Source organism: Eschscholzia californica, unplaced genomic scaffold (assembly GCF_041429995.1).
Source record: "Eschscholzia californica isolate CP2 unplaced genomic scaffold, dmEscCali1.0.p SCAF_1, whole genome shotgun sequence".
NCBI lineage: Eukaryota > Viridiplantae > Streptophyta > Magnoliopsida > Ranunculales > Papaveraceae > Eschscholzia > Eschscholzia californica.
In genome coordinates this window covers 32277216-32349304 of record NW_028238198.1, presented here as the reverse complement: position 1 = coordinate 32349304, position 72089 = coordinate 32277216, and the positions used below count along the sequence as shown (strand labels likewise).

At 35.7% G+C, this 72089-nt stretch overlaps 2 protein-coding genes and 2 long non-coding RNA genes across 4 annotated transcripts; 2 read left to right on the top strand and 2 right to left on the bottom strand.

The window, feature by feature from the left end:
* The first annotated feature begins 16460 nt into the window (after positions 1-16460).
* On the top strand, positions 16461-17117 carry LOC147566141 (uncharacterized). The gene is made up of 2 exons (XR_015237394.1): positions 16461-16627; positions 16734-17117. It is a non-coding gene; the product is annotated as an uncharacterized LOC147566141 (long non-coding RNA).
* An 8656-nt stretch (positions 17118-25773) lies between these two features.
* Positions 25774-29179, top strand: LOC147566140 (uncharacterized). Its single transcript, XR_015230367.1, has 2 exons — positions 25774-26599; positions 27344-29179. It is a non-coding gene; the product is annotated as an uncharacterized LOC147566140 (long non-coding RNA).
* A 37675-nt stretch (positions 29180-66854) lies between these two features.
* Positions 66855-68409, bottom strand: LOC147566139 (peroxidase 73-like). Its single transcript, XM_086668178.1, has 4 exons — positions 68119-68409; positions 67799-67996; positions 67556-67721; positions 66855-67474 (listed from the first exon to the last, which is right to left on the bottom strand). Exons 1-4 carry the CDS (start codon positions 68335-68337, stop codon positions 67074-67076), a joined length of 984 nt encoding a protein of 327 aa, XP_086524304.1. The 5' UTR covers positions 68338-68409; the 3' UTR covers positions 66855-67073.
* Positions 68410-69819: 1410 nt separating this feature from the next.
* LOC147566138 (peroxidase 35-like) lies at positions 69820-71311 on the bottom strand. The gene is made up of 3 exons (XM_086652624.1): positions 71037-71311; positions 70564-70927; positions 69820-70482 (listed from the first exon to the last, which is right to left on the bottom strand). Exons 1-3 carry the CDS (start codon positions 71241-71243, stop codon positions 70079-70081), a joined length of 975 nt encoding a protein of 324 aa, XP_086508750.1. The 5' UTR covers positions 71244-71311; the 3' UTR covers positions 69820-70078.
* Positions 71312-72089: the final 778 nt, after the last annotated feature.

Below are 72089 nucleotides of genomic sequence, written 5' to 3'. Positions count from 1 at the left end.
TGTAGAAAGTAGTAAAATTTTGCACACTTTTCTCCATTTTTTTTTTCCTATGGAGAATAGATTTTCAAACAATTTCAGTTGAACCAAACGGTCGAAAATTATTTTTCATATAAAAATCTGTTTCTAATATGGTTTTTCCTATGTATCAAACAGATCCTTAAGGTGTTTGAAAACCATATTTTTCATTTGAGAGAATTATTTCTAAAAACCTCTAAAAATATTAGGTGTCACTTAGAGTTTTCAGATCTTGCATTCGAGATGGTGTTAGCTACGACTTGAGTTTTTCCATTTTTGGCATGTTATTAGTCTTCAACTCGACCAAAATAGCATTATTATTGGGGGATTGTAGAATTACTGAAGTTGTGCGAACAACTTTGAGCCTTGGCCGCCACTAGCACTAGGAACACATCTACCTTAACATATCGCCTCTAGGTGACGCACCGGAAAACTCAACAAACTTGAGATCTATACCTAAAACTTAGAACTCGAGAAGCTCACATAAACAAATACTATTTAATTTTAGAGTCCATGGGTATATAGACCAAAATCAATTTGATAATAGGTTTATAGACCACTCTTCTTAGATTATGGATTTTTGGTCCTTTTACAAGAAGGGCATAAAGTATGGATAATTTATTTGGTATTACCCAATGTATCCCAAATCAAAAAACCCCGGGATATTTGAATTTCCGAGGGTTTTAGGAAACTTTCCCAAAACCCGTGGGCGTGATTTGTGGAGAATCTATAGAAGCCGAAACAGAAAGTGGATGTCACACTTCATAAAGACACTTTCTCTCTCTAAACCTACTCGATTTGGGTTTTCAACCAAAATCGTCCGAAGATCTCGTTGAAAAACCCTAAAGAGATCGTCTAACCCAGAAAGTTTGCATCCTTTCATCTTCTCCATTCATCTTTTTCCATTGAAGAACCTGTTCAGGGCATAAATAACTCATACTTTATTGATAAATACCTTCCATGTCTCTCGTCTAAAAAATCCGGGGTTTTTAAATTTCGGAATGAATCCGGAAAATTTTCCAAACCAGGGGGCGTGATTTGGGGGAGATATTTAGGTTATAAACTGAAAAGATTTAATAGGAAGTAACGGATCAAGGATATTTTCCAAAACAGATTTTTCAAAACAGATTTGGAAAACGGATATGTTCCAAAATAGATTTTCTCTCTCGTCCTTTCCGATTTGGAAACCAAATCTATATATCACTTTCTCTCACTTAATTTTCAGATTTGGAATGAGTATATTTTCTGAGATCAATTAGCGTGATTTGGGGGTTAATATTCAAAACATATATATCAACTTTCTCTCACTTAACTTTCGTTTTTTACTCATACATAAACACACATCGAATACAAATTATGAAACAAGTTCGTAAATTATGTGTTATTTATGACGAGGAAACCATCATTTGTCATGTATACAACGTAATTTATCATATGTGTGTGTGTCATCCATTATGTACCATTGAATACTTAGATTATTTTCTGACATAAATTACTTGTTTTTTACGCGTACATGTCCATTATGTACCATAAATTATAGTAACTTGTTAGGAAATGTAAATCTGAAATCATGTTTTTTGTTATAAAGTATGTGATTTATCATAAATTATGTATACTGTATAGTAAATAACACAACCTTTGTACGACTGAAATGAAATTTTATTGAACAATAATCTGTGTTTTATTGTAAATGAAAAGAACATAGTAGTCTAGGTAACTTAAAAACAAACTCCGTCAGAATGTTGCCCGAGCTCTCGATCCTTACTGTCTTTGGTCTTCCAGGTTTACGGCGAATCAAACATGGTAGTGTTTTTTACTCTTCATTAAATGTACATGGTTGATCGAAGTTAGGGGCAAGGTTTATATGTTTCTTGTAAGTCTTCACGTAAGCCTCCGTTGTCCAAACAGGATCATAGAAACAATCTTCTTCATCGTAATTTAGACTTCTATAGTTTATGTGATGATTCTGTAAGAAATTCCATCAGTGCTGGTTTACTACAAGAAAAAAAACATATATATTAGTTAAAAAAATTTATAATCAAATTTACATACATTAATAATGAAACATTTAATAAAAAACAAATGAGATGGATCATAAATAACAGGTACAGATCAATAAGTTATGTATAATGTATGGAAAAGTACAATTGTTTATTAGGTTAAGAGAAGTTTTATATGCTTGTCATGACCACTGTTCTGGTAAAAAAAGGACGTGTAATGTTGGATAATTTTTCATACTTTACGCACCTTTGTTCATTAACACATCATCTTATGTGAAATGTATGCAAATTGTATCAGAAAGTTTGGTAATTTATCGTAAAGTAACTGTACTTTATATTCTGTTAAAGGAATAAGTGTGGATAATCACAAAGATCAAGAACTGTACGGACAGATGATTCTGATCTGCAAAAAAAAAATAAAAAAAAGAGGAATTAACGTAGATCTGAAGAAATATACAATGAACATTAGAAGGAGAAATAACATACTAACATTGAACACATCATTAAATAAGAAATAAACATCAAAGATCTTAAAGAGTTATGAAAGTTTTAGAGAGAGAAAATATAAATCTTCCATTCGAAGGTAGTTAAGATGGAAACAGATCTTATGTAGTTGGAACACAAATGTAATATGTTCAATAATAGAGCATCGTAATCTGATAATGGAAAAAAAGAATCATCATTAGATCTTAACAATGGTGTTAATACAAAACTGAAAATCTTAAACTTTATAAAAGATGAATGATTTTCGAGCAATCTAATGAAGATGAAAGAAAAGTTCTGAGATTAATGAAGGTTTAACAACTAGCTTCGAGTTTAAAAGAGAAGAAATAAAAACATTAAACAGAAAAGAAGAAACCAAAATCTTTAACATTACCTGAAAAGCAATATTAAATCTGATTTAATGGAGGTGTTTACAGCTGCTCTAATGAAGATGAAACAAGCTTTCTGAGTTTAATGGAGGTTTTGTTATGTGAATCGGATTTAGAGAGAGATAATAAAGAGGTTCGGTTACTAAAAATAATGAAGCTAACCTTACTTTGTTTAGAAACGTGATTGGAGAGAGAATGTGGGAGATAAAAATGGAAGAAGATATTTATGGATTTTGAAGATAAATCAGTTATAATATATGAGGAAGGTTAGATTAGGAATTATAATTTATTTGGTAATCTAGAGATTTGTGTTTTCTCTCTAGATGAGACCAAATGGACTAGATATCCATTTATATTATTATTTTGGTTTTAAAACCCTTTATAGGATTATAGAGGACTATATCTCCTATTAGGACCCGTTTTTTGGGTTATAAACTCAAAAATTATTAATTTTATTCGTAAAGTTGAATTAATTAAAAAACTATTGGATCTCTTTCATTGGTGAAATTCTAATTATATCTTTAAAAAAAGTAAAATACTAGAAATCTAAAACCTAAAAAGTTTCTTAATAATATAAAAAAGGATTTTTGAGTTTAAGGTCCAAAAATAGGGGGGGTAATTAGTCATATATCCACTCCTAAATCAATAAATAAAATAAAACCAAAATAAACCGAAAATGTAAAATAAGTCCAAAAATTCACTATTTGGTGGGCCCCATGCATCAATCCTTTGATTTTCTCTCAATTTTGCCCTTTCATAAATATTTTTTAACCATTGGTAAACCAAAGGTTTATAATGGTTGAGTTAATACAATTATTCTTTCCATAAATTTTATGCAAGAATATTTATGGTGGATATTTAATGTTAATCTTTATTTCCAAAACTTATATTTTTCTAAAGTAACCTACCAAATCAATGGATATTTACCTAAAACTAGTTTCTTTCTCCCAAACACGAGTTTCTCTTTATGTAACTATATGTTCTTTAAATTCAAGAAAATATATTAAGTCCAAAACTGATATTTGTCTAAATTAACCTACCAATTCAATGAATATTTACCTAAAACGAGATGCTCTCTCCCAAAAGCGATTTTCTCTCTCTGTAACTCTATGTTCTTTGAACTTCAAGAAAGTATGAATTTGTGATTTGTTTTTTATCTCTACCTCGATCCAATTAAACATCTGAAAATTCTTTTGTGAGGTTAAAAAGCAAACTATTTTGCTAGCATCTTACTGATTCTACTAGCATATTTTACATTCTACTAGCATCTGATGAATGAATTGGACAAAGTAGTTTAAAAAGCAAATACTATTTATCTAGCATCTTATTGATTTTAATAGCAATTTTTACATTCTATTAGCATCGGTTGAATAAATTTGAATACAGTAGTTTAAAAAGCAAGAATACTTTGCTAGCATCTTATGAATTTGTTACAATAGGTTAACAAATACTTTTTAGTAATTTTATGAAAGAATATTTATGGTGGATATTTAATGTTAATCTTTATTTCCAAAACTTATATTTTTCTAAAGTAACCTACTAAATCAATGGATATTTACCTAAAACTAGTTCTCTCTCTCTCCCAAACACGAGTTTCTCTTTCTGTAACTATATGTTCTTTGAATTCAAGAAAATATATTATTTCTAAAACTGATATTTGTCTAAATTAACCTACCAATTCAACTAATATTTACCTAAAACGAGATGCTCTCTCCCAAAAACGATTTTCTCTCTTTGTAACTCTATGTTCTTTGAACTTCAAGAAAGTATGAATTTGTGATTTGCTTTTTATCTCTACCTCGATCCAATTAAACATCTACAAATTCTTTTGTGAGGTTAAAAAGCAAACTATTTTGCTAGCATCTTACTGATTCTACTAGCATATTTTACATTCTACTAGCATCTGATGAATGAATTTGATAAAGTAGTTTAAAAAGCAAATACTATTTAGCTAGCATCTTATTGATTCTAATAGCAACTTTTACATTCTATTAGCATCGGTTAAATAAATTTGAATACAGTAGTTTAAAAAGCAAGAATATTTTGCTAGCATCTTATGAATTTGTTACAATAGGTTAACAAATACTTTTTAGTAATTAAAATATATTATGTGAAATTGTTTTTGTTACATTTTCAGTATTTTACTAGCATTTTCTTGATTCTGTTACCATTTGATATGAATTTGTTACAATAGGTTGATTCTAATAAAATTTTATGCTGGTAGAATCTTATCGAGTCTAACAACATTTTTAACATTTTATGTTAACATTTGTTTTTTCTTACTCTTCAATACTGTAGATGATGAATGAAACCATCAATCGATTCTCTCTCTCTCCCACTCGATGCTTTCACCTTTTTCACTCGGTTTAATTTGGGCGTCGATGATGAATGAAATCAAAACCTAGTTCATATATTAGAAAGTGACGATGCTCTCTGATGGGTCATGAAAATGTCCCATCTGAGTCGTTTAATTTAGTCGAGTTAGTTCGTTTCGAGTCTTTATTATAATAAAATAGTTGGTTTTCTTGATTAGGTGTCTTTTGGAGAGTTAGGTGTGAAAAACGGTTAAAAACGAGGAAAAGATGCATGAAGGATATTTTGGTCATTTGGAGTGAAGGAAATTCTGGTAATTTGGCCAAGGTCAGTGCGTGGTTCAAAAGTAGAGGTCGAGACGAGTCCATAGGAGAAAACGGAAGTCAGATCGGAGTCCGGACGAAGGAATAAACCAAGGTCAAAGTTGGGTCAAATGCTGTTGACTTGGTGGGGTACTTTCGGTAGAAATTCTGACACGCGGTACACAAAGGAACACGTGGCGCTCTCCGGAGGCCGGTTCATCTAATTCCCGTATTCTCGCTCAGCAACAAAACGAGACCTATGAGTATGATCCGCTGTAGCGCGTCGCGACTTCCTTCGGTAGCCCCCTTCTCATGTTTTAATCTGGACCGCAATCTTCCGTGTGTCCCAGATCGACGGTTGCTGAGCGTCACCTCTTTGTTGTAATCCCGTGTTACCCGTCGCAACTTAGCTCCCATGATCCCGAGCCCACGTTTTAATCTTGGTCGTCCGCTACCGCGTTTTCAAGATCCGACGGCTCCTGTGCATCCCGTGCTTTATTGCGTATTCCGTGTGAACCGAAGTTGCTTAGCTTAAGTAGTCTCGGACGCGTGTCACCTTAGCAGCCTCCAGATCCCGTGCTCCCTCCATCCGACGGCTGCTGAACCAAGCGCAAGATATTAAGTTATACCCGACCACACCCTAGCATCCGAAATCACAACCAAACCCTAGCCGCCGACCAGATTGTCCTTTAAACCCCCATTTTTCCAATTTTAACCCTTCCTTTTATTTTTTTTACCACTTTAACCCAACCAAAACCCTAACCCTATAAATAAATCCCTTTCTCCTCCATTAGAACTTAGACTTGCAAACCCTCTCAATATCTCTTCTTACCTATTTCTTTTTACCTATTTCTTCATACCTCTTCTTAGATATTCCTCTTCTCTACTCAACCTATACCTCTTCTTACCTATTTCTTTCTTTCTTCTCTACTATTAAATCCATCTTTTCCATTCTTCTTCTATCTTTCTCTACTACTACTTCTTCTCTACCACTATTCTTTCTTCCATTAATAGTCTTCTTCTTCTTCCTTCCATATTCTTCTATCATCTTTACCCTCCCCATCTCTTCTTTCCAACTTCTTTCTAGATCTAATTTCTTCCTTCTCTTTCTTTTTCTTATTTGGGTGGCAATAAAATAGCTATTACTCGGATTTCTTGGAGTAAAATTCTTGAGCATAAATGGAGCAAATCTTGGATAAAATGGAGATACATGGGGATATGGAATTGCACATTCTTGGTGATTTCTTTCCATTAATTTCTTAGTATTTTCATTTATTTTACAATGTCAATGAATGTTATTTCTAGATTCCATGTATAGTTAATTTAGCAATCTAAGGTTGTGAATGAAACTCATTTTGGATCTTTATAATACTTGTTCTTGATTAATTAAATCCCTTGATGTGCTTTAATGTCTATTGATTGTTTATCTATATGGATTGGATTTTCTTTCCATTACTCATGCCTCATAATTAGATATTTCATACATTCGTTAAGTTGTTAGATGGAGTATGCTTTTTAGATGATGAATAATAGTTAAGTGATCCGAATCTCTATAAGGAAGACAATTAGAATTAGTAATTATAAAATTGTTTTATCTAGAACATCATCCGGAATCCAAATAGTTCATTATATTGGATCCCGAGTAAATACAAAAGAGATTTAAGTAATTAAGTGCTTGTTTATAAAGTGAAATTATGCGGTGGATTGTATAACCTTAGATATCCTCTTACCTCTCACTTAGATAGTTTAGTTAGTTCTTTTTGTTTTCTTATTTCTTGCAAATCAAATCAAATTTATGAGTGGGGTGTGTGTGTGCGTTAGTCTAAGTTAGCTATTGACATTTTGATTATTGGGTTAAACCCGCATTCAATATCTAAAGTTACCTACCTATCTCTTGGGACGATACTCGATCTTATTTTCAATACTATAACTTGACCCCGTATACTTGCGGGAATAGACCTATTTTTAGGCCTATCACTCTCTCTATCTCTCTCTTCGATTTGCTTTTGCCCAATTCTAATTGAAATATAAAAGAAAGTATTCTGCTAAACGGTAAAGGCAACTATTTTTCTGGAAGGAAAGTTTGTTTTTAAGGAAATCATTTATGGTGTGTTTGGATGGCGGAATCATGAATCCGCGGATTCACGAGTCCTTGGGATTCATGATTCCACGGATTCATGAATCAAAGTAATATTTTTTGGCTTGTTTGGCAACTAAGAATCCTATGATTTATTATTGTTTGAGTATTTTTAAACGTCTTTAGAAAAAATATGATTTTTGAAAAAAATAATGATTTTGAAAAAAAATAATGATTTTGTAGAAGGATATATTTTTTTGTTGATTTTAAGTTTGAAATTTAGGTTCATTAATCCAAAATCCTAGCAAATCCTAGGGGGTAGGGTGGGATTTTGGTCCAATACAAATTTTAGAATTAGGAATCCTTAGGATTCAAGAGTCCTAGAATTCTTGGTAGCCAAACAGACCAAGGATTCATGATTCCTACCAAATTCCACTTTTGATAGAAATCCTACTTAGGAATCCTGCAACCAAACACACCATAAATGAATCTCTAAATATTATGGTATATATTATTTTAGGTTATTTTTTTTAACTTAGGATAGGTTAGGCAGTAAAAGAGAATGAGAGGATAGACATGTAATTTACTTTGAGTGGATTTATTTTCTATTTCAGATTATCTTTGGTCTCTAGACTCATTGATCATGCGATTTTGGACTTAAAACACATCCCCCTATAAAAAATTAAATATAGTAATTCTCTACTAACCCAAAATATTAAACTACCAAATTTTCTGGATTTTAAGAAATCTAAGATTTTCGAAATGTCTCTTGAAAAACTCTTTGCAGCAAAGTAAGCCGCTCAAACTACATCCTCTAATGTTGTTAAATTCTTTTATGTCATTGGTGAGACTCGAAGTTAGGACACCTCTTCCGCGGAGTGCAATTATTACCTACCAAGTTATGTTTACGAAAAGGGGGTCATCAGAAGAAGCGACCCCTATGCGATGCGTGGTACCGCTTCTTCCATGCTCTAATGTTGTACTAACTTTAACATCCGTTTTACTTCACTTACTAAAACGATATGTTCCGCGAACTTTAACATCTGGTTTTCATTTATAGCCTGAATCTAAAATGCCAGATACTCTCCATGCGAGTAGGTTAAAAAGACAGTAGCCTCGTGCATTGTTTTTTCTTTTAAGCTTTTTAAAGAGCGTATTAAAGTTTTCAGTCCGAATATTACATATATGAACTGAATCAATGAGAATATATTGTTATCACTTAAATTCTCATTTTAGTTTCCTACCTATTACATGCGTCACAAGTAGAAATTTGACATCCGTTGATATTTTATAGTGTCAAGTTAAGGTTTAGCCTTGGGACAAGCAAGAAGTTAAGGTTTAGCCGTGTCTTGCCTTGAGATCCCGACACCGCACCGCCTTCGAAAATCAGGATAACCCATTCAAGAAATAACAACCTAAGTGTCAAACAAAAAAAACTTACATTAAAAAATTCCAAGTATGTGAATGGACCTTCATAGCTTTTATAGTCCAACAAGTATTGGCTTCTCATAATTTTCAACTATTTGAAAATGATATCCTATTAGAAACGGTTTTTATGAAATTTTTCATTTTTTTCCAAGGGCAAATTCCATATCTAAAAAACAGATATATTATTCTCATCCCATGAAAAAGTGACAGCTGCAGAGTAAACCCCACAAAAACCCCAACTCAACCTCCAAAGCCACTTAAATAACAACCAAGCAACTCCATCCCTTTATGATATTCTACATGTTTGGGTCCCACTATCTAAAAGTAGACTGAAAAGCTCATATAACTTGATCCCAGCCACTATTTTATATTGAACTTTGCATCTAAAGGTTGAGACTTAAGAGTACATATCTATGTGCGCCCGGGCAACACAAAATCCAGTTTTAGTGGCTGCTATTTGCCTCTTGCCACGTGGCAGGTCAAGTGGAAATTTAAAAATGTTTTAAGAAAATTCAAATATTTTGAGTGATAAGTCTTATTCGAATGACACATAGGCCAGGGAGTCGGGCACCCACATTAAGATGATGTTTAATTAAGGGTGCTTCTAAAGGCACCGCGCCAAAAGACTGTTAGCATCCATCTCTATTAGCACCAGACCTAACTACTCGTTTCTTTGTTAGCACCGTCCAACTATGTAGGCACCGGTCAGAGTTAACACCAACCCCTCCGTCTTCAACTTCTTAGTCTTCTCTTGATAAGTGGTTGTAACCAGCCGCCGTGACTGATCTAAGGATGAGAAACCAATCTTTCTTTTGTTTCTGTAAAAATAGGAGAAAGAATAAATTAAGTATGATGATGAGTTAAATAATAATAACAGATTCTTAATAGTAATTCTTTTGTTTGAGTTATAATACGGATGGGTATTGAAAAGAGTTGAGCAATTCCTAAGGCAATAGAAGTAAGAAGATGAAACTAGGTTTTTAGTCCAAAAACCAATTAAAGAAGAAAACAAAAAGACGAAGAGAGAGAGATGGGAATACCTTATGATGGGTGATGTTGATGAGTAAACCAAGTTCCTTTGAGCTACTTACAAAACCCTAACCCTAACCCTAGCTAGCTCTTCTCATTGAGCAATTAATAGTATTTTTTTCTATTCATATATTTTGATGATTGTATGTTCTAAATTAACTATATGTATGTAATATTATGTAGGTTGGAGTTCCATGGAGAAGAAGTGTAATATTACCTATCTCTCTCTTGTTTTAGAAGAAGAAGATGGAAGAAACAAACATAGGTGAACGTCACCCACATTAAAAACCGGTGCTTATAGAAAATCCGGGTCAATAGCCATTGACCTGAGTCAATAAAATTTCCGGATGCTAACAGCATTTTGGCCCGGTGCTTTTAGAAGCACCCTTTAATTAATTGAGTGAATCGTTTGATACTTCATCCGGAAATAATTTGATTTAAATAATTTGATTTAGTATAGAAAATTATTACCCTAATTTTTCCTAGTACTTCATTCATCTATGATGGTTTCATGATTCCTGTGAAATGAAGATGATGTGTAAGAATATGAGCTAGGAAAGAACTGAAGGTTTGAGATGATTTTGAGATAAATAGAAAAAGTGAGTAATAAACACCCACAAAGTTGAAGATACAAGGAGATAGCCTTCAACCATGTTTGACCAACATGTTCAGATTAATTCTTGACTAAAATTCACATTGGTTTTAACAAGAAAGTGCATTCATTGTAAAACTCCCAAAGAAATAAAAATAGAAAATAGGCATATATGAAACTGTTAAGCCAAACTACGACTATTCAACAAAAAAGAAAGCCAAACTAGGACTTTTAAGTGTTGTTTGTTTTTTATGTTCAATTTAAAATATGAAATAAATAATGTGTAATTTCATGTGTTTAGTTTGAGTACTTTCCTGTGTTTACAACTCTAATAAATATTTCAAACTTTAAAAATAAGTTTATTTTCAAACCTAGAATTGTTTTACAAGTTAAGACTATGAAATTGGAATTAAAAAACTTGTTTCAATATCTTAAGTTAGTATCATGCAAAACAACTAGAATTACATAAACAACTATTTTTCGTTTAGATCTACAAAAAGAAAAACAAACGCCGCCTTACTAAAGGTTGCGGGGCTTGTGATGGGCAGTTTGGGGTGCCTATGGAACATCCTCAGACTCAGGCTTAGACAATCCCAATCCCCGTTGGATTAGACTTGGAATCCAGTTTAGAAGAAAGGGCACTCTATAGGCACCTTTTGAAGACACTAAATGGCTATGGACGCCTCACGAAAAAACTTCCTTATTGGATCTTTTCACATCTGCCCTGCCCTATCCTAAGAAAAAAGAAATTAACCTTTTTTCTATCTTTGTAAAAACTTCCTCTTCTCTCTCTAGAAAGTAACCGTTTTTTAGAGTAAAGCTTCCTATATTCTTCGCTTCTCCGGCGAAAGGGATTTCTTTCTTTTCTTGTTCTAATAAATACTTATTATCTTTGTTGGTCTTTCAGGGCCTGTTTTTGTTGATCTATAGGATCTTTTTTTGTTGTTTTCGCGTTTCTTCCGGTTCGAGTGTTTGGTCATGGAAAACTTTTTGAAACTTCTTTAATAACTCAAAACTCTTTTCATTTACAGAGGTGTGTTGATTCTCCCATATCCATATACATTTACAAAGGACGCATATATTCAATTCCTTGCAAATCTAGAAACCTCAGGAGAAGTGGATTTAGTCACATGTAATAGGGAGGATACAATCTTGGTCAAAAGATGTGAAGCAGACAAATCTACGATTGAACATGATTTTGATTCGGTATGGTCCTTTGTTCATGTTCAAACCCATCATTTTCAAACTCATCATGTTCAAACTCAAGCTTCTGGTTTCATGGAGGAAGAAGCTGGACTGACAATGGGAGAAGGATCCCGACCGACGGTCGATGGAAGTTTTCCGATCACTCATGTCCGTGGTGGAGAAACGGTTACAATCTTTGACCCACTCAAAGTTAGTTACTCAACCAAGGGAACCGTATTGTGGTAATGGGTCATGAACTCATGATAGTGGTGGAACCACTAAAGTCACATAGAAACTAAAATGTCTCCTCCATAGGTAGTGGGCATAGGGTTACTTCTTTGTGCTTTGTTCTTTCTTTTAACTTCTTATTGTAATCCATTTTGGCTTTACCTTATCAATGAAGTTATCAGATTCCAAAAAAAATAGAAAAAAGAAATTGAAAAAGAAAAGAGATAAGCAAAAACGAAAAAGAAAAAAGAACAAGAATTGAGGAATAGATCCCTAGATTTGTTCTTTCTTCTTCATTTCTTTTATGTCTCCTCTTGGTAGATTACCTTTAATCTAGCTTATGCTTAGAGGGTGTCCGATTTTTGCACTTACTAAGTAATTTTGATTTATTGAGTGTGGGCCGACAATTTTAAGTTGTTTGTTTTTCACTTATTAAGTGAAAATCACTTCTAGTAGTTTTTATTTAATTAGTAATATGTGGTCGATTTAACACCTTAAATCGAGTTTTATGATATATCAATAGCTTTGTGCAAGTTTCCTTCTTGTTTTCTGGTTCTAATAAGATCCCTTCCACCATGGATATGTTGTTGCACACTGTTTCTTCTTTCCAGAATTCTCAGTCGAACATCACTTGAACTGTACAGACAATCCTTCGCTAATCTAAGTTTACTCGATAGGAGAGAGATACTTGTCTTTCATGAATCTTCACTCTACACAGGTGTTCAATTTAAACTAAGGGTACGTTTGATTGGTGGAAAAATAGGGTTGAGAAAGTCGTTTTCGCGAGAAAGTCGATTTTTCAGTGTTTGATTGGGCCAAAAGTGTGAGAAATCGATTTCTTGTGGCAAAAAAAAGTAGGAAAAGAACTCTAAATATTTTATCACCAAAAATGTGGTAAAATCAAATTCCCACACACTGACTATGTCTTCATCTCGTTCTCTTTAGTCTCGATCTTTCCCGGCTCTCTCTTCCTCTCGTTCTCTCTATCTATAACTACCATTATTCCTTCAAATTTTTTTCTCTCAACTCAATCTCTAATCTCAGATCTCTCTCCCTCTATCTCAATATTTTGCAACTTGGATTAAGCTTTTTCTCGCTCTCTCTATCTTCCTCTCTCTCTCTCTGTCTTACTCTCTCAATTTCTCTGCATTGATTAATAAACTTCTATGACTGATCATCCTCTCATCGCCAATGTAAATATCAAATATATTTTCTTCAGCAATATCTAGAATTTTCATCATCATGAAATCCAGGTTAAGATTGCTTCCATGTATGAACCCTAATATGAAATTGCGAAAAATTGAAACCCTAATACGAAATTGGGAAAAAATTGAAACCCTAATTTAAAATTGGGAGAATCTCAAACCCTATGTGAAATTTACAGCAAAGATCATCAAAATTTGTAGAAAAGATCAGGTTAAGATTGCTTCCAGGTTAAGGCAGAAGATCAATAGATCATCACAAATTTTGAAGGGACCCCCAATAAACTGGTCAATAAAAGAAATGTCAACGATTTTTCAAAGGCACCCACTGTTTTCCTACAAGCTTATCAAACACTTTAAAACTTAATTCACATATGAAGATGTTGATTTTCTTTTTCATTAGAAAAGGTCGATTTTCTTTCTCATGAGTTGGCCATCCGCACAAGCCTTGTCTATAATTTTCAATATTTCTTCTTTGTCAGCCTTTTTGACATTGGAAAGACCATAAGCCCTAATGGTTGTTTTGGGAATGCATGGGGCTCCTTCCATTTGGGTTAGCACTTTTATTTTGGGCTCAGTTGTGATCTCACTTTTAACCAATCATGGATCTCTGTCTCACCTCTCACCCTCTTAAGTTTGTCTGCGTTATTTAAATGGTTTTGCCCAAGCTTTTTGGCTTGTGTTTTGTCAGCCACCCAAGTTATAAGATGTCTAATTACGATTTCTTTCGATTGTGGCGAGACATAATTTCTCTATCTAGAGAATTCTTGTGGGTACTCTCGAATCTTTGGATTCCGCTATTTAGAAATCATAAGACTTTCTTGAAGTTATCTATTTTTTTCAATATTTTCTACTAGTGTTATTTGGATAATTTTCAGGTTTTAAAGTGGTGATTTTGGTTGAGGTTGTTTCTTGGTGACTACTCACTAATAGACATGGATGTTTCTTTTGAGGGATCGTGGATACGATCGTAGGTTAGCTGGAAGGCTGCTAATTTTGAGAAGATTTATGTGACCACTTTAACTACAACTGTGAAAGTTACAATTTAGAGGATGTCCTAAAAGTTATACTTTCAATTTTCATGCTGATGTTATAACTTTGTTTATCATAATGTAAACTTTGATTTATAAATAATATTACATTTATAGTTTAAAAAAATCGGATTGGAATAAAAAACGGTGGGTGATTTGGGGAAATAAAAAAATACCCGGGTGCAAAGACTTTCCCAAAAATTGGTCAATTTTAGTTGACTCTACCACCATTTTGTAACCACTCCGACGTTGGTTGCCGGCAAACGACCATTGCCGTTAACCTTCAATACTTTTTTTTTTTTATAATCTTTCTTCTCCTCATTCCACCACCTTCAACCACCATCACTACCATTGTTTTTCTCTCTTCTTTTTTTTCTTCTCTTCCCTCTCTTCTTTTCTCTTTGTTTCTCTTCCCTACCTCTTTCTCTTCCCTAAGTTGAGTAGAGAGTAGGGGTGGGAATCGGGACGGGCAAACCGGACGCGGGCATAGCAAGAGTCGGGCGAGGCAGGTTTGGGCGACCTAAGTTGATGACCACTTAATTTTTTGGGCGAGTCGGGAGGGCAAAATCTCTTTCTTAGTCCGCCATTGCCCGCCCGTGCCCGTTTAATTGAGCAGCCACATCGGGCGGGATTAATTCGGGTAGCCCGATGCGCCCTAAAACAAAATAAAATTCATTGGTCTCAAATTAGAAGCCTTCGATGGAAAAGTCCAATTGTAGGAGTGAAACCAACCCAATGTTACAAGCCTATAACAAGTTGTTACGCTTTAATGAGATGGAAAGTGGTTGAAAGTATTTATAGGAGCTCATGCTTCTTTAATTCCTCACAAACTATAATGTGGGACAATATCGTTTCCTTATTGTATGAGATTTCGTTTTTTTTTGTTTAGTCCCACAACAAAGTTGGAGAGGGTTTTGAGTGCTGTATCTAAGCTTCCCATGAGTGTGTCCTTATTAGAACTGTTAAATCAGTATCGCGGGCTTTAAACGAGTTATAAACGGGTCGGCTTGGGCAGGTAACCTGCGCAAGGGTTTAATTCCCACCCCTAGTAGAGAGAGGAAAAGAGAGGGATGAGTAGAGAGAAGAAACATGATTAAAGGTTGTAGTTTTACTAGAAGAAGGAAAAAAATGCTTGTGGCCGGAGTTAGAGAGGTGGTGGCCGGAGTTAGCGTGTGGCCGGAGTTGGTAGTAAGAGATGAGGAAGAAGATGACTTGTTTCCCTTTAACATTTTGCACACTGAAAAATTCGTCAAAATTCACATCTTCCCTTTAAAATTTCTTATTCCGGATAATTTTCTTATTTCCCCAAATCACCCATCTAAAAAATAATGGGTCAACTCTACTTTTTACTCCATATTTTGACCAACTCACCGAAGTACCCTTCTTATGATGTCTATTCAACACGTTCTTGTTAGCACCTTATTTTTCCCAAATGAATTTTCATTCTTCAAATTACCCTTTTATTCTTACGTTTATTTTTTTCTTTTATCTCTTTTGTGTTAAACTTGTGATCATTTAAGTCAAAACTAATTGGTACCAAAGTTCTATGTGTACTATTTACACAGGCTATACATAGTATTTTCTTAAGTGAGTGGTTTCAACTCCAACCCCTATGTAGACCACCCACTGCTCATATTTGAGTTTATATGTTCTTGGGAAAGAATAATAGGACTTGGGATAAATATTGTTTTTTTTTTTGTTGAACAGATAAATATTGTTGTTGTTGTAAATATCCAGTTTTACGTTAGCCAAATATTAAAACAGACCTAGACTTAGGTATTTTAAACTCAAAAGTAAACGGGGACTTTTAAGTCTTTTTTAATAAGTAAACGGAGACTTCATACTTTTAAATCGTTGCAAATAGCATACATGCGTGAATGCATGTACAAAATTAATTTTCAATGTCACATACAAAATAAATAAATAACTCGAACTATTGGTTAAACAAGAATGCATCTCAACCGTCAAAATTGGTCTTCTCCATATCAATTTCGAATGGTTAGGCCTACACGTCAGGGTTATAATATATTATGAACATTTTATTTGGTCAAGATGGATTAGAACTTAAAATTTATTTTCCAAATTAAATTTCTATTGTATAAATGAAATAAAAATTACTAAAAGGTAGACAAGTTGTTCTTCTCACAAAAGTAATTAAATTATCATTAGTTCTCCAAAAAAAGATTAATGTGAATAGGGTATTGATTAACTTGTTATAAATAGGGAAAACTCAGAACTATCTTGTCACTCCTCACAAACCAAATTAGCATACTCAAAATCAGATTATGGCAAAACTAGGTGCATCCCCTTTTCTTGTAGGATTCATATCGGTTTTGATATTTCTCCACTTCGGGTAAGTAACATATATATATAAAAAGTATATATATATATATATATTTACTTCTGTTAATGGGTTAATTTTGTTCAAGTATTGGTTTTAACTTTGTTGATGTTAACAGAAATGTGAAGGGTATAACAGGGCCGTTAGACTGCTCCGGGCCCGTCAAATTTTCACTAATAAGCCCTTGCGATCGATGTGACGACATATGTGCTTCGGTAGCATATCTGGATATTGTTAGCAACTATTGCTTCCACGCTCCGTCTGGAGAAGAGGCTTGTGCTTGCTGCTAATTTATCAAAAATAAATGGATGATACTCGAGACTCTCCCCTCGCTAGCTGATTCCAAAACACAATATTATGTCCTCTGATAAATAAAAATGTGTTATAAGAGATTTTCTAGTATTGAAAATCTAAATAATGTTTGGTTTGTGACGCCCTCCCCAATTTATTGTGTGTATTTAGTTGTAAATTTACGCAATTATATTTGTCTGCTCCCACTTAATTCTTGTTTGTTATTGGATAGAACTTTTGGCTATCAATAATGGACAAAATTTGACAATTTAAATTTAAAAAAGGGTTGACTCGCGTATTGGACTTTCAAGCATGGGGTCGTAATGCAAAAGTAAAAAAAAAAGAAAAAACAACGATTTAGACTCAGAATATCTTATAACAACTAACGTAGATCTTAGTTGATTTCTAAAAAAATAAATAATTAAATTAGAACTCAACTTTCTAATGAAAAACATGTCGATATAAGATCATGTTCTTTTTTTATTTTCCGACATATAAGATATTTCATGTTTGAAAGATCTTGTTAAATACTTTCTAATTAATAAATTTTTACTTAAACCAGCGGTGTATGTTATTTTTTTTTAGGGGTGAGCAAAAACCGAACCAATCGGCCGAACCAAACCAAGTCGAACCGGACCGATCGGTTTTTAGGCCGAACCGATCACCGTTCGGCTCGGTTCGGCCGAAAAACCGATCAACCCAAACCGGTTTGGTTTGGCTTCGGCTTGAGTTTCTAGAAAACCGCCCAAACCGAACCGACCGAACCCCAAGGAGTTTACCATAATAAAATATTATATAAGGGTGGAAATTAAAAAACACTAAATCCTAAGACTAATATAATAAAGAAGTATTAACTATTAAAATGGAAAGAAAAAAATAAAACAAAAAACCCTAAAGTCTTCTAAAGTCCACGTTTTTCCACTTTCCCTCCTACTGTTGTTGCCGTCTTCATCATCCTTCGTCAAGCAGGAGCATTGGAGCAATTAATCAAGTAAGTAATTGCCTATGCCTATTTCTCTTATGAATATATTATCATACAAGGCTAGAAGCATTGATTAAAGATTTAAAGGTGTAACTTTTATTCACTTTAGGGTTAAATTATTCTTGAAGAAGTAATTATAAACAAGTCAATCTTGAAGCTTTACCCATCTGATTTTTTTTTCAATACATAGAGATTGGGACAACAGAAACTCTTTGAGCAATATAAATAAACTAGAATTATTTTTATAAATATGTCCTGCATTTTTAGTACGTAAATAGTAGTCTATGTTGCTATGTGCAACAATAGTAGTCTAATTTCTTTTGTTGTATACTCGTATATTCCAAACTTGGGAGTAAATTTATTGCTTATTACTTCATTAAAAAATTAGATATGTATTAACTATTTTCTATGTCGAACACTGACAATATGATTGGCCTTTTATTTTGTTCGTATCACTTGGTTATTGCTTCATTAGGTTTTTTATCTTGTCCTTTATTTATTATTATGCTAGTTTTGATTAATGAATATTTTTTCTTTTGTGATTTATAGATAGATGTCTACTCATGAGAAAGTCGATGATGCAATTGGGTATATGCAATGTAATGATTTTAATTTTCTCAAAATTGTTCTCGGTTAAACCGATCAACCGAACCCAACCGAGCCGAACCAAACCGAGCCGAACCTTGTCGGTCGGCCGAATGATCGACTCGACTTCGGCCGATGATTTAGCCAAACCGCCACTTATTGGTTCGGCTTCGGCTCGAACCAAAACCGAAAGAAACCGACCGTTGCTCACCCCTATTTTTTTTGGTGGATTCTTTGGGGAATAAAAAAAAATCTCCGGGAAATAGAGACTTAGTCAATTAAGATTGACTTAAATGATATTTTTTATCTTTTAGTCCAAGAATACACATGATTAAACTCTACTCCCTCATCTTCATCTCTCCTCTCCTCTCCTCTCTTCCTCTCGTTCTCTCTATCTCTCTCGGCCACCTTTTATTTTCAGAAAAAAAAAACTCAGCGTTTCTACTTGCCTCCTACTAGTCTACTAGGACTGGATTCACAACAATCAACTCCTCTACACAACATCTCTCTACTTTCTCTCTCTAAAACTTATACAAACAATCCAAAACCCATCCCCACCATCTTCACACAAGAAACATCAATGCCCACCAACTATCACACGTTCCATAACTTGATGTCTTCCACCCTTCCATTACACATATCCTCATCTTCTTCACTGCCATCCCTATCTCATATCTCATTAACCGTTACATTTTTCTTATTCTTCATTAGATCACCAACTAAAACAACAACATCAATATCAATATATAGGATCGAACTAAAACCCTCTTTGTTTTGTGATTATATTTGCTTGATTGCTTCCATGTATTTAGTTGTTTTATTCTTGTAAGCTGTTATGTAGGTTGCTGAAAACCCTAATTTATTTAATTGTTCATCTTCTCAATTTTGATCTTCCTAGATTTAACTAATTGGAGATCATTTGATGTGAAAATTAAAATTCGATTGAGTTTGAGCAATGGGTTTCAGTTATTGTTGGATCAAAGTCACATCTTTTTTCCTAATTAAGGCTTGATATAGGAATTTTCTTCTCTCCGTCTATGTTTTCCTGAGAGATAGAAATAGCAGAGAGCGACATAGAGAGAGAGACCAAGAGAGAGTGAGATAAATAGAGAGACAAGAGGGAGAATCAATAGGAGAGAGAGAAAGATAAGGAAGGGGATGAACAAGAGTGATATGAAGATTAGGGAGTAAAATTCAATCAGGTGAAATTTTGGACTAAAAAAAAGAATATGTCCACTGAGTCAAATATTTGTTGACTAAATCTTTATTCCCCGGAGACTTCGCTATCTCTTTCTCAGTTTCTTTTTGCAACACTAACAGGAGAGAGAAGTTTAAGTTTTGTTGCGGGAAGGAGAATATGACAGACACCAATTAAAGTGATGAGTGAAAAAACTAATTAGAAGATGGTAAACCAAGAAGGATTGGAGGTATTAGGAGAACTATCAAAGAGAAACAGTTGGAGAACTTAGTAGAGTGAAGAATTCAGGAGGTACTGTTACATGGAGTTGAAGCCAGTACAATGACTTGAAGAATTAGTAGAATGAAGAATCAAACTTAGTAGAATAAAGAATTAAGGGTTATCTAGCAACCAAGAATATAATATCTAGGTCCTCTTCACTCGTTGCCAATTGATTTTGAGTTGGATGACCACAAACTTAACATGGTATCAGAGCTACGACCAAATGTGATAGGATTAAAAACCAAACGTGCTCCACGCCACCCGAAAAAAAAAACACGTGTTGAGAGACGGATCCAAGGAAGCGCGACCCGAGAAAAAAAATAGTAGTAGTATTTTTATATATATATATATACATAGGTAAATATAAATATATATATCTGATCATCTTATGATGTATTAAGATAACATAAAGAAGTCCCTAGCTTAGTGGTGAAAGCGCGAGTTGGGTGAGGCTGCGATCATGAGGACATGAGTTGGAGTCCCTCTACAAGCATTTTAAGTATTTTTTATATTTATGTGTCTATACCTATGTATACCTAATCGTGTGTATAGATGATATCAAGTAGATCTTGACCCAGTGGTTCTGGGTTCGAGTCTCACTATAAGCAATTTGATGCATTTAAACGTTTTCTATACTGAAATTATTCAATTCAACTATCCTAAACCCCATAAAATTCAATTCATCTACCATAAATCCTATAAACTTCTATTTATCTGTTATGAATCCTATATATAAAATTCAATTCATCTACCACAAATCCTATAAACACTATTTAAAACACGTTTAAAAAATAAGATGAGTGATTCGTGGCTGAATGTTAGTTTAGTAGTCTTTACTGAAAATATATTTTTTCGTAAAATTAAGAATGAGTCCATTATGATTATTTCTCAAAATATGAAATCTCGTAGAGGTCAATTGCGTTTGTAATCGTTGACGTATTAATATAATAAATGAAAATAAATATTTTGTTAATTACTGTGTTTGCAAAATAAAATAAAAAATATTTAAGTATATAAATTGATAGGCCTAAAATAGGTCTACTCCCGCAAGTGCACGGGATCAAGTTATAGTAAAATTAGTAAATCGAGAAATCGTTCCAAGGGACAAGTAATTTTATCTAAATCTTAAATTAACCCTCCATTCATTAATTTTGGTTTGATTTTGTGAAAATTATTTTTAAAAGAAAACAAGAAAAGACTAAAGAATAATGAAATCAAGATGGGAAAGAAATATAGGGTTCTTGATTCCACCACATAAATGGACTATCTAAAACATGCATTCAATTAACAAATTCCTTTTTTCATATATAACTCAAAATCTAACATAATAAACTATTTAGATTCCGGAAGATATTCTTTAATAACACATTTCAAAATCATTTATATTTTAATTGATTATCACATAAAAGTTATATTCCTTAATAATCATTCATCATCTAATAAGCATATCCCATCTAATAACTTAACAAAAGCATGAAATATCTCACTATGAAGCATGAATAAAGACAAGATTATAAGATCTATATGAAATAACAATTAATAGACATTGAAGCTCAATACAAGGATTCATTAATTAATAACATATTTCAAAATAAGCCCAAGTATGGGTTTCCTCTACACCCTAGATACAAGATTAGCTACTCATGAAATCTAAAGTAATATTCATTGAAATTCTAAAGTAAATGGAATTACAAAAGATAACGAAAAGAAATCACCAAATGAGATTTAGATCCATAGCTCCTTGCGCCTCCATGTTGATGTCCAATATTAGCTCCAAATATTTCCAAGAATATTACCCAAAACTCCAAATAATAGTTTTTTTAGAAGATGAAAGAAGAGAAATTTAGAAGAGAAATAGAAGAAGAAGTGATTTTAGAGAAGAAGTTATGGAGAAATTAGAAGTTTAGATGGAGAAATTAGAAGTTTAGATGAAGAAATTAGAAGTAGAAAGAAATTAGAAAGAAGAGATGAAGGTGGTAGAGAAAGTAGAAGGAGAAGTGGCTTAAAAATTAGAGAAGGAAGCCTTTTGAGAGGGATTTTAAGTCTAAAGAGAAATGAGAGAGGTAGAGATTTATTTATAGATGGGTTGATGGGTAGGGTTTTAGTAGTTAATTGGGAGAAAATGGGAGAAAGAGGGTTAAAATAAGAAGTGAGGGTTGCTTTCTACTCAAGAAATGGATAAGCATTGGCTAAGGAATCAACTAGTACAATTGGGGACAAATCTGAAATTTTTGGTGAAAGTTGTGGTGAAAAGATGGCCACTTGTTAATTAGTTATAGGTTGAAATATGAGTGGGACAAAAAAGAGGGGCATTTCTGTAAATTCAGGGACTTAAAAGTGGGAAAGGAGGGGACCACGGTATTCTGTCCGTTTTTGTGCATTCAGGACGTGCCACGTCACCAAACCTCATCCTGAATGCCCGAATTGTGCCCAACAATGTCCCACTGGTCCACTTCATTTGACTCCAACTTTGACTTTGCCTAGTTTGCTCATCCAGACTCCGAATTGACTTCCGTTTTCTCCTACGGGCTCGTCTCGGACTCTACTTTGTACCCATGCACTGATATTGGCCAAACTTACCAGAATACCCTTGTGTCCAAAAAACCAAAATGCCCTTCAAGTAACTTCCTCCCGTTTTTAATCACTTTTCACACATAACTCTACAAAAGACACCTAATCAAGAAAACCAACCATTTTATTATAATAAAGACTCGAAACGAACTAACTCGACTAAATTAAACGACTCTGATGGGACATTTTCATGCCCCATCAAACATCCCCAAACTTAGATTTTGCTAGTCCTCGAGCAAAACAAAATAAAAGAAAAACCTAACTCACTTTCGGAGGAATCCCGGTTGCATTTAGCATATGCAACAAGCCGTTAAACCCCTAGGTTGCCCTAGTAGACAAGTGTTGTCTCGTGAGGGTTTCCAGAGAATGTACCCACAAAATTCAAAAACATTTCAAAAATTCAATAGGGTTAAAAAACACTCAAAATCAACTAAGACAGACCAAAAATGTTTATCTCCTACAAAATTTTAGCAAGCTAATAGGAATCAGTCAAAGTTAACAACACTATACAGACGTTAAAGATCTCTTCACTAGTAATCTAGACTCAAAGTGTACGTGACTAGCCACAATGAGAATCACTTCAGTTCAGCAGACATACCCTTGATCCCTATCTTAATACATTTCGCCTCGACTTTGGCCTCACAGGCATACACTCTAAAAGATGAATCACTCAGAAATGGTTCGCTCGTATGTGTGAGTGTGATCACTAAACTTGAACTCAACACATAAAAAGGGTGAGGACAACATTTTAGAACGAATGATCTACGAAAAGGAATATGACCACTAAATGGAATGGGGAAGCTCACTTACCCTTCTCACCCACTCTACCCTCTAATAATGCTTCCTAAAGGTCAACGGATACAAGTAATGAGATGGATGGTGATGAGATCCCAAGAATGTCGACGCCTTCAATGTTAGAAAACTTCAAGCAACTTCCATACTTAGCTTTTTTGCTTCGAACACTTATTTTACACAACAAACTAACATGAACTTTCTTACATAAACTTTCTTTTTCAGAGATTTTTCTCTTCACTTTTCTTTTTCAGTTTTTTTTCTTTTTCTTTTTTTTTTTGGGTTTCATGGACTACAAGAGTAAGGTTTATTCGCTCTCCTGATGTCACTCCTAGTGGTTATGGAAGTTGAGCACACGAGATCAAATGAGCTCTTTTTACAAAGTTGCGAGGTTGAGTAGCTCTTCACTCTCTACTCAGAGTCAGCGCAGAAGAGTACGCTCAAAGGTAATAGAAAGGCTTAGAAATCTCACAAGGGTTAAGTCTCCACTAATGATTAATCTAGTTCTCTAGGAACAGTCAATCCTTCACTTCCATAATACTCACATGGCTAGCACACAGACGACCTCAAGACTCGAAATTCATGAAGAAACCTTTAACAACCGGATAGTACGATCAACTCGACTCTATAACTATTAACAAGCCAAAAACAACCATTAGACTCACATTTTCGGTCCAAAATGAAAAATTTTGAACCCTCTTGAATTTTCGAAATGAAGGACTTAGCAAAAGTATTTCCCTATCCCCAAACTTAAACCGAACATTGTCCTCAATGTTCTGAAGACTATGCCAAAAATAAAAAGATGAGAGGGAAGATATTACCATACTCCACTGTCCTATATCAGAAGCATGGGTTGCCTCCCAAGAAGCGCTAAGTTTATCGTCTTCAGCCAGACGATGATGAAAGAAAAAGGAAAGAAAAGTTACAGTAAACCTACTGGATTAAGGGTTGATGACTCCCCATACAATAGTAATCGGAAGATTTGAGGGTCAACCCAAAAGATGAAGTATCCAGGAAGGTTCAGTCTCACGTCCATGGAATGATATGGCAGTTTAAGTGAGACTTCCAATGTGAATGAGTTATCCCCAAACTTAGATGAAGCAACAATCATTAAGTTCAAGGATAAACTAGAGTTAACAGACATTGGATAAAATGGATCCTCATAGACATGACAAATGGATTGAGAGACTATGGTAGAATGCACAAGCGATTGCAACGGGGTAACTTGAACTTCCGAGGAACATGGTGCATAATTATTTAAGAGATTGGACTCATCTAGATCAACCCTCAAACTAGGAGGTTCTAAAATAGCCTCATTGACTCGTTGTATAATCACCTCCAAGTTAGGTTCTAGCTTATTTGAGTCTGACTTAGGTAAAGACTCTGAAAAACTTTCTAAAATTTCTCTTATTATGATGTCATTAGTGTCCTTAAAGAATTCTAAGGTTTCACCTAAGTCAAATGAGTCATCACTCTCTTTAGACATTCCAACAAGCCATAGTTCTTTATCTTCATCTTTAATAAGAAATCTAGATTGATCCAAAAGATTATCATGGACAAGATGAGTAAAAGGTTTAGACTCGGGAGACAAAACAGACTTTTAGCATGAAACTACTAGTGAGGAGACACTTACATTTTAGGATGAAACTACTAGTGAGGAGACTTTTAGCATTTATATGCGTTTATCGATCTTGATTCGCTTGTTTAGCATGCTTGAGTGTGTCATTAATTGTCATTATCTTATTTACATCGATGTTGAACTCTTTTATGTCTTTAAAATCTTGAATTTTGTGGGTATATTCTCTGGAAACCCTCACGAGACGACACTCGTCCACTAGGGGTAACCTAGGGGTTTAACGGCTTATTGCATACGCTAAATGCAATCGGGATTCCTCCGAAAGTGAGTTAGGATTTTACTTTAAGTTTGTTTGCTCGAGGACTAGCATATTCCAAGTTTGGGGATGTTTGATGTGGCGTTAAAATGTCACATTTGGACCACTTAACTTCGATGAGTTAGTTCTTTTCGTGTTTTATTTCTAATTATTTATAAGTTTTTCTTGGTAGGTACCTTATTTGGAGTTTGACGCTTCATTCGAAATAAAACGGAACATTTATCACATTTTATCTCATGTGGAAGAGATCAGAAGGAAAAAGAGACCAGGGGTATTTTGGTAATTTTGGCAGAGATCATAGGCTAAGTGGCAAGTGGAGTCGATGGCGAATCCGGCGGCGAAGACGGAAGTTGAATCGGAGTTGGGACGGAAAAGTTACAGAGGAAAGAAGCCGAAGGACATTTTTGTCTTTTCTGAAAATTAGAAGAAATGTAGAAATATATGCTGAAGGCACCCCTTGGTTGCTAATGAGATACAAGGCCCAAAGCCCAAAGGCTAAGAGTCTAACAAAGAACAAAGAAATTCTATAAGCACCTCATTTTAATGTCGAAGTCAAAATAAGTCATGATTGACTAGGGCTTTAGTTGTGAAAGAACGAAAAAGGGAAAAGTCTGATCTCTGATGGGAGGGGCTTCATCTTCTACATTAGGTTTCTAGGGTTTGGAGAGTTGGGGGAGAGAGAGAAAAGCAGAGAGAAGTCGCCGGCCAAAGCTTGGCCGGCTAACACTTAAGGCCGGCCATAGCTTGGCCGGCAGGGAGAGAAGAAGCTCAGGTTCTTCTAGCTCGGGACAGAGAGCAACTGGTACAGCAACCACTGCCGAGAGAGAGGGTTCCAAAGAACAGCAGCTCGGTCTTCAACACAGAGCAGCTCGGTCTAGGGTTCCAAAGAACAGCAGCTCGGTCTTCAACACAGTGCAGCTCGTCGTGAAGGAGAGCAGCTCGTTCTACATTTTCTCGGCTTAGGTCTAGCTCGAAGCAGCAACCGAGAGTAAGCTCAACAGAAACGGCAAGGGGACAGCTCGGGAATCATCTAGAGCAGCTCGGGACGGCTTTAGGTTGCCGGAATCTCATTTTCCCGAGCCGGAATCAACCTTGTTTTTCGCCGGAAATATCAGACTTTCCGGAACAATTTGGAGTGATTCCGACCAATTTCTTCATTTAAAATCTTAGGGTTTTTACTTGTTTCATCTTTGGCTTGCCTCCCATGTGATTTATTTGAGATTTGGTTGTTGAAATTCTAGAGGGAGAAAGCTAGGTTAAGCTTTCATGGTGTTTTGTGATTTGAGGAAGAAGAAGACTGACTACTAAGGGGAACTCTGGTTCTGCTGAGAGGACACCTATTATACATTGTTAAAGGGACTCTTGCATTCTGTTACAGGGAGATCGACAGCACTTAAACACATATATTTTCCGTCGATCTTAGTCTCGCGCCTCATCGGAATAGGGAGATTCTCACCTTAACTCATGTCTTTCTTTGTTTTCTTCCCGTTTATTATTTGTATCGCCATGTCTAGCTAGCTTTTGTAGTCGGATACTCGTGAAACATGTTTTGATGTGACAAAAGAGTTTTATTGCTTTTAATGATAAAATCTTCCGGGTTTATAGACCGTTCATGGGCTGGAATCTGAGTTAAACCAAGAGTTCGTTGACCAATCCAAGTAAATGGGTGAAGTTAACTAACTTTTTATGCTTATAGATCATTAGTACTAGTCACTATCGATTTTGTGGATCGAAGTATCCCTCTCACTCGATTCTTGCTCGACTCTTCCCGAATCTCTCACCTTTAGTTTAGTTAGCCTTATTTGTTTATTTATTTGAAATCAATCCAAAAACCAACTTATTATCTTTTCGTTTTTAGTCTGAGTTAATAACTGACACTTAAACCGGTGGGTTAGACTTTCTAGATATTCGTATTACCATCCTATCTTCGTGGATCGATCCCGGTCTTACCGGGTTATTACTTGACGCCCGTATACTTGCGGGTGGAGACCTTTTAGGGTAACCTTTTAGCCCCATCAAGTTTTTCGCGCCGCTGCCGGGGATAGGTTTAGTAGTTCGGATATTGTTTGTTCGTTTTGTTCATTAGTTTAGTGTTATTTGTTAACTTAGACGTTTTTGTTTATTTTTTTTAGTTTCTCACTCTTTCTTATTTTCAGGAACTACTTTAAGGAAGAAACCGAAAAAAAAAAGAACATAAGAGCGAAGGAAAAGAAAGAAATCGGAAGGAAAAACGAAACGAGAGGAGCATCCGCTAGTATCGTATTCTATCTCTTTCTTTCTTACTTGTGTGTGATTGGTTGGATAAGTTTTGATTTGCATCGATAGCTTGTTTGTTAGTTCCTTGAGCATTGTGAGATCATGGCACGTTATTCTAACGGTTGGTCATTCCATGTTGATGATGATGATGACCTTGATCTGAGGAGTTCCATCACTACCCGACCTGGTATGACCTTTGGAGAATACCAACAGATGAGTAGAAACGAGTCTGACCGACCTGGTATGACATTTGGGGATTATCAACGAATGTCTAGAAACGGTCCGATTAGTGAGTGGAGTAGACCAGAACCTGATCGATCTCGTATGACATTAGGATAATACCGACAAATGTACAGAGATGGTCAGATTAGTGATGGATATGGTCTGACACCAAATATGTATGAGAGACCTTATAGTCCACACTATTTTGAGACCAATGATTTTAGAGTCAGGTATGATCCTAATATGTAAGATGGGAGTTATGATCAAGAACCTTCATTTAATTACACTAGTGAGCCTTATTATGAGGAGACTCTTGAAGAGTCCACAAGTCGTCTTACAGAGATGATGTCACAATTTGCAACTCAAACGAAGCAGGAGATTGAGTCTTTAAGACATCAGGTAAAGATGCTTAAGTCACAGTTATTCGCCGACGAGGAAGGGGTTTCACCACCCCAAACTCAAGAGGGTACTAGGTACGATGACGAGGGTAATACGTCTAACCCTAGTACTAAATTAAATGTCGATGAATTTACTGATAGTACCTTAGAGCCTGAACGGTCTGATGGCCTTGTTGTCTTGTTTCCTCCACCAATGTCGTCTCACCATGATAGGACTACATTAGACGTTGATGTTCAGGGTGATGGCTCTACGAGCAAGTTTGAGGATGACACGATTATGAACTATCCGATTTTTGGCACTTGTAAGGAGTCAGTCTTAGATGCAATTCTAGGAAGGCCTGATATTATCACTGACTGCGAGCTGCTGCCTCCTTCGTTGTTCCCGTGCCTGCTGTCCCGAGTAGAAAAACTGATGTTCCGAACTCTTCTTCTCGCATGTGCCGGCTAAGCTTGGCCGGCCTAGTGTGCTGGCCGGACCAAGCTTGGCCGGCAACTCTCCTTTTTCTCTCTCTTCCTCAAACTTTTCCTCCTAAACTTTAATTTCTAATTGAGAAGATGAAGCCCTTTTTCAGACTTTACCCTTTTCTTTTCACCCACAAACTTTTCTTTTTCTTTTCTTTTTCAGACTTTACCCTAATTTCTAATTTCTAATCTTAGTCCACCCACTAAGATTTGGTCTTCATACCACAAAAGTGCTCATAGAATTTTTCATTGCTCCTCTTCTTTAGGCTCTTGGGCTTTGGGTTGGAGTTTTGGTCTTCAGATTGACCAGTTAAATTTTAACACTGTTAATTCTAACTATATTACTTAAAAAGTTATGGTTATATTTAAGTAAACTTGCCTAATATCACATTTGCTTCAAACGAAAATAACTTATTCTGTCCATCTTCTTCCCTTTTTATTTCTTCCACTTTTGATTTACACCGGATAACGAAGAGGTGTTGTCGATTGATAGAACTTGCTTAACCCTTGGTTTTCTTTAAAAAAAATAAATTAAGGTTATATTTAAGTAAACTTGCCTAATCTCACATTTGCTTCAAACGAAAATAACTTATTCTGTTCATCTTCTTCCCTTTTTATTTCTTCAACTTTTTATTTCTTCACATTTGCTTCAAACGAAAATAACTTGCTTAACCCTTGGTTTTCTTTAAAAAAAAAAGTTATGGTTATATTTAAGTAAACTTGCCTAATCTCACATTTGCTTCAAACGAAAATAACTTATTCTGTTCATCTTCTTCCCTTTTTATTTCTTCAACTTTTGATTTTCACCGGATAATGAAGAAGTGTTGTCGATTGATAGAACTTGCTTAACCCTTTTTATTTCTTCAAACGAAAAAAAATCGACATCTTTCTTGGCCAAAATCAATAAGTACGACAAGAGTTTTTACTTTGTATTTTAGGGTTTATTACTTTGTATTTTAGGGTTTATTACTTTGTATCTTAGAGTTTTTACTTTGTCTTGGGTCTTCTGGATTGTTCGTTTTTTAATTTTTACCAATCTATTTTAGACTTCTTATCCCGTGAAAATCTAGTACTTGTCGTCCTCAAGGGTGGTTTGCATTATCCTATAACACATTATCATGTAACAAAAACAAAATTGTTCTTTTTATACCCTATTATTTGGAACTGGTGAATAATTTTCAACTCTAAAAATGGATGAGGTGGGTCATTTTCATACACTAGAGTTGGACCAATCAACCTCTTCTCTCTCTCTTTCTACCTCTTTCTCTCACTAGAATTTTGCTCTCTGTTACTGTTACCATGTAGATTTCTCAATTAATTTTCATGGAAGTTCAAGAAGAATCGACTGTGAATATGGGTTATAACGATTTAACTTATATAGCAAAGGGTAAGCGTACAAAACGTCAAAGACCCTTGTCTCTAATTATTGTTTCTACGGCCACAAGTTCATCAATTGGTAATAATCAAACCTCTGTTTTTCAAACTTCATCAACTGGTTTTACAGATAGTACTAAAGAAGGAGAAGATATGGCTAATTAACGGTGGTAATATTTAACAGTGTTAAAACTTAGCAACGTTCAAATTTAACTGGTCAATCCTAGTCCACTATCCCATTACAAAATAATAAACGGTCATCCCCTTTCGCAAATTATTATTAGTATGTGTCTGCGAAATCTTGAGTTTGGAATTGATTTCATCATTCATCAGTTCAATCAAATTCAGAATCACCAATGAATTTTTGCCTCCATCCCAAATAAAATTGGCGAACTTCATTTGCTAGTCTTACAGTTTATGTAAATTCAAAAAATTAAGAGTTGGATTTTCAAAGAGGATTTCCATATTGCCAACACAAGATGAAGCTTCATTTGCCTCCATCCAAATTCAAAATTTAAGCGTTTGGAATTGATTTCATCTCTAACTTCGTCTCTCTTTCATAATGACAACACATGATCAAGCTTCTACTCATGACCTCATCTAGTGGTGGCCAACGGGCCGTGCCGTGCCGGCACGGCCCGTTTGGCAGCCGTGGCGTGTCAGACACGCCACGGCCACGCCAGGCACGGCTTGAGCCGTGCCGTTCCGTTCCGTGCCCAGACTACAAAGGTCTGGGCACAGAAACGGCCCAGGGGAACGGCCCAGCCGTTCCCGTGGCGTTTCCGTTGCGTTTCTGGCCGTTCCCGTGGTCGTTCCGTGGCGTTCCCGTAGTCGTTCTCGTGGCCGTTCCGTGGCGTTCCCGTGGCTCCGACTCATTCATAAATATTTTTTTTACTTGTCAAAAAAAAGTAATAAAAGAAGCATTACATTTTTTTCAAGTAAAAAATTGTGATGTACAAAAACTTTAGAGTTTATGTCATATCTTTGTTTATTTTATTGGAAAAGAGTTGTATAAAGATTCTCCACATTTACTTTATATTTTGTGGTTTAGGTGTGGGACTATCTTTACCACTTTATTTGTTAATTTTTTTGAAAAAAAGTTTTAGTTTGTTTCAACAAAAAAAAAATCTAAGTAAAAAAACATAAAGTAAAAACTCTTTTGTTAAATTCAAGTATTACTTTTTCTTTAAGTATTACTTCTTTTTTTAATTCAAGTATTACTTTTTTTTAATGTTTTTTTCTTTTTGTAATATAAAGTAGTTGTTATGAAAATCTAACAATTTGTAAACACATTAGAATATTAGTACACCCTAAGTAATTCTTAAAAATTCAAATAACTAAAATGGGCCGTTGCTAGCGTGTCGTTGTTGTCGTTTCCGTTCCGTGTCGTTCCGTGCCCACGGGTCGTGCCGTGTATGATCCGTTCCGTGTCGTTCCTGCGTGTCTGATGGGCCGTGTTTAACGGGTCTGGGGCTCTAAAATCCCAGCCCCGACACGGCACGCCAGACCCGTGACGGGTCGGCACGGCACGGAACGGACCGTTCCGTGCCGTTCCGTGTCTTCAAATAAGCGGGCCGTGCCGGTCCGTTTTCGTGTCGGCACGGCCCGTTGGCCACCACTAACCTCATCACGCAACATGTCCTTAGATTTCACTTCTCTAGAAAGCTCCCTCGACCAAATGACTGAATCTAATATCTCTGAATATTTATTTTATGAATACAAACCCCAACTCAATTTAGCTTCTTTTATATCAAATTCTTCATCAAAAATTTCAAATTCCATCGAAGCATATATATATATACGTAATATATATATATAGAGAGAGAGAGAAGCTTCCAAATGTGTGTCAACAGTGACTAGTCGAAGTTGAAACACAGTTTTCCACATCAGCAAGTTCAGATATGCAAACTCACAAACCATCCAGAGAGAGAGATTGTACCAAAAACTAAGAGGTTGAATACAATTAGTCAAGTGGGGCAATGTGCCATATCAAATTTCCTTCCAAAAACTAACCTTATCAGCAATGGCATGTTTCTTTCCTTCTGCAACATGAGTCGTTGTCGTCTTTCCACCTTCAGTTAATTATGAAAAACGTCGTTTTTCTGCAAAGTTGAGTTTGCAAAATGTAAATTGCAAATGAGATTTACGAAATGTAAACTGCAAACTGAAATTTCCAAAATGTAATTTGCAAAATGTTAGTCGCAAGCTTTGCAAACTCGATTTGTAAATCGAGAACGTAAACCAAACCTCTGTTTTTCAAACTTCATCAACTGGTTTTACAGATAGGTCTAAAGAAGAAGAAGATATGGCTAATTAACGGTGGTAATATTTAACGGTGTTAAAACTTAGCAGCGTTCAAATTTAACTGGTCAATCCTAGTCCACTATCCCTTTACAAAATAATAAACGGTCATCCCCATTCGCAAAACTCCGGTACTTATATACGACCCTTTCGCAAAATAACTCAAAAACTTACTTGTTTTTTTAGTTATTATCATTAATATTATGACCCAAACAACCATTTCCTGTATATGTTTTTTTGTTTTGTTGCAAGCGAGTTTATATGTTTTTACAAAAGACCAGTAATGTAACAAATATTGTTGTACTAAATATTGAATTGTATCCCAGCCCAACATATGTAAAAGAACTAGACTTATTTTTAAGTTCAAAAGTAAACGCTACCGACACCGACTTTCTCAAAAAGAAAAAGAAAAAAAGTACACATGGACTTTATATCTTTTAAATAGTTGCAAATTGCATAACGGTGCGAACGCATTAAAAACCGTTTACATTGATCTTCTTCATATCAATTTCAAATGTATAGGCTTACATGTTACCGTTCTAATATATTATGTATATTTTATTTGGTCATGATGGATTAGAACTTAAAATAAATTTTCCAAAATTAAAATTCTATTGTACAAACGAATATAATTGAATTCTTATTAGTTCTCCAAAAGAAAAGATTAATGTGTATAGGGTATTGATTAACTTATTATAAATAGGAAAAACTCAGAACTATCTTGTTACTCCTACAAACCAAAGTTGCATACTCGAAATCAGATTATGGCAAAACTAGGTGTGTCTCCTTTTCTTGTAGGCTTCTTATCCGTTTTGATCTTTCTCCACTTCGGGTAAGTACTATACGTAAATACAATATATACATATACATATGGGTTAATGTTGTTCTGAGTATTGGTTTTAACCTTGCTCGTGTTGGCCAGGGCCGGCCCTGACTTTTCGGTGGCCCGAAGCGAGGTCTGAAAATGTGGCCCTTTCTATCGAATTGTAAAATGTATTACATGAAAACCGTTAGTACTGCAAAATATTTTCATCATATTTATAAACAAAATAGTTTTTCTGATGATTACAATCACTGAAATTTTGTTCTTTTGAAATTTTTCGATGCAAAGTCACTAATAATCGTCGAACAATCAAGACTTTCAGACATATCCTTCTCAATAGATAATATAGCTAACCCGTTTGACCTTTCTTGCGACATAGTAGATCAAATATAAGACTTAATCAACTTCAACTTAGAAAAACTTCTTCGTGCAGAGGCAACAGTAACTGGTATAGTCAACATAATTCTATAAGAAACCTATGTGTTCGGGTAACAACCTTTCCTATCTTTCAAAAAATATAGCACTTCAACTGGTCTTTTGATCTCATTTGGTAAAAGACGCTTCAACACTTTCAGTTCATAAAATAAGTCTAGTCCATTTATGTCATATGACTCATTATGCTTGAAAAAGGATTCAACGCGAACACATGAATCTCTCAAATCGCCATCAGTTTAACTTCTTTAACTCAAACAGCAAACCAAATATTTCTTTGTACTTCTGGAATTGCTCGAATCTGCTCTTAAATGAACAAAGAGCATAATCTAATATGTATATGAAATAATAAACTAAATGCTTCTGCAGACGACATTGATGGATCTTCACACACATTCTCATCAAACTGCTTCTTTCTTCGAATAATACGTTTTTTCCGAAATATTGCTTCAACTCTCATCATAATGGCAATCTCTTTAGCTTCAATCGTGTCTTCTTCAAACCCCACTTCTCTATAATCTTCAAGATAACGAATGAGCTCGTTCAATTTCTCTAATGCAACATCAATATTTATATCTTCAGTTTGAAGTGTCTTGCTAACAGAGTTTACCGCAAACAATATATTATGCCAAATAACCATTCTCAAAAGGAATTCAGAATTTTATATGTCCTGTTCTAATATATTTTCGGCACGAGCTGTTTTTGAATCATCACTTGTCTCCACCAATTCTTCTAAAGTTCCTAGTAATAAGGATTGAAGATTAGGTTTTCATCAATAATTTTTCGTTAACTTAATATACCCTACACCATCTAGATATTGTCAATTTTGTTATTATATATAACAGGAAAGAGAGAGAGTAAATAAATAGAAATTTAGATTTAGATTAATTTAATAAACTCTACAACATATAAAGATCATATATTTATATATAATAGGAAGGAGAGAGAAAAAATAAATAAATAGTAGAAAAAAAGATTTGTTCTATCTTAAATAAGGCAATAAGTCAATGACTTTGAAGAATCCAAGAAGGGAAGGTGACTAGGTGAGATGAGTAGATGACAATGGATCTCTCATCCCGTAGTGGAGAAGAAGAGGGTGTTCTCAGGTCCGGTTTGGCATTTTGGCTTGAAGAAAGAAAAGGATATTAGGATTTCATGATTTGGGTATTCAAAGTTTTAAGTTTTTTTTTCATGCCAAACAAACTGTTGGGCCCATCATTCATTTAAAGATCATCAAATTTGGTGGCCCTTTTTACTTAACGTTTGTTAGATGGGGCCCTTATAATTTTCTTAGAGAGTTAGGCTTCTTATATATTTCTTGAAGAAATTAATGTCTTTGGTGGCCCCTAAAAGCCGGTGGCCCGAAGCGACGCTTTGTTCGCTTTGGCCCAGGGCCACCCCTGGTGTTGGCAGAAATGTGAAGGGTGTACTTGTGCCGTTTGACTGCCCTGGGGCCGTCAAGTTCTCACTAATAAGCCCTTGCGATCAATGTGATGCGGTATGTGGTGCCTTCGCATCTGAGGGTGTTGTTAGCAACTATTGCTTCCACGCTCCGTCTGGAGAAGAGGCTTGTGCTTGCTGCTAATGTATCGGAAATCAATAAACAGTACAGTACTCCCTTGCTGGTTGATTTGGGGACACAATAGTACGTTCTTTTCGTGATAAATAAAAATGTGTTATTAGATGGACTTTCTTGTATTGGAACACTAACCATGTTTGGTTTGTGATCTCTTTTCCTTCAATGCAAATATTCAATTTTTGTGAGTTTACACAATTATATTTGCAATTCTTGTTTATTATTCTATGTAACTTTTGGCTTAAAGTGATGGAGAAACTGGCCTAAAACCAACCGATGGGTGAAATTACAATCATAAAATTTACAAAAAGTTTCACTCGCGATTCGATATTTCAACTTACCCAATATGTGGTTGTTAATCAGAAGTACCAAAAGGTCAAACAACGATTTAGAACTCAACCATAATATGAAAAACATATTGACATAGGATCGTGTTTGAAAGATCTTTTTTATTTTTGTTGAAATGTTTGAATTATCTTGTTAAATACTTTCAAATTATAAAATATTTACATTATAGCGGGATATATATGTTTTAGTTAAAAGTTAAAGTTTCGGCAAAATAATACTATAAATGCTAATGCAATTAGGTAAAGTTTCACGGGTTTTAGGTCCGATATAAAATTCAAAAAGGGATTAAGGTCCAATCTTCTAAGAAAATAAGATTTTAGTCATTTTCTCTTTTGAAAGCAACATTGTTAATACATAATGTGTTATGTGTGACACATATAAAAAAAAAAGCAATAAGGTATGAAACTTTAAAAATAATAACACGTTATTTATGAAACAAAACAAGAATCAATAAACAGAAAAACACTGTAACTTTGACATCTAGACATACTTTTTTTTTTGAATTGGTAAGTGTGTGCCTCGAACCCTTGACCTTTAAGTTGGACATCTAGACATACTTTTATATACTAAATGTGTTTTGTTGTAGAAATATACGTAATTTATACTAAATAACGGGTATTGCGAAACAGATAGTAAGTTTGAAATCAATCAAAAAAAGTTGAGAAAAACAAAGAAAAAGAATTTTGGGGATTGCTTTCCAAAAGTGAGTTTTTTCTTATATAAAAGGTTATAATGGGTATTATGATTAAATAGAAATGATAGAGATCTGTTTTTTTCTATAGAGATGGGTCAATTTGGACTAAATATCCATTATAATTATTATTTTGGCTTAAATCCTATATTAATATTAGGATGGACCAAAATATGTGTTTAGGTGTAGATTTTTGGACTAGAAATCCAAAAATTATTAGATAAATATATGTAGAGGGTTGTAAATGAGTTATTCAAGTACCAAAAAATGAAACCCTCACGACTCCCTTCCCCAGGTCCATCACTAAAAACTTCCATGTTATTACCTCTACCGGGGGAGAAGAAATCAACTCTGTGGGTAAGCCGGTGGAACTCTCACTAGGGGTGTCAACGGGTTGGTTTTGGTTTGGGTATCTCACTACCCATAACTGGAACCTTTTAAAAATTACAGTTCTGGTTCCTACCAGTTCAGGTCTGGTTCCACAATTTAAGGATTCAGAAGGAACCTATAAAAAAACGAAGGTGCCCGTCGGATATCGAATATTTATCGGTTCATTTGATGGATTCTTATGTAATCGTGTTTAACACTAATTAGGAAGGTTAAACTTCATTCAAAAACTCAAATAGTTTTTGTAGAATCTATTAAATAATCGGGGATGAGATTTAAGTCCAAAATCGCATGATCAATGAGTCTAAAGACCAAAGATAATCTGAAATAGAAAATAAATCCACTCAAAGTAAATTACATGTCTATCCTCTTATTCTCTTTGGTGGGCAATACGTGGACAACCGCTTTTCTTATATGGACAACTATCTTATGTAGACAACTCAAAAAAATTAATTTTTTTATATGGACATCAGTTTCTAAGGAGACAACTCTCTATTATTTTCACTCAAGTCCTCTTAGAATCAGATGTATTATTTGATGACCTCCTTTTTTTTTCCATAAACCCTAGTTTTTTTTTTATGAAGACCATAAATCCTAGTTAGTTTGCTCTTCTTCTATTACTTCCTCTTCATCATCAACACCCAAATTTCTAGAGAGAGAATTTTTTTGGAGAAACATTGTTGATTATGACATCAAACGAAGCGAAGGGAATTGCTAAAGAATCTCCCCAAAGAGAAATGTAAAAACCCTAAAACCTAGAAATCAAAATTTTCTAAACCCTAATTTCTCTCTCTAGAAATTACTAGATAAATGATTGTACTTCAAGTATGATTACACTCATAGAGGGGAAAACAAGTAGGGTTTTGCCTTCTCTGTTCTTGAGGTTGAGAAACTTGGATTTATTCCAATTTCTTCTTCTTTATTTAGTAGCTCTGAGTTGGATAGATTTTTTTTATATATTCCTTGATGCATCAATTTTCATCTTTTCCCTGTTTATAACAAGTTTACATGATTATCAAGAACATAATACTATTACATTTTCTCATGAGTTTTTATGTTTATTTAGTAGCATGAGTTGGATAGATTACTGTACTTCAAGTATGATAACACTCCGAGAAGCAAGAAGAAGAAGATGATGATAAAGAAGACAATTTAAGTTTTCAATTTTTAACTATTATTTTTGTTAATAGTCCACAATTTACTAACTATTAGTATTTAAGACTTTATGGAGTTGTCCCCTTATTAAATCAAAGTAAACTAAGTCAAGCATAGTTGACTCGCATCAGGCTCGAAAATAGTTGTCCATATAAACAAAATGGTTGTCCGCGTATTGGCCACCTTCTCTTTTACTGACTAACCTATCCTAAGTTAAAAAAAAAACAACCCAAAATAAAAGATACCATAATATATAGAGATTCATTACATTTATTTCTTCAAAAACATACTTTCTTTCCCCGGAAAAAGTTGTCTTTTTTCGTTTAGCATAACAAAAAAAAGTAGCCTTTTCTATTTCAAAAAAATAACCAAAAAAAAGTTGCCTTTTCCTCAAATATCAAACTAAAGAGAGAGAGAGAGAGAAAGAGAGGGAAACTTTTATCTTAAACACGCCCAAAATAAACCTAACAGAGAGAGAGAGAGAGCATCGAGTAGGAGAGAGGGAGAATCCATTGTTGGTTTCTTTCATCATCATCAACAGTAAAGAGTAAGTTATTTTGGTTTTCATCATTTTTGTTGTTCCTTCAACTTTGTTTATGATTTAGATTGATTTCTACAACACAAAACGAATTAGGTTTTGATTTTTGAAACTTTAACTATGATTTATTTTTCTGAAATTGATTAGTTAATAAAAAAATTTTAGGGTTTAGTTGTTTCGAAGTGGTTTAATGGAAGTTATTTTCAAAACCCTAAATCAGTTCAAAGTGAAGAGTATGTTTCTTTTTTGCATGCAACAAAAAATTTGTATTGTTACCTTGTCTCTGTTGTTGTGAAATATCTTTGAAGAAATGGTTTCTGCTTAAATTTTTTTATTTTAGACCGACAATTTAGGGTTCTATCTAATTTAGGATTTTGTATTGTAGACTTTCAAGCATAGTGTTAGATCCAGAAAATAGTTACTTTCAATAAAAATTTAATATTTTGTCTAGCATTATTAAGTTTCTTATAAAACTTTATCAATGGTTACCAGTCAAACCTGATTTTTGACAACCATAGAACATTACATGGTGTAATATGGGAAAAAAATGAGAGAATAAATTGGATTATAAAAACAATGTCATTTTTTTGTCTAGCATTTTTGAAGTTTATCATAGAACCTTGAAATGGTTACTGTTCAAAACTGGTTTCATAAGAAAAATGACTTGTTTGACTAGCACTTTTTAGTTCTTATAGAAACGCATAAATGGTTACAACCCAAAGATGTTGAATTGGTTTGTTGTTTGAACTTTGACAGGCCTGATTGTAGGTTGTATGTGATTTTGCACATGGAAGAACTTTATATCGAATCGAACTATAAACATTTTCCTAACGAGATGCAAAAAGATGATTGGACAAAACTAGCGCAAAGGAAAAGAGGTGAACTAACTTGGTTGTTGCTGAATGAATCGAAGGATATATGGAGAAAATTTTTTGAAGTTTTTTAACTTGTATTTTGTAAAAAACTATGTGATAAAACATAGCAAACATGTTTATGTTTTAAGTTTGAATAACATCTTGAGCAGTTATGGGATTATTTATCAATGTTCTATAATACCACAATTATATTATATTTTAGATGTCGTTCAACAGGTTTATAGATACGATAAAGATGTTATTCAAATTTCTTGGACACTACTGAAACTATACAATTATAATACGTGGTAGGGCAAAGGCATGATGAACTCAAACACTTAATGCTGAATCCATTGATAACATATATAAGTATATAACTAAGGAAACAAATAGTTCGTACACTTAATGCTGAATCCAATAACATATATAACCAAGAAATTTGGGTATGTTTCCTGAGCTCTCTCTTCTTACTGTCCTTGGTCTTCCCAGTTTTCTCTTTGTTAACGGAGGTAGTGTTCTTGTTTCATCGATGTACTCCATTGGCTCATCATAATTTGGTATTGGGTAGACATAATATTGATAAGTGTTGACGAACGCTTGTTTGGTGAAAATGATCAAAAAAAACTTGTCGTATCACCATCATAATTCTTGATGCACAACATGACATGTTGACAAGGGATACCATCTATCGACCACCTACCGCAACTACATGTGAGATCAATGAGATTGACAGAGTAGAATACGAATGTAGAAAATGCTAGTAGATGTCACTAGAATCGATAAAATGCTAGTAGAATACGAAAAATGTAACAAAAACAATTTCACCTTATACATTTTAATTACTAAAAAGTATTTGTTAACCTATTGTAACAAATTCATTCAACAGATACTGATAGAATGTAGAATATGCTAGTAGAATCAATAGGATGCTAAAAAAATAGTATTTGCATTTTAACCTACTGCAATAAATACATTCAACAGATGCTAATGGAATGTAAAAAATGTTATTAGAATCAATAAGATGCTAACAAAATAGTATTTGTTTTTTAACCTATTGTAACAAATTCATAACAGATGCTAATAGAATGTAGAAAATGTTAGTAGAATACCGAAAATGTAGCAAACACAATTTCACTTTATAAAATTTTTTTATGAAAAAAATATTGAATTAATAGAGATTTCAACATTCACTTTTTACCAAAAAGTGATAAAAAATGTTACATATAAGTTTTTTGTTAGAATATATAATTTTTTTAAGAAGATCGTAGTAATAGAGATTTATAGATTCTGACGATCAATTTAAGTTGGACATACCTCACAAAATAATTTGTAGATGTCTAATTAGATCGAGGTAGAGATAAAACGCAAATCACAACTTCATACTTTCTTGAAGTTCAAAGAACAATGAGTTACAGAGAGAGAAATTCGTTTTTGGGATTGAACATCTCGTTTTAGGTAAATATCCATTGATTTGGTAGGTTACTTTAATCAAATACAACGGATTTAGAAATAATATACTTTCTTGAATTTAAAGAATATAGAGTTACATAGATAGAAACTCGTTTTTTTGAGAGTGCAACTCATTTTTGTTAAATATCCACTGATTTGGTTAAATATTTATGAAGTTTATGGAAATAAAGATTGGTATTAAATATCCAACATAAATATTCTTTCATAAAATATATGGAAAGAGTTATTAACTTAAACGGTATAAACCTTTGGTTTACCAATGGTTAAAAAATATTTATGAAAAGGCAAAAATGAGAGATAATTAAAGGATTGATGCATGGGGCCCACCAAATAGTTAATTTTGGGACTTATTTTACATTTTCGGTTTATTTTGGTTTTATTTTATTTATTAATTTAGGAGTGGATATATGACTCATTACCCCCCCCCCCCTATTTTTGGACCTTAAACTCAAAAATTCTTAAATAATACATGAATGAGTTATTAAAATTTACGACAAATCTGAGTATTGCATATTATAAGTTGCTATAAAATTTGTTATTAAATATAGTTTGATTATCGATTAAGAATGTTATGTTAAGTGAGAAACTCAATATGACATGATTAGAATATAATTAAAATAAAATAATATGATAGGAAAAAACATAAAATAAGTAATTAAGACCTTAAAATTTGTGAAAGAAACGACTAATTATGCATTAAATTCGGGTATCGAGTACCCATCGGGTACCCGTCGGATATACCCAAGAAGTATTGTAATCTTATCGGTTCAAATTGGGTAACACCCGTTGGGTATTAAATTCTTATCGGATATGAAAATGAGCATCCAAAACCGGCACAAATAGTTCCGGTTTCGGTTCGTTTCCGAGTAAATGGGTTCAAATTAGGTAACACCTGTTGGGTATTAAATTCTTTAATTGGACCGATTTTTAGTTCTAATAATCACCCGACGAAAATTAATTAAAATGTATAATTGTCACTCTTAAATTTTATTGATTAAATCTCGTTATCTTGCAAAATAAACAAAACTATAATAACGTTGATAGAGATGTGAAAAAGTAATATATATATATATATATATATATATAGAATCCGAGTCGTGACTGGGGAATTCGGAGGCCGTATATACAATATATATAAATTAAAACAATTAATCAAAATCGAAATTTCTTATATTATACTGATTTTGTATCATTGGGTCTACCTTAATAGTCATAAAAATCGTAAGATATTTTATCTTACAAAATTGGAAACTTTAAAACAAAAAATATTTGTTAATTTAAAATTATATATTTCTTAAGACAAATAATTGAGTCTTAACTTCGCAAAGGAAATGCCAAAAACTATAAGGAGGTACTACATTCGATAATAAGCTGCAATAAAAAGTTTAAGTGGTGTCTAAGGTTGGAGTCGACGCCCCTAACTTCAAGGGCGCCATCTTGGGAAGTCACGACTAAAGTTATAGGAAACTTATGTTTGAAAAGTACATACTAAATATTCTTAACGATTACAGGTGGATCAGCCCACACATAACTCCAGCTCTCGAAGACTGGCCCCTTTGAGGAGGGGGCCAGGGCGGACGCCATGTCGACCCCCTCAAACACGGGTCTGTGCCTTAGTGACTAAATCACAGAAGAAGAACTGAATGTACCAAAATTGTGTGGTGGTAAACACCACTGACTTGAAAGCGATTACGACACAATCCCAGTGCAATTTGTGAACTGTCGGACGCTCTAACTGTGGTTGCACTTGTAGAGAACCCTAACGGAGGATGCATAAAAACTAAGATTGCAATTTAATCACTCTATGTTATTTCTATGAACCTGATCTGGATTTATAGACTCAAAAAAAATTGTAACCATCTTGAAAACGTGGAGAAGAAGATAGAGGCGGTGGAGATATACTCGGACTAGATCGTCATATCCAACGATTTTGTTGTTATGAAAGACCATTTCAAATAAAATTACTCCCCATAACTAATAGATATTTATTTATTTTTTTAATTCCTCAAGCCTCAAGTCCTAAGGCCGACCAGGTGTGACGTGCATATTCTTGAGCATGCATATGACGTGACGAGTGCTAGGAGAGCACGTACGAGCATATAGGCCGTAGGGCCGAATACGAGGTCGAAGTAGGGCAAGAGTGCCAGCAAGCTTCCTTAGGCCATGCACGGGGACATCCGTGGCATTCAAGACTTTGTCAAGGATACGAAGGGTCATTTGGACGAGAGTATGCCTGGTTAAAAGGATTGATGTTTCCTTTTGGAAATAGGCAAAACAAGAAGTTTGGACCTTAGGAGGGCGTGGTCTCCCTTCCTCATATGCATCCAGCATATGCCAAGACCTCGTGGATGGGAGCTCGCCCATCTTAGCATGGTATGCACAAAAGTGAGCATCCTCGTGGCGCAACCCATAAGGCCGGCCTAGCGTATGCGAGAGAAGCATATTGCACGGGTTCCCTTGTCATAGGAAATGGCTCGGGACAGTACCTGGAGATAGGTTACTGCGGGTTCCTTTGGAAAAGGTGTTACATGTTCTCATGCCATGGCGAGGCGTGCGTCGTGCTAGCATATTCCATAAGGAGGATTGAGCTATTCAAGGGGCCAAGCCTTGATGTGCTATGTTGGGCATGAGGTAGCTTATTAGAGATGGATGCTCCTATGCCCAATGTCCGGATGGTAAGCCGAGATGATAAGGTGCCGGATGCTTGAGACTAGATGGCAAGATCCGCATATGCGGCTTGGTGTGCTCCGCACATATGTTGGTATCCTTTATAGTGGGCGAGAGTCTATGACTCAAGAAAGCGTTATACGGGGCGGCTCGAGCTATGCTCGTAGGTTTGGGACACGATGGTGTCATGCCGCATTATTGGTTGGGAACCAAGGTGACTTGATAGTCGAGATGCTCTGAATATGTTCGGGAAGGCTGGCTATGTGTTAGGAGGGAATACATAGCGCCGCACGGTACGTTAGGATTTGATATTCCGCACTATCGACCCGTGTCTTTGAGCATAATATGCCGGGTCGACCTAACGGGACAAAAAGGCCGTGACAATTGGTATCAGAGCCTGAAGAGGTGCAGGCTAGACATATACTACACTCTGATACCTATTTGACAATTGGTATCAGAGCCTGAAGAGGTGCAAGCTAGACATATACTACACTCTGATACCTATTTGACAATTGGTATCAGAGCCTGATGAGGTACAGGCTAGAGTATTGTGCTCTGATCCTATATGAGAAATGGATGTCAGAGCCTGAGATACAGGATGAAGATGTACAAGTTGAAGATGTATTACATCCTGATACCCATTCGACAATTGATGTGGTAGCCTAGGGGATAGGCAAACGAGTATATTGCTCTGGTCCTTGTGATGGATGGACTTAGAGCTTGATAGCTACAAGATATGTTCCAAGAGCCTAGTGATAGTGGCAAATGGATGTGTTTTGGGAGCTTGAGAGGACAAGCATGGAGATATGCCTAAGAACATGTGGTATGTTTGGAAGCATACTTCTAGAGCCTGGTTGGCAGGTTCAAGAGATGGTATCTATGCTCGAAGAGTGTGAAGAGGAGCTTAGTGATTCTCCCACTATGGTATGTGGTATACTAGAGTGTGTATGAAGAGCTACGTTGAGAGCATGATTCCAAGAGAAGGCTTTCAGAGTGAGATGCATTCAAGATGATATAGTCTCTGAAGCTATAGTGCAGGATGGGGCCTTTGTCGAGGGATGCATGGTGCATAAGGCGACGAGAGTTCTGATGGAAGGAATAGGCCGTGTGCACGGATGCTACGGTGGTAGCTATACTTGGGTCTATGTTCCTTTGAGATGAAGGGCATATGCTAGATATGAGATGGAGCCGTATTGGCACAAGAAGTCATGTGCAAGCTCAGTGGCAAGAGTTTAGTGTGACTTGGTGTACAAGAAGGTACCAGATATACTTGAGTCCTTTAGAGGTAAGGACAAGTGCAGAGACGAGATGAACCAAGAATGGCACAATGAGTCGTGTGCGAGCTTAGTGCAGTAATGCTCAGAACGATTTGGTGCGCATTGGGTACATCATATGTTAGAGTCCTTGGAGTGGACAACATGCTTGGTAGGAAGTGTACCAAGATAGCAAGTAGAGTCAGACTGAGAGCTTGTGGTAAGCTAATCTGAGTAAGCTTGTTGGATTGGCATCCAAGAGTGGAGCTATGTTGATCCAAGTGATACTTGAGCGTTGGAGCAGGGTATGGCAACAAGGTGTTGAAGGATACTCTCTTATGCTTAAGCCGAAGGTAGCATCGAGTGACTTGTGATGTGGTGAGTTCAAGCTACTTACAGAAGACAGAGGTCAAGAGTAAGATAGATGGACAGAGTACATCGTTGGGCAAGTTGGTGCTAGATCAAGTTGTGCTTATGTGGTATGGTGCACGATAGAGTTCGACACGATGTGTTGTAAGCGCATTTGAGTTCCAAAGAGAATGGACTCACTTGAGATGAGACATGGATATGCTAACACAGTTGTGTGAGGTATGTTGCATGAGTGCTATAAGCCGAAACCAACATTGAAGCTTATGGACATATTGGTGTGAAGTCTATGGAGACAGATTCACGAGACCAAGTACAGAACTGATGGTAGTTGGAACCGAGTTCAAGCCGTCAAGTAATATGAGGGTCTTTGTATCTGAAGTGGATCGGCCCATGTTTGAGTTATGCATTGGAGGTAAGTTGGAACCGAGTTCAAGCCTACAGTGTGCAATGAGTACGTGGTGACTGAGAAGAGATCAGCTCACGTTATGGGATTTCAGGATGGTATGTCGTGGTGACATTAAGCATCGTCCAATTCTGGTGATAATTGGAACCAAGTTCAGATCGTCAGAGATATATTAAGACGTCGAGTTTGCAATTGAGTTGTAAGCCGTATGGTGCTGCATGAGATGTGTTGGAACTTATGCAGTGGTACGTTCGGATGTGTTCAAGAGGGACACGAGCCTACCAAGATGCTCGGGTTAAGGAGCATCGCCTAAGATTAAATGACAAGTGTGTGTCTGGATGTAGTCAAAGAGGACGTTCCCAAGAGTATGCCAGTGGTGGATGGTTTGGTACCATGTAGTTCTCGCGGAGAGAAGCTACCGTGCTCGTTTCAGTGGACATCGAAGGCAACACGATAATTTCCCAAGGTAGGGATGGCACGGATGATGTCGGGCGCATGTGGCGCAAGCGCAGAGGTGCGGGTTTTGAGATGTGCACAGAGGTGCTGGGCGCAAGGGCGCAAGTGAGGCAAGGGTCGTCAAGAGAAGGGGCGACATTGCGAAGAGTCAAGTGGTATACACTCAAGGGTACAAGTAGTGGATACGTAGGTACTAGAGTGCACTTGAAGTTGGGGACAGTGGTCGAACAAGCAAACCAAGGAGTCAAAACGTGGAGTACATGGGTACATAAGGTCTGATCCAGAGGTGAGTGACATTGAAGACGAGTTGCTTCGCGATGGTAACATTGCGAGCACATGGCAAGACGCAGTGGCGTCGAGATGCTAACTCGGGTGAAGGCAACGGTTGCTGAGGTACCAGGGTGACGAGTTGTGTCGCAGTGAACTGCGATACGCATGGCAAGATTGGTCACAAAAGCAGAGATGGAAGGTGACAATCGAGATGCCAACTCGAGGTGAAGCCGAGGAGGTGAGGTACCTGAGTTCGAGGAGCGGCGGAGGCTGCAACGGAGAAGCAACATTGAGCATGGATGAATGGTAGGGAAGTCCATTATCCTAACGCATCAGTGGATGCAAAGCAGAAGGCTGCATCCATCATATGCCAAGACCTCGTGGATGGGAGCTCGCCCATCTTAGCATGGTATGCACGAAAGTGAGCATCCTCGTGGCGCAACCCATGAGGACGACCTAGCGTATGCGAGAGAAGCATATTGCACGGGTTCCCTTGTCATAGGAAATGGCTCGGGACAGTACCTGGAGATAGGTTACTGCGGGTTCCTTTTGAAAAGGTGTTACATGTTCTCATGCCATGGCGAGGCGTGCGTCGTGCTAGCATATTCCATAAGGAGGATTGAGCTATTCAAGGGGCCAAGCCTTGATGTGCTATGTTGGGCATGAGGTAGCTTATTAGAGATGGATGCTCCTATGCCCAATGTCCGGATGGTAAGCCGAGATGATAAGGTGCCGGATGCTTGAGACTAGATGGCAAAATCCGCATATGCGGCTTGGTGTGCTCCGCACATATGTTGGTATCCTTTATAGTGGGCGAGAGTCTATGACTCAAGGAAGCTGATGTAGAAACGCAGCGGAATTAAAGATATGGAATAACTAAATAAGAACAATGAAATTAAAGATCAAATAACTCTAAATAATACAGTTCAACAAAAAAAAAAAAAACTCTAAATAATAAACTTTATTAAAACTTCAATGGGGTTTTTCTTTCAAATCTGAAAATAATAGAAAAACTAGATATCCCTCTTATAGGGTTTTGGACTTTCCTAGATAGACTTGAATTAGAATTCCTAAATAATTAAATACTGCAACTTGCCTAAATAACTGGACTAACTCTGGACCTTTCCAATTATTGGAAATATTAAAATAGCATAATTCCTAAACCAAAATTAATTAATAAACATACTAAAATAAGAACTTTCTAAGTCTTCTCTCTTTGGCCGATTGGACCATGACCGGGTCCGGTCATGGAATTAGTCTCCATGCCGGGTGCCCCTGCATCAGCATCCTCTTCCCTCAAGAGGTTCGTCCCGAACCGTTTGTGAAGAGAATGTAGTTCCTCCGATCCATCTTCAATTGGTAATAATGTCACAATCTTCTTCTTCCATGGAAATTCATAAACATTCGAACGACCACGGTAAGTGGCATCAACATCAGATTGCCATGGCCGTCCTAATATGATGTGGCATAAATCCATATCTGTAACATCACAATTAACTGTAGACACATAAGAAGAACCAATAGAAAGATTAATAGTACACATATGATCAACTCTTGTAGTAGTACCGGACTGAATCCAAGCTGTTTTATATGGTGTTGATTTAATCACAGTAGGAATACCCAAGAAATTGACTAGTTTAGTAGAAATCAAATTCTTTACACAACCATTGTCAATCACAATAGTACAAACTTTATTCAGTACTGTTCCCCGTGTAACGAACAAATTCTTTCGTTGAGATAAATTCCTCTTGAAAGGTGTGAAAAGAACTCGTCTAGTGAGTAACATAACCCTATCACCATTGTCGGGAATGGTGTTAATTCGTTCAAATTGATCCTCATCTGTATCCGAATCAGCTTTCTTTTCTACCAGATTAGCTTTACCGCGAGAGGGGCAAGCATTAGAATAGTGGCCTGTTTCAAAACAACGATAACACTTAACTGGTGGAGGCCTTTTATAAGGATTTTCTGTTAGTGATTTAGTACCGTCTTCCGCCTGCTTTGATTGATCTAATTCATCTGGTAGAGTTCTGACTGTTTGATTTCTCGTACTATGTCCTCGAAAAATTGAACGTGAATCAGATTCAAAAGACCGAGCTACACTAATACATTCAGAAACCGAATTAAAAGCCCTCAAATTAACCAAATCTTTAATATCATTACGAAGTCCGTCCTTGAATTTTTCTACTTTCATAGACTCTGAATCTGGGAGATTAAGTCTAGTAATAAGTCTTTGAAATTCCGAAGCATATTCCTCAACGGAACGTCTTCCTTGGCGGCAACGTAAATAATCAACACATAGTTGGTTCTCATAATCCGGAGGGAGAAAACGGGAGAACATTAATGGTTTCAATTCTAACCATGAAGAAATAGGTGGAAGGTTTAATAAACGACGATTCTCAGATTCCTGTTTCCACCAAGTAAGAGCAGTTTTAGATAAATAACCAGTTACACAACGTACCTGTTCAGGGCCTTCAACTTGCATAACATCAAAAAATATCTCAAGTCTAGAGACGTAATCCAAGAAATCTTCAATATTAATCGAACCATCATATGAAGGTACCTCCATTCGAATACGGTATGATGAACTAGGATTTGGAGATTCGATGTCGGTGGGTGGGATGTAGTGATCACGTTCGGTGTGGTTGCTTTGTACTCCCAAAGTTTGTCGTTGTTGTATGTTGGTTGGACGGGTGAGAGTGGTAGTAAGGTCACGGTTTAGAGAATTGGTGGAGAGGTGGTCTCGGTTTCGGTTGACCGGGTGGTTTTAATGACGTTGGTTGGTAGTGTTGTCGGGTTGGAAAGGGAGGTTGTGGTGTGGTTCGGTTTCAAGGGGGCGACGGTGTTGTGAAGGTGGTGTGACCGGATCAAAAGGTGTGGTGGTTGATCGTGTTTCGGTAGGAGGGTTGTATTGGTAGTGATGTTGATGGTACGGTGGGTTGGTTTCGATTGGGTTTGTTGGGAATGATGGGTATCGGTTATACGGGTAAAGGATACGTGGGTCTTGATGGGTTGTAACGGTTCCTATAGGGCCAATTGGTTGGGTTAGGTTGGTGATGTTTCGGTTGTTGGTTTGTGGAGTGGTGAGGGTATTGTGATCGGCCGAGAGGTGGCTCTCGGGTGGTGGTCTGTGTGGTGTTGTCGTCGGCTCGGGGAAGGAGAATGATGGTGGTGTTGAAGAGTGGGTATAGGGGGGGTAGCTAGGTGTTGGAAAAAATGTGTTTGGTGAATAGGAGGTGGTGAAGGGTGGTGTTATAATCGGTGGAGGGTGGCTAATGGTGTGGCCGAAGAGTGGTGTCGTCGGTTCGGAGGAGAAACCTAGAGGGAGAAACCGAGTGGTTGTGGTGGTGGTGGTGGTGCCCGTTAGTGGGGAGGGTTGATGTGTGATAGTGGTAGGAGATGGAGTTTGGTTTTTACACATACCTTCAAGTTGCTTGGAGATGATGATGATGGAGTCATTGAGTTGATCGAATCTTTTATCGATTTTGTCGAATTTTTCTGTTGTTTCCTTTTTGTACTCATTGAACCCTTCTTCCAATTTTCTTCCTGCAGATAGCCCTTCTTTAATGTTGTCCCATTCAGAAGAGAAAGTTGGTGATTTCTCCTTAGTTGGTGTAGTAGTAGTAGTATTAACCATGATGATAAAAGTGATGAAGAAAAAAAAAAAAAAATTATGGCTCTAGATACCACTTGATGTAGAAACGCAGCGGAATTAAAGATATGGAATAACTAAATAAGAACAATGAAATTAAAGATCAAATAACTCTAAATAATAAACTTTATTAAAACTTCAATGGGGTTTTTCTTTCAAATCTGAAAATAATAGACAAACTAGATATCCCTCTTATAGGGTTTTGGACTTTCCTAGATAGACTTGAATTAGAATTCCTAAATAATTAAATACTGCAACTTGCCTAAATAACTGGACTAACTCTGGACCTTTCCAATTATTGGAAATATTAAAATAGCATAATTCCTAAACCAAAATTAATTAATAAACATACTAAAATAAGAACTTTCTAAGTCTTCTCTCTTTGGCCGATTGGACCATGACCGGGTCCGGTCATGGAATTAGTCTCCATGCCGGGTGCCCCTGCATCAGAAGCGTTATACGGGACGGCTCAAGCTATGCTCGTAGGTTTGGGACACGATGGTGTCATGCCGCATTATTGGTTGGGAACCAAGGTGACTTGATAGTCGAGATGCTCCGAATATGTTCGGGAAGGCTGGCTATGTGTTAGGAGGGAATACATAGCGCCGCACGGTACGTTAGGATTTGATATTCCGCACTATCGACCCGTGTCTTTGAGCATAATATGCCGGGTCGACCTAACGGGACAAAAAGGCCGTCACACAGGGTCGGGCATAGGCATGTGTGTATTCACGTGCGTGGACTATTCTCTACTCTTGAGTTTTTACAATAAATAAGTTGGCTGACAACTTATTATATTAGGAGGGTTTCCTTCTCCAGAATTTCCTCTTGTTATGTATATATTTTCTTTTAATCTATAATAATTTTTTTGGAATTTGAGAGATTTTCAAGAAAACATGAAAGACGGAGAGGAAACTAGAAGGTATTTTTTCATATCCAAGTTTCCATCTTTTCCTCATCGATTTGGGGTTCTGTTTCTTGATGATAAGAAGAAAATATCAATGGAGGAGGAAAGATTATACATAAACAACAAGAAGATGAAGTTATGAAATCACTCAACCTTCATCTTCGAAATCAAGTATAATAATTCGTCTCCGAGAAACTTGGTGGTGCTCTTGATGAAACCGTAATTCGTCTCTACTTGGTCCATCCTGATTACATATAATTAAGTATTACAATTCACGACTTTTAGGGTCTCCCTCGTGATTTTTAGGATCTTTTATTTGTGACCTTTAAGGTCTTTTTATTTTATTTTTGCAATCTTGTACTTCCTTTTCCTTCATGTTGTCTTTACTTTTGTAAGTTTCATTTTGTTATTCACTTGAGTAAATCCATGTTGTACTCAAAGGAGTCAAAATCACCAAAACCATGTAATTCGTTGGAACGTATTCCTTCTATGAATGACATTCTGGTTTATTTCAAAAAAAAAAAATGTATTATATTCACCCATCGGTTCGTTGGTCACCCAACATGGAGTAAAAGAATTTTGGTTTTCAACCATTTCTCCATTAATCCCCTACAGATGGCTAACCAAGACAACCCTAATAGATTTCAACAAAAAAAAAAAAAGACAACCCTAATATCCTGAACATATTGGGGTGTACACATACGTGTCAATACCTTTATATTTGAATTCACACGTAGTGAAGTGCGACAACAAACAATAACTTAATTGTTTTTTAACTTGATGATTTTCAGATGGGACCTTCACGACAACAAACTCCGGGACCGGGACACGAAAAGCGCCTTTCGTGGCATTAGTTTTATTCTTGATTTTTCAGTAATTTAACAAAACTAGGCAACAATAGACCACTGTGAACCTATGGGTTATTTCCTACATAAGGTAATTTTTCATAATAACATTTGAATTTTTTAGTCATAGAAGACACTGTGACTTTGTTTTGTTATGTAGACGCAGCGGAATTGAAACAAATAATTAAAACTAATGATAAACTAAACTAAAAACAACTAAGTAATTAATAAAAGAGATGCTAACAAGATAGATTTTATTGATAATATTCGGAGATATAAAACAAGACAGACTTGAGTTCTTTTTATAGAGATTTAGACACCTTAAGATAAACTTAAACTAGACTTTTAGATGAACATAAAGTAGGAAAGAAATATTCTCTAAATACTAATTTCTTGTTTGCTGGTAATCCTAATCTCATAACGATGAAAACAAATAATAATAACCCTAAATCTACCTAACTTGGCTTAGCCATGTGGGTTTCCCTTCTCATGGTCGTGAGGCCCATTAGGTTTGGTGGAGAGACCTTATATGATCTGCATCAGCCTCCCCTTCGCTCAAGAGGTTCGTCCCGAACCATTCGGTAAAGAAAAGTTTGATGTACTCTCTTATCGATGAATTCCACCAAGGAGATCCTTAAGTCCCACTTCATACGAATTTGTTTTGGATGTGAAGAATACCACTTTGCAAGAAATCACCAACCTCATTCTCAGTCTCATATTGCAATGAGTCTCGCAAAATTAACTGTGGTGAATAAACAACTTTTATCTCGTCATCTTCTTCTTCATCCTTCTGCTTCTTTTCTCCTATAGTTTCATCCACTTTCGCAGGTTCAGACATAACTTCCATTCCCGCAACAATGGCTTCACCACCTATTGGAAGAACGACATTTCTCTTCCACTCTGTCAGTGCCTTCTCATTTGACTTCCCATGTTTATCCAACAATCTTGTTGCAATTAACTTTTTCTTCATCGAAACTCGAGGACCCAAAGAAATTTCTTTTCCTTTAGTAGTCAGCAAAACAACTTCTTCCCAAATTTTAATAATGCTTTCAAATCTCAATAACCTAGGAATCATCAACTTAGCACCATAACAAATAGCATTCACAGTCGAATCTTTCACAACCACTCTCTTATAGATAACATAATGTTTTTTGCAACACGAGGACCCTTTGGGCAGTAATATCTGTCTAGATTATTGGAGACCCAAGATGAGTTTCCAGATACCATATTTGCTTCATATGCTACTTTTGAATTGGAACCAAGAATTGTTTTTTGATCATCAAACTCAGTATAACCAGGATCCTTTTTAGGTAATAGATCTTGGGGTAAATTTTTTGAAACCAGTGACTGAAGATCTGGCAAGAAAAACTTTTTGATGAGAGAATTCTCCTTTGGCATCACTCGGGCCCAAAAAGTTGAACTCAAGGTTTTTCCCCGTTTCTTTTGGTCTTCATCCTTTAAATCCACATGTTCAAATGGATGATCCTTCTTCTCCTAATCAGCAAGAAATTAGTATTCCCTTCATTCATTACAGGTACATCCTTCTGCGACATATCTAAACATCTAATGTCCGCTACATTCATTACAAACGCATCCGTCTGTGGCATATCTAAACTTCGACCTTTCTGAGAATTACACAGACTTGTCTTCTCATCAGAAAACAATTGAGGTGACTCATCCTCCTCATCATCACTGAGAAATATAATTATAGTGTCTCTTGCCGAAGAAGACGCTTTTGTTGGGTGGACTGCAACTGGGTGTCTTAAGGAAGTAGCACTCTAAAAAACGGTAGAACAACTTGGAGAGGACGGTTGACTAGAATTTCCTTTTGGGTTCTGCGCATATGATGTGTCTTCTCGGGAGAGCTGACATGTAGGGGTCTTTAACACATTAGAAACCAAATCTGGAGAGCCCTCTACCCAATCCATCAATGCCTTCCCATGCGATGGTGGTAACTTGGTTTGAAAGTGGCGATGATGGTGTGGGTAGTAGTATTTCGGATGTGGTGATAAGTGGAGTAGAAGTGGTGCCCAAGGGAATAATTGTGGGAGAAGAATTAGGGAACATATCGTTAAATTTGTTGTTGGGCTCTTGAAGTTGTTGAAGTTTGTTGTCGTTGATGGGTTGTTCCAACAGTGGTATGGTGGAGAGTCCTCTTTCAATGTTCTCCCATTCGGCTTCGAAAGTTGTAGTAACTTTCTTAAATGTAGAATAATAAGACGATTGAGGTGATGGTGAATACGGTGCGGAAGAATAAGAAGATGGAGGTGATGGTGAATATGATGTAGGATAATAAGAATATGGGGGTTGTGATGGATTTTCTCTAACGGTTTCCCTAGGATTCCAATGATAATGATACGAACTATTTGCAGAAAAACATGTTCTGCATGAGCATTGAGTCATCCTCCCTTGGGGAGTAGAATACGATTGATATTGAGATAAATTGTTTGCAAAAAAAGTTCCAGAATTATTCATCCACGAAACTGGTGACTCTGAATACCACATGATGTAGATGCAGTGGAATTGAAACAAATAATTAAACTAGGTGGCCAATATATGGACAACCAACTTTTCTATATGGACAACTGTTGTATATGGACAACTAGAAAAATTAAAAAATTTATATCGACAACAGTTTTTAAGGGGACATCACTCTATTATTTTTCACTAGTGCCCTCTAAGAATCATAAGTTTTAATTTAAATCCTTCCTCTTTTCTTCCATAAATCCTAGACTTTATTTTACTTCTTCTTCATCACCCACACATTTGTAGAGAGAAAAACTTTGGAGAGACATAGTTGATCCAATAAACCTAATCTCAGAATCCAAATTAAGAAAGACTTGGCATTGTGTACTGCAACCAACGAAATTGAGTTTAAGCTCCCAAGTATCAGACAAGATCAAACCTATCTCTTGTTAATGTCGAAATTGATTCCTGGTGATGTTGAAAATTCTCCTACCAGTACCATTGATGGAATCTTACTTGAAAGGAAGCCATCTACTGAGTTTCAATTTGTGTTTTTACTGCACTTACTGAGAATAAAACAACACCAATGAAGATTAATGTTACAACACCTCTATTAGCTTGAGCCATTTCGAAAGAGAGAAAGATTTAGAAAAATGAATTAGAGTTATAAGAGAGTGTGTGTGTGTGTGTGTGTGATTGTGATTAGGGTTATGGTGTAGGTGTGAAGAGGGAAACATGAATGTGTTATAGTCGAGAAATAGGTATTTCTTTTTCATGTTGCAGATTTCTTTATCTCCCTCTAAACCCTAAAAGAAAATAAGAAATGATATTTCATCTTCATTATCGTCCCCTTCTCTATTTCACAATGGTCCTCGAATTAATTAGTATTAATATTCAATCCCTTATAAAGTTGTCGTCTTATTAAGTCAAAGTCAATTAAGTCCAACATAGATGACTTGCACCGGACCCAAAAATAGTTGTTCATATAAGAAAACTGGTTGTCCATGTATTGGCCACCTTAAACTAACGATAAACTAAGCTAAAAAATAACTAAATAACTGATAAAAGAGATGCAAACAAGATAGATTTTATTGATAATATTCGGAGATATAAAACAAGACAGACTTGACTCCCTTTTATAGAGATTTAGACACCTTAAGATAACTCAAACTAGACTTTTAGATAGACATTGATGAGTACGTGAAATACTCCATTTTTTGACTTTATTTTACAGTCTTTACGTATTAATTTTGATAGAAGTAATTAAATTATAAGGTTCTTGCAGGAAACTCTCAAAAATATACAGAAGCTATTAATTTGAAGAAATTCACATCTGAAGCTATTATATGGGTCTTGTTGAGAATCATATCATCTGGAGTGCCTCGAACACTCCATCCATTAATTCCAACTCAACGTGTGATGTGAATGCATTGTTTGCAAACTTCGGTTTCCAATTTTAGAAGTTCCCTCCTTAATTAACTCCTTACAACAGCAAACTAGGGATGAAACCGGTCTGGATGGACCAATTCTTTTGACATGCATATTTGAACGGGTACCTATTATAACAGTCCGGTTTTTATATGTAAAAAATCAACGAAAAGACTATATAGAATAAAATAGACCATCCATTTAAAATCCGGTTTTTCGGTTTAAGCCTATGAGACATGTTTATGGGACTCTCCCATGATTATATATCTCATTCCCACTAGTCATATCATCTGATTAAATAGTCATTCTTATGTGTAACCCGTTGTAGGATCCGGTCGAAGTTAGCCGCGAATTACTTCGTAATTCGACGATCGTAGTTGGTTTCTAGCTATACATTACGACCCTAATTCAACCGGACTTGATGATCTTCTCCATCAATTTTTCTATCCGACAAATTACTCGCGTTGCGTTCTTGGTCGAAGGGCATCTCCTTCATTATATGGTGTATGCATTTGATTAGGGCCTTCAAAAAACCCAACAAAATACAAATACTCTAGTCGAAATAATATTTACAAGTGGGTAAGTTTTATTACTTTGTCTTTTGAATGAAAGAAGTCGAGACAAATGGAAAAAAAATCTCACGAAGGTTGTAGGCGGTTGGCGGGTCGACCTCGACGACCACTTCTCAAACTTTGGAGAAGAGCGAAGAAACATATAAAAATACTTTTATAAAAGAAGGATAATTTAAGAAATAAAAAAAATCAATTGTTAAAGTTAATTGACGATTTAAACAAAAATGTGTTCATTTTTAAAGTTTATGAAAAATTAAAAGACCAAAAAGGAAGTTGACTACATACGAATAAATGCATAAATTGAATAATCACGGTAACCATCATCAATACAAACATATTGGGTCCTAAAGACCATATAAAGACTATCCTAGACGCATAAAAGTTCATTCCTACTTTTACTTTATTTATTAACATAAAATCAATAAACGATAGACTCTACACCACTATAAATCAAACTTGTAATCTCTGAATTTCCGGAACAGATGCACAACCAACTAGCCAAACAATTGTTAGTCAATATATTTGGATCTTTGAAACCTATATGTATTACTATGTTTTCATTAAAAGAAATCCTAATATTTATCTTCATATTTTTGTCACTTTTGTACGTACGTGTAACTATGAAACCTATATTTATCTTCATATTTTTGTCACTTTTGTACATGTTTTCATATTTATCTTCATACTTTTGTCACTTTTGAAACCTATATGTTAATTTTTTTTTATTTTACTTTGCTAAAGTAGTATTTATTTACTTTAGGTAAGTTCTGACTTCAAAATTTGTATTCTTAGTAATTAAGTTAGATTGTTTGGACTTATATATATATATATATATATATATATATATATATATATATATAATTAACTTTTTTCTAAAAGAAATTAATTAAGGATTTTGTTCATTTTTTCGAAGAATATGGAGTATATATTACAATCAATTATGTGGAAACTAGTTCTCAACCAAACAACATAATTTTACAATTCCACGAAATAATAAATGAGAACCAAATAAAGGAATTTATATTTCCGTGGCCGAAACACATTCCATAGAAATATTTCTATGGAAACTTTTTTATTTCCATGGAATTGTTTCCATGGTATCAAACACAACAATTTAACTAGTGCCCAATTGTGGTTTAAGATTTCTGGCCGAGAAGGGCGATTTTGTGAGGATTTTGTTCCTCGTCGGAAGTCAAAACTAGGGTTTGGCAAACCGACTGTTACTAGGGAGATTGGTGGCTCGTTATTACTGAGAAGGGATTACCTTCGCTTAAAGTTAATCAATGGAGAATGATTTTGAAAGTTTAATAACCCTAATGGGAAACTTGATGGGAAGAGAAGAAGAAGGAAATTTGAAGCTTAATGAGGAGGATACCAAATCAGAGGATGATGGTAGGAAAAGCTTAGTTATTAAGCTGATCTCGGGGAAAACAATGAATATGAATATTCTTAGAGATATACTAACCAGGGCTTGGAGGACTATAGGTAGAATATGGATAAAGGAGTTCTTTGATAACTCTTACCTGGTTACCTTTGAACACACAGTTGACAGAGAGAAGGTAGAAGATGGGTCCCCATGGTATGTTAAGGATGATCTACTATTATGGGAAAGAGCTACAAGAAACAAGCTACCATCCGAATACCAACTCAACAAAGTCGAATTCAATGTACAAATTCATGGTTTGCCAATTGAGTACTTAACTATTGAAGCAGCAAGAAAGATTGGAGCATTGCTTGGAGAGCCAAAAGTGATTAACCCTGATGAGGTTACTAAGTGGGGGAAGTATGCAAGGATTAAGGTATGTATGGACATCAATAAGGCGTTAAAATCAGAGATCAAAATTGAATTATCAAATCAAAAGATGTGTACTCTTATAATCAAATATGAGAAATTAGTAAAGTTCTGTTACTATTGTGGAAAGTTGGGACATGTTATGAATGCTTGTGAAGCTAAGGCAAAAGTTCGGGAAGCTATATCGGAGACTTGGTCAGAGGAGTTGAAGACTAAGGCAAATAGTTTGTTATTACCAAGATTCGGTGATGACTTAAAAGCAGAGTTTCGAACAAAAGTACAACATGATTGGAGCAAGAGAAGTAGAGAAGAAGAAGAGAATCCAAATCAAGAAGATTTAGAAATTGAATCTCAGACACGAAGGAAGTATGATGACAATAATCTTAACATCGACCCTCAATCGAGCTTGGGATTAATTACAGGACAAGAAAGAAGTATTACTTTTGAAACCAGATATATAGGGAAAGGCGCAAGCGAAAAAACGGTGGCTGGTGGGTTAGACGATGATTCGATAACAGAAATTGTGGTGTCTCCATTTATGAACACTAGAATTAGGGATAACACTGAAGAAGAGTTGATACATGGCAAGGGTAAAGGAAACAAAGAACAAAAAAAAACCAACAATATCAGGAAAAACTACTAATATGAAATTAGCTCTAGGAGGGAAAGAGGTGGAAAAAGAAGCAAGTGGGAAAATTTTTACTGCACCATTGGTAGGTTCAAATATAGTCAGGGATGAGGTAATGGGGGTGGGAAAATTACTTATTGAAGAGGGTAAGGCAAACTCAAGTATTGAAGAAACTAATTTGTGTAAGGCGGGAGTGAAGGGCTCTCGATCAACAGAGATACATATTAAACCTATTGAAACAAAAGTAAAGGTTAGTGAGGAGGTTAACAAATTAGCAACGAAGGGAGAGAAAATTTGTGTGGAAACCCGAGGTGGTTCGTGGAGACAGTTGGCACGAGAAGTACATAAACAGACTAAACTTTCTACACCGATGATCACAACTCGGCCAAAGAGAGCTCGAGCAAGTAATGAATTGGAGGAAGAAGTAGAGAAGAAGAGGAAAGTAGATACTGAAATGGAGGATGTTGAACGGGTAATGGCGGCCAGCCCTATAAGGCCGCAAGCTCGATGATAATACAAAGCTGGAATTGTCGGGGAGTGGGGAATGACCCGACAATTCTGCACTTGAATACATTCCTCCGGGCAGTTAAACCATCCATAGTTTTTTTGTCTGAAACTAAACTATCGCAACTTTCGTCTGAAAAGTGGATTAAAAAATTAGTCTATAAAAACCATATTATTGTTCCATCTTCAGGCCTTAGTGGGGGGCTCTGGCTAGTTTGGGATGAGGCAGTGGATATTGAAATTATGACATACTCCAAGAATTACATCCATACTAGAATCAAGGAAATTGGAAAAGCAGGAAAGTGGAATTTACTATGTGTTTATGGACCTCCAAACCCAATTGATAGAAATCAATTTTGGGACTTCCTACGAGATTTTGGGAGGAAGGTGAGTGAACCGTGGTGTGTAATGGGAGACTTTAATGCTATAGCAATGGAGGAAGAAAAATGGGGTGGAAAAGGTTTTAATAAAAGAGGTGCCGAAAAATTTAGAAGCATGATTGAAGATTGTAATTTGATCGATGTTGGGTATTCAGGTCCGGCTTATACTTGGGTGAATGGAAGAGGTCTAGAACACCATATTCGAGAAAGATTGGATCGCGTACTAGTCAGTCCGGAATGGAGACTTCGCTTTCCGGGTGCGTTAGTCAAACACCTACCTAGGTTCAATAGTGATCATGCTCCGATTATATTGAATACAGTACAAGCAAGAATAAAAGGTACCTTACCATTCCGATTCGAGGCACACTGGACTGTGCATGAGGAGTTTGATGAAATTATGCAAACAGGTTGGGAACAATCTAGCGGTAATTTTACTGATAAATTGTTACAATTAGCTAGGAAATTATCAATTTGGAGCAAGGTAAGGGTAGGCCAGCTGTTTGAGCGAATTAAGATTGCCGAAGAGGAGTTGTTGGAAGTGCAAAATCAGTCTCCTTCAAAAGAGATGATTGAACTAGAAAAACAAGCTACCCATAAACTGGAGGAGTTGAGAAAGTTAGAAGAGATCTTTTGGAGACAGAGAGCGAAAAAACATTGGGTGGAGGAGAATGATAGAAACACCAGATTTTTCCATTTATTGGTTTTGAACAAAAGAAGGAAAAATAATATAAATGCGGTAAAACTGGCAGATCATAGTTGGTCTTCGGACCCAACTATAATTACTAATACTTTTTTGACTCATTTTTACAGGGCATCAAGAGCGGAATATACAACGAAATTTCCAGAAGTTATAGAATTATCAGATCGGCCTCTCTCGGCAATAGAAAATCAGATGCTAAGTGTTATACCAACAAAGGAAGAAATATGGCAAATAATAAAGGAGATGAAATCCAGTAAGGCGCCTGGACCTGATGGATTTTCTACCATTTTTTATAAACGATGTTGGACAGTTATTGGAGATGAAGTTACTGACCAGATTAAAAATATTTTTGAAACGGGAATACTTCCAGGTAAACTAAATCATACGTTTATAGCATTAATTCCCAAAAAGCAGGCTCCAGAATCTCCAATAGACTATCGGCCTATCTCCTTATGTAATGTGTTGTATCGCATAGTAACAAAGATTTTGACAAATCGGCTTCGACCAATTATGGACAAATTGATTTCTCCGATTCAAAATGCATTTGTACCAGGCCGCCAAATCTCGGATAATATAATTGTGGCACAAGAAATTTTTCACTCTATTGCTAACACTACAGCTAAAGAAGGAGCATTTGCACTCAAAGTTGACATGGCGAAAGCGTATGATAGGGTGGATTGGAATTTTTTGAGCGAAGTCCTAAAGAGGTATGGGATTATAGAAAACTCTCACTTACTAATAATGAATTGTGTCTCTACAGCTTCTTTTTCCCTATTACTAAATGGGCGTCCGAAAGGAAATTTTTATAGTAAAAGAGGTCTTCGACAAGGATGTCCTTTGAGCCCGTATTTATTCATACTTTGCTCAGAAATGCTTACTAAATTTGTAAGCCAAGCTGAGAACAATGGTCTTTATAATGGATTTCGGGTTAATAGATATGCACCAAGTGTGAGTCATCTCATGTTTGCCGATGATTTGTTCTTCTTCGGGAAAGCATCAGAGTTCAATGTGGAACAATTGAAAAGTATCTTAAATTCTTATGCAAGATGTTCGGGACAATTGATAAATTATCAAAAGTCCTCAATTCAATTTAGCCCTAATTGTGATGTCGAGAAAAAGAAGAAGATCTTGGACTTACTAGTTGTGAAAGAGATGAAGAAGGATGATTTATATTTGGGTAATTATCTACTAAAGCCGAAGCATAAAATTACATCTTATGATTTTATTCTCAATAAAATTGAGAAAAAATTATCAGGATGGAAAAGAAGTTCACTATCTCATGCAGGAAGAACAGTATTGCTAAAGAGCGAATTAGCTTCTATTCCGATATATTTCCTTACTACAAATATTGTGCCAAAGGGAGTGGTTGAAAGTATTGAGAAATATCAAAGAAATTTTTGGTGGGGACATAGTATTGAGAAGACAAAAATGCACTATGTTAATTGGAAAAAAATGCAAGCAAGTAAGAAAAATGGAGGATTGGGCATTCGTGATATGGGTATGGTTAATAAATCGATGATAGGTAAACTTACTTGGAGATTTTTAACAGAACCAAATTCATTATGGGTAAAACTTTTACAAGAAAAATACCTCAAATCACAATCTTTCTGGAATTATGAGATAAAATCGGCTACTACACCTACTTGGAAGGGTCTAATGGAGATGCGACAATATTTAAAAGAAGGAGTTTGTTTTATGATTGGTAATGGCAGTTCAGCAAGAGTTTGGGATGACCCATGGGTACCACACCTAAGGGGATTTAAGCCAAACAAGAAGTCAGAGGAGGTGGATATGTCTAACATTTTCTATGTGAAGGATCTATTAAACGCAGAAGGGCAATGGAATGCGAGACTCATAGAGAATATTTTTGATGATCTATCGACTAAAGCAATACTTCAGATTCCTTTGAATAACATGGGTATGGAAGATAAATTGATATGGGTACACACGGAAAAGGGGAATTTTACTACGAAATCATTATATACTTCAATATCTAGAGCAGCACCGAGTTCCTCATCAACCAATGAATTACCACATGGTTTGACATGGAAAAAATTATGGGATAAAAACCATTGGATGCCGAGAGTCCAAACATTTGTATGGAGAGTATTGCATAATGCTCTACCTACAAAATCGAGAGCTTTGAAATTTAACCCAGAAGTCTCAAAAGTTTGTGCAATGTGCAAAGAAGCAGAGGAAGATATAGACCATTTGTTCCGAAAATGTAAAGTATCGAGGGAGTTATGGATGAGTTATCCTTTACACTTAAGGGTAGATGGAGATGAAAATTTCAAATCACTGGTATGTAAATGGTTGGTGGAAGATGAAGAAAGTGATATCATTGATTTAAGAATATATGTGGCATGGTGCTTGTGGAAAGCCAGAAATAAATGCACATTTGAGGACATTAAACCAAACATTTACCGAATCATTCAAGAGGCACAAATCATGTTGCAAGAGTTCTCAGGTACTGAATTCAACTCAGATAACAGGTCAGACCCGATTCCTCAATTAGTTCATCGCTTTTGGGATCCACCACAACTAGACAAGTTGAAGATTAACTTTGATGCATCATTTTTTTCGTGGTCGAGCGGTAGGGGCAGCAGTCTGCCGAAACAGTGGGGGAGTCTTTGTTATGGCAATGGTTCAAAGTTGGCGAGCAACATCAGCTATGGAAGCCGAAGCTAGAGCTGCTAGGTTGGCGGTCTCTTTGGCAATGGAGCTCCCGGAGTATGAATGTGTAATGGAAGGTGATGCGATAAATGTGATCCATGCTTGTTCAAAAAATTTGGAGGAGTCTTCATGGAAAATTAGAGCGATCATTATGGAAATTCAAAGTGAAGTATGTAATCTTCGGAGTAGTACCTTCCAATATTGCCCTCGTGAAGCAAATATGGTAGCACATTTGTTAGCAAAAGATTACTTTAATGTTGATCTAAATCAGACTGTGGAGATTTATGATACTCCCAGATCCATTGTAAGTCAATTGGCGACAGATTTAGCCAATATGAATATTTGCTCTAGTAGCTAATAAAGTTTGGCAATAGCCTATTCTCATCAAAAAAAAAAACACAACAATTTGATGTCGAGAAAGCCTGGGAGTAGTTTTCTTATGGGTTAATTCCGTTTTGGCCCCCAATTTGTGACCAACTGGCCGTTTCGGCCCCCCATTGTGTCTGGTAGTTCGTTTTAACCCCAAGGGCTAAATTTTTGACGAAATTATCCTCGGGGGCCAAAACATAATTATTTGTTAAAAAAGGTTAAAAACAAAAAAAAAAACACATCAAACCTTTTTTTATCATCCACCTCATCTTATCACTCTTCCACCACACCACCTCCTCTCCACCTCACCCTTCTTCTCCGACGGAATGTTACCGGCCGGAATAAAAAATTCAGGCCGGCCACTTTATTAAAAAAAACTTTCTCTCTCTGCTTCCTCCTTTCTCTCTCTCTCTCTCTCTTTCCCCCTCATCTTCTCTCTCTCTCTCTTTCCCCCTCATCTTCTCTCTCTCCCTCCTTTCTCTATTTCTCTCTATTCCGGCGAAGGTATAGTTTTTTTTTTTAATAAAGTGGCCGGCCAGAATTTTTTATTCCGGCCGGCAACATTCTGCCGGAGAAGAAGGGTCAGGTGTGGTGGAGGAGAGATTAGATGAGGCGGACAAACAAAAAGAAAAAATATAAATTACAAAAATGCCATCGGGGTAGAATTAGGAGGTTGGATAAAATTTGGGACCAAATAGGAAACTTTTGACGCCAAAACGAACTGCCGGACACTTATGGAGGCCAAAACGGCGAGTTGGTCACAAATCGGGGGCCAAAACGGAATTAACCCTTTCCTTATCTCTGTGACATGAATCTTGGGTAGCCATTGGATCATTTTACTCGGGTTGTGGAGATGATCATTAATTATTGTTTGGTTGTCGCTTTCTACATGAATGAATTTGTGGTTGTTGTTTGCTGCCATTTGATCATACCCACTGAAATGGCTATAGTCTCGCTTTTTTCATGCATTTTTGTCTCTGAGTGTATAATTTTTAACTGCGATGAACTGAGCTTTGTGATTATGAATGATGCAGTTGATTCTGTATTTATCTTAACATAATTGTCATTAAGGGGCAACTATTTGATTGTTTTTGGTGGGGTACAATTAGTAATGCTATTGTTCTTGAAATTAAGAAAAGTCATAATTTAGCCTATAACCTATATGGGTGAGAGTATTTGGTGTTGGAAACAATGGTCACAACGAATCTTCCAAATAAACCACAAAATAGTAGCACAGAACATATCAAGATTGAGGATATCATGGTTCTGATGTTTTATTCTATGATATGATCCATTCCTTCAAAGATATTATGTTGGTGGACTGGATATTATAGTAAAACCAAATATTTTTAGCAAATGACAATGCAATAAAGCTTGTTCCCGAGTTTCAGTTTGACGACAGTAAGAGCAGGAAAATATGTTACCATTTTATTTACCAATACGATGTCTAACTAAGAGACTACCTGTGCAACACTTCCACAGGAAGAGTGTGATACGCAGAATAATCTTCATATTCCATATAAAGTTCCAAGTGACATTAGTTTGCAGTGTTATTATCTTCTGCGAGGTGGTGATACGTCAGGCTACAAAATTACCTGATTTTGTGAGCGTCCACTAAATCATATCTTTACCTTCATCTTGAATGATAATAGTTCTAATGATATTACAAATGTTAGCGTCAAAGATATTGGAAATCAAGCTGTGATTACGATGGTTATTATGAAATAATCGTGACACCCACGTGAGTGCGGAGTTATGATTGTTTCCGATCGGGGGTGGATGATTAGGAATCCAATAATCATTCCAGGGGTGCCATTGTGATCTTCCCATTTCGATAAGGAGTGAATTTTCTTCATTTGATGGCATATGGATTTCCAAGTCTACGAATTTGCTTGCTTGGTTGGCCCAGGAATTTGGATTGTGTAGAAGTATTTAGTTTTAAGAAGTTTAACTCAAATAACATTCGGCTCGATATTAAGGCGCCAAACCATCTTACCTAGGAGCGCATGATTACTCATGTAAGGGTCTCTGAGACCAAGGTCTTTTTTTTTCTTGGGACGACATACGGAAGACCAAGCTTTCGTGCATGTCTTTTGATTTTCTCCACGAAGAAGACGTCTGTGTATGGTTTTAATACTTTTGCATACGCCTTTAGGAATAGCGAAACATTGCATCTAGTATCGAGAAACGACCGCCGCAATTGCTGAAACAATCACGATACGACGACCAACAATTGAGACATAAATTAATTATGCCAATTGGACATTGGAGCGGATTTGATCGGGAAGGGAATTAAAAACCTTATTTTTGTTGGCTCCAATGAACAAGTGCACCCATACCTAACTTTAAGATTCCTAAGACATAAATTTCAAATAAATATACATTTTCATTCCACTACTTCGGTAATTACATTTTGAAATAGATTAACAAAAAAAACATGTAACCTGTGATGACCTTATTTTGTGGTCAATAGTGCCAATTTTACTAATAAAAAACTTGAGAAGGTTTTTAGAGACGGGAGATCTTTGGTCTAAGGGCATCTCCAATACAAAACTTAGAATTTTTTATAATATTCTATCCAGCAAGTGGCAAGTCTCGATTGAGATTTCTTTACTAAATGACACTATTGAGAATTTGAGATCACTAACCAAAAGATATCTCAAATGCAACGCTCTGAAAATTTAAAAATTATTTAGGTATCATTTCTTATGCGAATAGTTTCGTTTTTAATATTGAGTGAACAGTTGAGATCCTCAAAAATCACAAATATTGAGGTTCTTTTAGAGACATCTTAGAATTAAATGTTTCACCTCATTTAAGACACAGATTAAATTATGTATTGGAGAGAATTTTTTTGTAAAAACCTCAAAAAATTCTAGATACGACGTAGAATTTTCCTGTTTCAGTCTTGCATGGGAGATGATCTAATAAACTAAAAATCCAATGTGCAATCAACCACATTTTATTCTTTAAAAGCAGCCTAACATGTACACGCCCTTCCACCTAAGAGGCTAAGACTCCAACTCTCCAAGTTCAATTCATAACTATCTTGCTACATTTGTTCGGCCAATTTATATATAATTGGGAGTTAACATAGTATTATTATTAGGGGTTGGCCTTAATTAGACAGCTCTTATTAGCCTCTAACAAGTAATAATTGTAACATAAGATAAACATTTTCATACTACTACTTTGATAATCAAATTCTCCATTACATAATTTGTCATTTTTTTACAAGTTGATGAAAGATCGTGTAACATGTGATGACCTGAATTTGTGGTCAATAATGCCAATTTCTACCAAAAAAAAAAGAAAAATGAGAACCAACTTATTCTTGTGAATAGTCAATGTTATTGTGGTACTCTTAACGGGTGTATTTTCCATGAGGGAACTCTCATTCCTTTTCGAAGCTAGGTAAGATTGCACACTTTTTATGATATTAGTAATCTCCGTGTTTAATTACTATGACATCAACATCACAAGGTAAATTAGTTAATATTTGCATGAAGAGAAAGAGAGCTCAAAATTTATGGTTGTGGATTCAAAATATATAAATCTTGAGACGGTTTGTGGATATCTAAGGTGTATGAACTTAAAATGCAATGCAGAATCAACCACATTTTGTGGGATTTTGATGGAGTTGTGGAAATTGAGGGGAAAAAAGGAAGGGGATTGCGGAATGTGCAATGGACCACCTCCCCGTCTCGGGGATGAAATGGTGAAGTTACCATATATGGGGGGTTGAATAAGAATCAACCCGTTATAAGTTAACTAGTTAAGCTATTCACATTTTGTATCTTTTTTCACAAACTTCAGTTCTCCAATTCGAATAATTTTGTGCAATCTCACCATCGAGTACAATCATATTGACAATTGGTTAGGGTTTATAAGAGTTGCTTAACATTTTAAGACATATCATTAGATCCAAAATCGAAATGATAAACCTCTACTAAAGGTTATCATTTCCTATAAAATATAATCCTATATAAGTATGTGATTTCAACGAACATGAAAATAAAGAGTGATTACTCAAAAAATCAATGAATATATAATGACAATGACACATTTATTAGATGCACTAAAATATTACAATAGGAAGTCTTAAACTTTCAAAACAGAATGACGACTAAACAAATGAACTCATATGTGCGTAGCTTGTACATCTTGTACGCTCATTAAATAAATAAAAATTACAAATATAAGTTGAATAACAAACTTATTATCAAACCAAACTCGAAACCAAACCTCAAACCATTTCGAATTTATTCTTAGTTAAAACGATCACAAAATCGTCGAATGTTTCCTTGTCTACCTGTTTTAACTCCAACTCGGCCAAGCTTGGTCATGCCAAGTTTAAATGCTTGATTGAATCCAGCAATACCAGAACTGGTGGCCCAGGCATTCACAAGACCCCTTGATCTGCTATCTGTGAAGAGGACCTGATCAGAGGTGAATAGACCTTTACCTTGTTGGAGATTCTTGTAGTACTGGATGTCGAACCTCCTTGGGGTAACTGGGTCCATGTTAATGGCTATCAATGGGTTGACATTTCTAGGGCACATTTGTCTGAGTTGAGCTGCATAGGCCTTGTTCATTGTTGGGTCAGGCGGGTTCGAATATATTCTGTTTGAGAATTTACTACAATGTGAAAATCCAAGTGTATGTGCACCTGCACGAAAATAAAAAAGTCAGTTTCCGAATAAGTTAAAATCAAATAAGTCAGACAAACTAAATACTCCTCTAAATTTACCAGAGAGAGCGATCATGTCAGACTGATCGAGACCATGTCGAGCAAACATGGCATTGAGCTGGTTTAGTTTGAATGTTGGTTGTGGGAGATTTCCAGTAACACTTTTAGCTGTTGAGACCAACCCGTCCTTCCTCCCTAACTCCACAGGCCACGACGGTCCTCCGGCCTGTATTTCAACAATCACTTAGAACTAAAAAAAAAACTTCAATAATGTTTACGTAACTAATTGAGATCGATACTAACCGAAACTACAACGTCTCTGGCAGCGATAGCAAGAATATCAGCACAAGACACTTTATTAGCCCCACATTTTTTATCCACAGCTGCTTTCGCCTTTATAACAGTATCAAATCCGTCTCCTGCTAACGAAAGATTATCTGGATGATCTTTCTCTGCTTTATTAGTCCTCGTCGATTGAATCATCACTGATGCGTCACAACCCTATTAAATAAAATTATCTCAATTAATTAATAAATAATTAAGATCATCGCCTTAAACTTTAACTAGAAATCAAATGTACATTTAGAAATTTAAAACAACGAAAAGGAAAAAAGTAAACTAACGTTAACGAAGCAATCGTGGAGAAAAAGGCGGAGAGTGGCGGGAATTGTAACGAAAGTCTGTTTGATTTTAGCATTAACGACATTTTTAACGATCTTTTCAACGTTGGGACAAGATTTAGAGTAGAAATTTTGTCGAAGTTGAGCTGAACCAAGATAAGGTAAGAACCAAAAATTCATAACTAGAACACAAATAACTAGGGCAAAATTGAACTTTGCCATCTTTAATTAGCTTCTAATGGGACCCAAAATGCTCAAATCCAAATGAATTAGAAGAAGCCAAGAAGACCAGGTGATTAGTGTGTTGAGTTGAGCAAGTATTTATAGTTGAATTTTGAATACAGTTGGCATGGAATAATTATTATACAGGTATGAATGTTTGGAATGTGGGTTGTATTAATCTATTAACTAAATAGCATTTGTCAATGGTTGCCTTCTTATGTCTCAATTATCTTACTTGCTTCTCTCTTACCACCATTTTCTCATACATAGAAGATTAGAGAGAATAATTTTCATTTTGTTTTTACTTTAGAAATGGTTGAATAATTACAACAACAAAAAAGACGAATTAAACGATGTTATATCTGTTTTTTGTTAAAATATTTGTTGTTCTAGAAATACCGGAAAACTAGACACATTTATGAGTTAAAAGGTAGATATAATATGAAAATAATTTAACTGCGAATTCATAGTTATCATAGAAAAATAATTGTTGCGGTTTTAACTATTAGATGCTACAAAAGAAATCGTTCTGATATATTTATATACATTAGTGAATTTAAACTCGTAAGTTCGTTGGAGGTTGACTTTCAATGTCATTTGTCAATGAAAATGATAATTTGGGGATTAGTACCAAGTGGATCTATATAATGAGTTTCTAATACTACAATTATTCCAAGATTATTATGAATGTTATTTTTTATAAGATTATACAGAGGATCAAGTAGGAACGAAATTGGCCTTGTCATAGTCAGCGAAATCCAAAAGTGTTAGATAAGAAGAAAAAATGAGAGACATCATGATCGAGGATCCTTTTCAATAATCGTAGAACCTGACTCACTGCATTGTTATGTGTTAAACATGGATATTGCATGAATTGACCGAGTTAATTCACTAAAAAACAGTACTGAGTTGTGAAGTACTGATATAAAAGAGTTGAGTACTGAGGCGATCGAAATCATCCAAACGTGTCTCGTCCGTAAACAACAACTTCAAACGTTGTGTTATTGACGATGTCGTAGGGAAATAACTGTATCATTGTCATTGTCTTCCATTAAAAAAAATTCTATCAGTCTATCACCATTAAAAACCATCCAAAGTTCAAACTTCATTGAACAAAGAAAGCAAACCCACATCCCAAATTTTCTAGTTTCATTTATATTGCAGCTTGCATAGTATAAATCCGCACAATGGGTCCACAAGAAAACTGGCAAAATACCGTCCTATAGATCTTCCACAAACCATTTTTTTCGGGCAAAGTATTGTCGCCTTGTCGGCGTATTAAGGGTAAGTTATATGGACCAAACTCCCATTTCCAGTTTTAAAACATTTGTGTTTGACATATAGAATATGGTAGTAATTTTTTGTTTGAATTGTCAGCATGCCTCGAATCCTTGACATCTAAGATAGAAGACTAAACCTCTTCCCACTTTAACCAAATTGTTTTATGTGATGAGATGATGGATGCACAAATACATAATAAAATGATAATGACAGATATATCTCTTAAATATTTTAAAATTTTCAAAATAGAATGACAAAACAAATGAACTCATATGCGCGTACATTTTACTACGCACATTAACAAAAATAGAAGTTACATAAATTGATTAAATATAAATAATAGAACAACTGAACCACAACTCTCAACGAGAAGTCGATATATAGTTGAATCTTTCACCCCCACAAACTTATTACCACACCAAATTCAATTCCAAATATCAGATAACTTTGAAACTTGTTTTTAGTTAAAACGATCACAGAATCTACGAATGTTTCCTTGGTTACTGCTAGTTTTAACTCCAACTCGGCCAAGCTTGATCATGGCAGTTTTAAAAGCTTGGTTAAATCCGGCAATCCCAGAATTGGTAGCCCAAGCATTAACTAGGCCCCTTGATCTACCATCTGTGAAGAGGACTTGATCAGAGGTGAATAGACCTTTACCTTGTTGGAGGTTCTTGTAGTACTGGATATCGAACCTCTTTGGAGTGACAGGGTCCATGTTAATGGCTATCAATGGGTTCACATTTCTAGGGCACATTTGTCTGAGTTCAGCTGCATAGCCTTTGTTCATTGTTGGATCAGGTGGGTTCGAATATATTCTCTTTGAGAATTTACTACAATGGGCAAATCCCAGAGTGTGAGCACCTGTCAGAAAGTAAAAAAGTTAGTTTTCGACTAAGGCAAAATTCCAAAATCAAAAGAATTTGATTAGACAAGTAAATATACCAGAGAGAGCGATCATATCAGTTTGAGAGAGGCCGTGTCGAGCAAACATGGCATTGAGCTGGTTTAGGTTGAATGTTGGGCCTGGGAGATTTCCATTAACACTTGATGCTGTGGACACAAACCCGTCTTTTCTTCCTAATTCCACCTGCCACGTCGGTCCTCCAGCCGAGACTACGACATCTCTAGTAGCAATAGCAAGAATATCAGCACAAGAAACTTTATTCGCACCACATCGTGCATCTACAGCTGCTTTCGCTTTTATGACTGTATCAAATCCGTCTCCTGCTAACGAAAGGTTATCTGGGTGATCTTTCTCTGCTTTATTAGATCCAGTCGATTGAATTATTACTGATGCGTCACAACCCTATTAAATGAAATAAGCGTAATTAACGAATTATCAGGATTTTTAAAATTTGAATAGAAATCAATGTAAAATACGAAATTAAAATAAAAAAGGTAAACATAAGATTTACATTAACGAAGCAGTCGTGGAAAAAAAGACGTAGAGTGGCAGGAATTGTAACGAAAGTTTGTTGGACTTTGGTATTAACAACACCTTTAACTATACTTTCAACGTTCGGGCAAGAGTTAGCGTAGAAATTTGGTCGAAGTTGAGCAGAACCAAACCAACAATTCAAAGCTAGAACACAAATAATCAGTGCGAAATTGAATTTCGCCATCTCTAACTTCTTTTTGAAGATCAATGAGAAAGAAGCAAGCAAAGAAGAGAGATAAGATTAGTGTTAATGAGTTGATCAAATATTTATAGGAGGGTATATAATACAGTTGGCATGGGATAGTTTAGGGGTATGAATGTTTCAAAAGTTAGGGTTATATTAATATATTGATTAGTCAATGGGTGCCCTCTCATGTCTATTGGACTGACTCTATAATCTTACTGCTTCCCTCGTTGTTTCATTTTTTAAGAGAAATAACTTTTCATTTTTGTACTTATAAGCAATATATCCCTCGAACTCCCGAAGTAAAACAAAAAAACGATAAAAAAAATGTATGTTATAACTTTTATGTATATGGTGTCTTGACCTAGTGGTTGTTCACTCCAAATATTCGGAGGGTTTGATACTTGATGGGAAGAGCCGCCCTAGGCCCAAACGGTTGCTATGGCCCCTAGCCAGAGAGAGCCCATAAGATGCTTATGAGCAAGCACCCACTTTAGAAGGGGGGAGAAAAGCTGGCTATTCTGGTGCTCCTCTAAGGCCTGATTTCATAGCTAGAAAGTCAAAATATAAACCCAGTTAACAATAGAAAAGTTGCATACTGACCTACTTAAATAAATCTTCCTCCCATTCCTCCTGTTCTTTGGTTTACTTTTCTTTTTTTTTTTTTTTTGAAATCTCTTCCTGGTTTACTTATTCTCTTATGGTGTCCCACGTCTCCATGTTTTATTTTTCTGTATTGTTTCTTATTTTTACTCAAAATACTTTTTTCTTTTAGCTTTAAATATATATATATATATATATATATATATATATATATATATATATATATTCTTTTAACTATTGTCC

Coding starts and splice junctions, on each gene's coding strand:
- LOC147566139 (XM_086668178.1), bottom strand. CDS start 68,337: ATGGCAAAGTTCAATTTTGCCCTAGTTATTTGTGTTCTAGTTATGAAT. Junction 67,722..67,798: donor CCAGAGACGTTGTAGTTTCG/GTTAGTATCGAT, acceptor GTTGAAATACAG/GCCGGAGGACCGTCGTGGCC. Junction 67,475..67,555: donor TGACATGATCGCTCTCTCTG/GTAAATTTAGAG, acceptor ATTTTCGTGCAG/GTGCACATACACTTGGATTT.
- LOC147566138 (XM_086652624.1), bottom strand. CDS start 71,243: ATGGCGAAATTCAATTTCGCACTGATTATTTGTGTTCTAGCTTTGAAT. Junction 70,928..71,036: donor TCCACGACTGCTTCGTTAAT/GTAAATCTTATG, acceptor TTCATTTAATAG/GGTTGTGACGCATCAGTAAT. Junction 70,483..70,563: donor TGATATGATCGCTCTCTCTG/GTATATTTACTT, acceptor ACTTTCTGACAG/GTGCTCACACTCTGGGATTT.